Source organism: Bos grunniens, chromosome 20 (genome assembly GCF_055505025.1).
Source record: "Bos grunniens cultivar Pamir isolate PY7600 chromosome 20, Bosgru_T2T1.0, whole genome shotgun sequence".
Taxonomy (NCBI): Eukaryota; Metazoa; Chordata; class Mammalia; order Artiodactyla; family Bovidae; genus Bos; species Bos grunniens.
The window spans coordinates 4,707,660-4,779,748 of record NC_141184.1 but is presented as its reverse complement, the minus strand read 5'-3'; positions in this window follow the sequence as shown (position 1 = coordinate 4,779,748).

Below are 72,089 nucleotides of genomic sequence, written 5' to 3'. Positions count from 1 at the left end.
AAAGCCATAGCTTTGACTAGACGGACCTTTGTGGGCAAAGCAATGTAGTTAGCTTCATCAATAAGCTAGATTGTTTTCTCCTTTTTTTTTTTTCCTTTCTGAACACCCATCTGGGAATTATTAGCTCCAAATTTAATTTGCACAGGTGGAATTGTAATGGAAGCAATCTGTCTTGTTTGCTCATTTCCTCAATCTTATTTTATTTTATTTTTAAACTTTACAATATTGTATTAGTTTTGCCAAATATCAAAATGAATCCGCCACAGGTATACCCACATTCCCCATCCTGAACCCTCTTCCCTCCTCCCTCCCCTCCCCTCCCTCTGGGTCGTCCCAGTGCACTAGCCCCAGGCATCCAATACTGTGCATCGAACCTGGACTGGCGACTCGTTTCATACATGATATTATACATGTTTCAATGCTATTCTCCCAAATCTCCCCACCCTCTCCCTCTCCCACAGAGTCCATAAGACTGATCTATACATTGGTGTCTCTTTTGCTGTCTCGTACACACGGTTATTGTTACCATCTTTCTAAATTCCATATATATGCATTAGTATACTGTATTGGTGTTTTTCTTTCTGGCTTACTTCACTCTGTATAATAGGTTCCAGTTTCATCCATCTCATTAGAACTGATTCAAATGTATTCTTTTTAATGGCTGAGTAATACTCCATTGTGTATATGTACCACAGCTTTCTTATCCATTCATCTGCTGATGGGCATCTAGGTTGCTTCCATGTCCTGGCTATTATAAACAGTGCTGCGATGAACATTGGGGTACACGTGTGGGTGCCCACTTTCACCACTACTATTCAACATAGTTTTGGAAGTTTTGGCCACAGCAATCAGAGCAGAAAAAGAAATAAAAGGAATCCAAATTGGAAAAGAAGAAGTAAAACTCTCACTGTTTGCAGATGACATGATCCTTTACATTAAAAACCCTAAAGACTCCACCAGAAAATTACTAGAGCTAATCAATGATTATAGTAAAGTTGCAGGATATAAAATCAACACACAGAAATCCCTTGCATTCCTATACACTAATAATGAGAAAACTGAAAGAGAAATTAAGGAATCAATCTTATTTTTTTTAATCATTTTTTGGCTTCATCATACAGCAAGTGGGATCTTAGTTCCCTGACCGGAGATCAACACTGTGCCCCTTGGCTTGGAAGCATGGTGTCTTAACCACTGGACCATAGCGTCCTTTTCTCAATTTTAAATGCTTTTTTCAAGGAAGCCATCTATCTTTTTCAGCAAAACCTTTGTAAGCCCTTTCAGAGCGGAAGGGCACCTGCAGGACCAGTGGAGGTGGGAGTGGTCCAGTGTGCCTCTGGTGTTTGTCAGGAGGGTTTGGGGAGGGGCTGTTACCCCTCCTTCCTCCACACAGGAACCTGGGGAGAGGAGATGGGAGGAAGGGAGAGGCTGGCCTATGCAATGGGTCCGTCATCCTGAGGCCGTGGGAGCTGCCATCTCGCTCTCCTTCCCACCCATTGGACCCTGGGGATACTGGTGGAGAGAGATATTGGGCACAGGATCTGAGATGCCACTTAGCATGCGAGTTCCTGGAGTCTCGGGGCATGAACTGTGCTGCCCAGGGGACCCAGCAACAACTGGAATAGAGCCTTGGGTCCCTTACCTGCTCCCTCACTGTGAGGGGTCAGGGAGGATGGGATGCTCCTGGGGTTGTCCAGAAATTTCTTAATCAGTAGACAAGGCTGGGAAAGTTCTTAGGATCCTTAGAAAAGAAGGTGCTGGCTAAGCACTAGATGGGGATGGAATTTTATTCCCAAGAACTGGGGCTTGTAACATAAAAGAAAGTCTGAGGGTGGAGTGTCAAGCTAAGTGTGTTTTTGTAGTCTCTCCCATCATTGCTCAAAAAGGACAGATCTGCCTTTGAAAACAACAGGAGCTACATTAGCTACCGAAGCTGTTAAGAACAAGAGGAAGCTTTGAGACAGCCACAAGGAGATCAGAAACAAGCTCAAAACCAGGCAGCAGCCAGTCCCCCAAATCAGAGTGTGCAGGAGAGGGCTGGTCCTCAGGCCATATCCATGTGGCATCTCTGGCCTTCCCTGCTGAACCGGCCCTGGTGGCTTCTGGGGGGAAGGGTGCCATTCTTTCCTTTGGGAAAAGCTGCCCCTAAGGGAATGGGTGGGAGGGAGGAGCAAGGACAGCAGAAGAGGGAGCTTCTGAACATTTGTCCAAGTGCTGTGGTGAGGATGCACGGGCAGGTGGACCCAGCGAGGCTATTGGAGCCTCTATCCGCCCACCCACTTGGCAAGTCCCCCCTGGAGGTTCTAAAAGAGATTAAATGGAATATGCCCAGACAGCCCTTCCTGCCCCATCAGTCTGCTCCTGTTGTGGCTCCACTAACTGTGCCTTAGTCTGCTGGGGCTGCAGGAATGTCATGTTACAGATGGGACACTCACAGTTCTGGAGTTCAGGAGCAAGGTGCAGGCAGATTTGGGTTCTTGTGACCACCTTCTTCCTGGCTTGTAAACCACCTTCTTGCCGTGTCTTCAGGTGGGCCTTTCCTTGGTGTGCAGTGGACGGAACAGACTCTAGTGTCTCCTTTTGCAAGGGCACTAACCTCATCCTGGGGGCCCCACCCTCATGACCTCATCTTACCCTACCTACCTCAGATGCCATCACTGTGGAGGCTGGAGCTTCAGTAAATGCATGTGGGGTGTGGGCACGTGGACATTCAGTCTATAGCGTTCAGAGAATCAGTACGGCCTCCAGGCAAAACCGAAGCCCCGAGTCACGCCGTCACTCATGCTGCACTCCTTGCTCGTCTGCACGGGCTCAGTCCTGCAGTCTCCAGCTCAGGGCAGCACCAAATCCTCAGCTCCTGCCCCTGAAGTTGGAGCTGCTTCTCCCTTCCACCACCACTGCCCAGCGTCCTCAGCTGGTCTGTCTTCTCCTGCTGCCTCTGGTCTTGAGCTGTTGCTTCCCTGAGGCTGGCAGAATAAAGCTGGAACTCCTGAGAATGGTTGACATGGCTATTTCTGCTGTCAAAACCCACCTCCCCTCCTCAACCCCATCACACCTTCAGGTGGCCCCCTTCCCAATTAAGGCACCAACGATCCGCCTGCAATGCAGGAGACTCAGGTTCAATCCCTGGGTCGAGAAGATCCCCTAGAGAAGGAAATGACAACCCACTCCAGTATTCTTCCCTGGGAAATTCCATGGACAGAGGATACTGGTAGACTACAGTCCACGGGGTTCCCAAAGTGTCAGACATGACTTAGGGGCTAAACAACAGCAACAATGCATCTGGTAATCGCTGTCTTACCTGTCCTCCTCCTCCACTGGACCCCCAGTTCCTGCAGGGTTGACCTCGGTCTTGGCAAACTCACCACCACAGGGCACTGTTAGCCCCAGCTCAGGAAATGATGTTGAGTGCAATGACTGACAGGCTCCTAAACCATCTTCTGATGACTGACTCCAGACCCTCCGGCCAGCAATCTGTTCTCAGTGGCTTTCTACCCACAGCCAGAGTGGCATCGTCTCAGGTGATCCGAGTGCAGAGCTGCATTCGGGCAGCTTTTCTGACTGCTGCTTCCGCAGCAGTGCATTATGGCAGCATCTTCTCATTCGGGCAGCTTTTCTGACTGCTGCCTCCGCAGCAGTGCATTATGGCAGCATCTTCTCATCTATAAAAATGTATAGCACTTTTCTGCTGCCCGAGAGTTGGAAAAGGGAATCCTCAGAGCTTTCGACTGATTGTTAGCGGCTCTGGCCTTGGCTTTGGAACTCACACTGCAGATGATAGGCGGGCTGTTTCTCTTGATTGCTCTCTCTTGGGAGTGTTGTGCTGGAAACGGGGTCAGCACAGAAATACTGAAGGCCTAAGGCAGCTGGCTGGCGGCAGGGACAGGAGAATTTATCTCAAACCTTAATACAAAGGAAAGCGTCCACTGAGGTGAGGAAATCCTCGACAGTCCAGAGTGCTAGCATGACATGCATGTCTTCTTTACAGATGACATTTGCATTCCTTTTGCAAATGTTTATTTCTTAGTCCCCCAGGATTAAGAAAAGGAAAAAATAGAGGCTTTTTCCAAACTACATGTGGAAACTCCAAAATAGGTAATTTTAGCTCTTCTGGAATGACTTTAATGTTTCTGTATGTCAATTACACCTGAAAGTGAGGTGCCAGTGTACCCCGTCATTCTCCTGTGGGGGTACCCGGGTACACAGTGTATACAGCATCGCTGCAGCCCATAGGTCAGCTTGGTGTCAAGGTCACAACTGTTGTGAGGCTGGGCCTGGGGGCTGAGAGAAGCTCCAGGCAAAGCACATTCCTAAGAGAGTGGTCAGGTCAGCTAAGACGTCAGGGGACTGAACTATATTGCTTTTCAGATGAGTGGGGACATAAGATGACTCCAGTGTCACACGCCTGCCCACCCACAGTTAATTTTTTCTAGAAGGTCATTATAAGGATATGAGCTGTATATATTTTCATGTGCAGTTTTTACTTCTCTGCTCCAAAACTCAGCTCCAGATACTGTGTCAAACAAGTAGAAAACCGTTAAGTCAAAATCACTTATGCCTTTAGGCTACACATGACTACATAAACGTGAGGTTTTTAAAAAACCTTTTCAGCTAAGCTTTAAAGTGCTAGTGGATGAAATTTTTAAGTAAAGGGAAAAAAATGACAGGCTGTCGATTTATACAAATGTACTAATTCTGAACATTTTCAAATGAAAGCACCCCTCCCAAGCTTTGGTTTCAAGGGGCTGGGGCAATGGGTGCAGCGAAGGAAAGTCTTCAGCTCTGCCTTTTAGGGCCCATCCCGGAGCCCGGGGAGAGCAGCTAGGCTGCCTGGGGACAGCAGGCGGCTGCTGTTGGCATGCAGAGCACGGCACATCCATCGGCATGCTGCTGTTTGCGTATCTAAATTCAGCACTTCGATTGGAAGCAACTGAAACTCACTTGACTCGAGGAGGTATAACAGCAGGAGAGAGCCAGGGTGGTGGAGGAGAGGTGAGCGGGGAAGTGCCAGAAGCCAGGGCAGACCCCCTCTCCCCTCCCCACACTCCCCAACCCACAGAGACCCCATAGCTGCTGTGAATCAACAAAGGAAAGGAACCTGGGGGTGTCGTCCAATGTCTTCTTTGTATCCTTTCTACTTAATTGCCTCCCACCCCCTGCAAATCCCTGCACACCAGGCTCCAGGAGTTTCTGCGAAACGAGGTCTCTTTTGACAGAGCCCACGGTTTGCTATCAGCTTCCCTGTGTGTCTTGTTCGGTCTCTATTCAGGGAGGAGACAATGGCAGATGGCTTCTCAGCGAGAGCCACAGCTTGCAGTGCTGCAGAGCAGGGACAATGAGATCAGAGCCTGATGAGTCTAGACAGCACATTGAAGCAACCAGAGAGGACGCGCAGGTACCCTGGCCCCCTGTGTCAGGGCGACACAGTTCTATGCTCTCTACCGCATCTTCCTTCTTGATTTTCCCTACAGAGAGCCAGGATGCAAGGTGCCTGGGTTTGGAGGCTCTAGCTTTCTCTGCCGAGTCTCATCCATTCCCTGCTACCTAAGAATAAGCACTTCTCTTGTGATCTAAAGGCTTCCTGTCAACCAGTTTTTACCAAAAATGTGCAAAATAAATCTCTTCTTTCTGGACGTCTCTGGCCAATGACAAATTCTGTTGCTTGCCTCTTGATAGCCTGTCCCTGAAGTTCTGTAATGTGGGAAGAGATCTACAAAGAGGGATGGACACTGCAGAGTGAGCAAGCGATTCTAAGCACATGTTACAGAGGATGGGAAATAACCATCCTACGAGCAAAATAGAATGAGCTCACGGGGCAAGTGTGGCAAGGATGCTGAGGCTTGAGGGACTGGAGGCTCAGAGCAGTTGCGCTGATGTCCCCAAAGGCCCCGAGTAAGGGATGTTCATGGAGCAGCAAGGAGATGGGGTCTGGGTCTGTGCACAGAGGGCTATGCTGACCTCCTTCCTAAATATTTTTAGAGAAAAAGTTTGCTTTAAGAAAAGTACTCTGCGTGCATGCTAAAGTCACTTCAGTTGTGTCCGACTCTTTGTGATCCTATGGTCTGAAATCCACCAGGCTCTGCTGACCATGGGATTTTCCAGGCAGGCATGGATACTGAAATGGGTTGCCATGCCCTCCTCCAGGGGATCTTCCTGACCCAGGGATCAAACCTGGGTCTCCTGCGTCTCCTGGATTTACAGGCAATTTCTTTACTACTAGCACCATGTGGAAAGCCTTGACTTCAGTTACTGCTAAGAATACACTTAACTGAGGACAAAACATAAATGCACAAACGGACTCCAGTCTTGCAACCATAGCCTGCCGTCAGCCCCATGCTGCCTCCCATCTGTCCCTTTGCTGGCCCCCCAACAAACCGGCAGTGAGGCAGCCTCACACCTCAGCAGCTGACCAAAAAACTGGATTCTTAAGTCTGAGAAGGAACCCGTCCAATTTGGTTAAAGCTTTTCAGTAGCTGAGGGCAGAGAACAACACCAGAAATAGAGGAGAAATTCAGGGGAACCACAAAAGCGCAGAATTCAGGTGGCAAAATATCATTCAATCCAGTGATTAATCCTGCAAACAAAGCTGAATCAAATCGTTATTTCTTCACAGAAAAGACGCAAGAGCTCAAGACAAAATGTTCCATGGTTTCTTGATCACAGAACAACACAGAGCAAAACAAATGTTAATACAGCCAGCTCTAACTCTTCGATTGAATTCCAAGTTTATTTCAGGATATTTACGAAGAATTTTGATCACTTAATCTAAAATGAAACAGTTCTACACATGTATAGCTGAGTGAGGTGAAATAATAGCCCGTATCTCCTTTTGTAACTGTGTTTGAAATGCTATGTGCCCCCACCTAAGAACACATTCATCATTTCTTTGTGGGGAAACCCTTAAGTTCCTGCTGCAGTGGTCATGAATTCATTTTCACATTGGAGAAAAAGCATCTCAGAGTGGCGCTGGGGACGGAATACTGTGGTACCCCGTCGTCACAGTTCTCTTGAAGGTGTTCTGAACTGGGAGGCAGGGCAGGGTCACAGGGTTTATACAGGGTTCCTCTGACACCTATTGAACATATGTTGGTCTTTCATTGAATTCAATGCTGGTAAAGCCATGAAAACTGGCAGGGCAGAGTGTGGGACACTCCCTACTCCTGACTAAATTTTTCTCTGTTATCATCACATCCAAAGCCTCAGCCTAGTCCATCTGCCTGCCCATTGTGTACGATGTTCTGCATCCCATGGGAAACTTTGATTTCTTAGCATTTTAGGTACTCTAAAAAGAAATTGCTGGGGGAGGCATGTCTAGCATGTCATGGTGAAAAAAAATCTGGTTATTGCCAAAGTTATGAAAACTAGAGATAAGGATACCTGTTTTCTTTTTATTTTCTTTTTATTTATTTATTTATTTTTTACATTACAATATTGTATTGGTTTTGCCATACATCATCATGCATCCCCCACAGGTATACACGTGCTCCCCATCCTGAACCCCCCTCCCGCTTCCCTCCCCATACCATCCCTCTGGGTCATTCCAGTGCACCAGCCCCAAGCTTCCTGTATCCTGCATCCAACCTGGACTGGCAATTCGTTTCTTATATGATATTATACATGTTTTAATGCCATTCTCCCAAATCATCACCCCCGCCCCCCACAGAGTCCAAAAGACTGTTCTATACATCTGTGTCTCTTTTGCTGTCTCGCATACAGGGTTATTGTTACCATCTTTCTAAATTCCATATATATGCATTAGTATACTGTATTGGTGTTTTCTTTCTGGCTTACTTCACTCTGTATAATAGGCTCCAGTTTCAGGATACCTGTTCTCAAAAGAGCAAGGACTTTAGGACAGGACAGGCTGGGATCTGAATCCTCTCTGCAGCTGAGACTGAGAATTTCCTGCATATTCAGTTTCCTTACTTCCTAGATGGAGATGATAATACCTACGTCTCAGGACTTTATGGCAATTGACATTATAAGATAATTTATATACATAATAAGCCAATGTAAAATGAAGCTTTTCTCTTAAAAAGCTCATTAAAACACAGTTGAAAGAGTGCCTATTATTTTAATGCTAAGGAGACATGTATTCCTTGCAAGCTGACCTTCCAAATAACCTTGGCAGGCGGGATCTTTACTACTGGGCCACCAAGGACGCCCTGAAGTTTATACTACTTATAACTAAAAGTTCATTAACTGGCCTAAAGAGAGGCACACAGCCAGAATACATACTCCTGTGGTAACCAAGGAGAAGGCAATGGCACCCCACTCCAGTACTCTTGCCTGGAAAATCCCATGGACGGAGGAGCCTGGTAGGCTGCAGTCCATGGGGTCACTAAGAGTCAGACACGACTGAGCGACTTCACTTTCACTTTTCACTTTCATGCATTGGAGAAGGAAATGGCAACCCACTCCAGTGTTCTTGCCTGCAGAATCCCAGGGACGGGGGAGCCCAGTGGGCTGCCGTCTATGGGGTCCCACAGAGTCGGACACAACTGAAGTGACTTAGCAGCAGCAGCAGTGGTAACCAAAAAGGAAACACAAAAACCTCATTTCAGGGACTCAGCTCCCATGCAGTCTGCCAGGGATGAGCAGACCTAACATCCTCTCAACAGAAAGCCACAATCAAATACATCAAGAAGACAACAGTGACAGTAGTCAGCAGACGAGACCAAGTCAGGGGCGAGGCCCAGCACTGCGGATGGCACAGCTGGTGGGGGGAGCCCAGGAGGTGAAAGCATCAGGGGCGATCAAAGGCATCAAAAGGAGCTCAGTGTGTGAGGGCTGTGAAGGACACAACCAAATACCACACAGATACGAAATACACCAAGTAACTGCAAGGAAAAAGAAATGAATGAACGAGGGAATGAGAAGTCTTCACAAAGCAGAATAGACATGCAGTAAACGCTAAGATTTCTCTAGGGATTTACACAATATTATCTCAAGGGATGTTTAAGGACTAAATGAAATGGTGTTTATGAAATGCTCAGGAAAATATAAGCACTGAATAACACGCTACATTTATTTTTTAAAAAGCACATAAAAATATATGTATATACATATATACATATTTTTGTGTATATCTATATATGTAGAAATGAAGGGAAAATTATTATTCAACACAGAATTAACAGTGATTGTAAAAGGGGAAAATAGGAAGGATGAGAGAGAAGAAATATCTAGAGTGTAAAGGCCAGAAAATTTTCAGAGTTAAAAAAAAATCTCAATTTTTCTAAGCAGAAATATCAAGGAATCCAACTGAATAAATAAAAGATATATAAACACATCATAAAGAAACTCCAAAGTCCAAAAAGAAAATAAATTTCTTAAATTTGTACACTGGAAAAATCCAGATTTACTTCTGTGTTCATAGAAAAAGTTTGCCTGACAAAAGACGTCTTGATATTAACAATAGAAGTTATGTGATAATGGAACAATAGTCAAAATGTTAAAAGATAATTCCCTTCTGCTTGGAATTTTATATCTGACTGAACTATTATGTAATGATGAATTTTAAAAAATGATGTTTTCAAAGCAAGGATTGAGGAATTTCATCAATAACTAAAGCTTTATGAAAGATTAAGAGGTGTTACTCTACAGGGAAGAAAACGAGCTAGAATAAAACTGCAGGAAAGAATAGCTGGACCCAAAGAAACAAAAAGAAGTGAAAGAGAAAGGTAACTACAGGTATCACAGAGGTACAAAAAAATCATTAGAGTACCACAAACAGTCATATATCAACAAATTGGGACACCCTGAAGGAAATGGACACATTTCTAGAAACATGCAACCTTCCAAAAATGAATCAGGAAGAAACAGACAATCTGAACACACAAATCACTACTGGTGAAACTGAATTTGTAATTTAAAAAGTCCCAGCAAACAAAAGTCCAGGACATCACACAGCAATTCTGCCAAACATATAAGGAAGAGCTAATGCCTGTCCTTCTCAAACTCTTCAAAAAACTCTTTCCTCATTGAAGAGGAAAGAACACTCCCAAATTCATTCTATGAGACCACCAATAACCAGACGCCAAAGCCAAAGCCACTAAAAAAAAAAATGCATGCAAATATCTCTGATAAACATAGATGTAAAAATCCTCAACAAAATATTAGTAAACAAAATTCAGTAATATATGAAAAGTATCATATACAGTGATCAAATGAGATTTATTTTCAGGGTGTAATGATGCTTCAATATGCACAAATCAAGAAATATGACACACCACATTAGCAAAAGGAAGGATAAAAATCACACCATCATCTCAATAGAGAAAAAACACTTGACAAAATTCCATGTCCATTCATTGTGAAAACTCTCATCCAAGTCAGTGTAAATGGAATATTTGTTGTTGTTCAGTCACTGACGCCTGTCTGACTCTTTGTGACCCCATAGACAGCAGCATTCCAGGTTTCCCCGTCCTTCACCATCTCCCCGAGTTTGCTCAAACTCATGTCCATTGGGTTTGCGATGCCGTCCAACCGTCTTATCCTCTGTTGCCCCCTTCTCTTTCTGCCCTCAATCTTTCCCAGCATCAGGGTCTTTCCCAGTGAATCAGTTCTTCACATCAGGAGCTTCAGCTTCAGCATCAATCCTTGCTTCCACTGCAGGGGATACAGGTTCCTTCCCTGGTGGGGAAACTAAGATTCCACATGCCATGCAGCGCCATTAAAAAAAAAGAGAGAGAGAGGGACAAGTCTCCAAAGTCGTTTCCAGAGGCTGATACCCAGTGTTACCTGCAGCCGTGAGAGGAGTGGCCTGCAGCGAACTGGAGAAGGACTTCCAGGACAGCGTCACTCACCACCCATCTGTCTTACCAGTGTTCTTCCTCCAGGGATCCTTTTAACATTCATGATGAAAGTGTCAGTTTCTGGAACCCAGTTTACCTGTGACACTCCGTCTCTCCTGGGCTCCCTGCATCACACGTCTCTCCTTTAGCAACTCCCCATCCTGACAGTGAGATTACCTTGTCTGAACCCAAATACCGTCATGGAACAATGTCATGCTAACCTTGCTTTTCAGACTTGAATGAAAAAAAATATATATATATATATATATTCAGCGCAATTTTCCCAGTTCCAAAGACAACTAAAGACTTTTATTCCTATAAGGAATAATTCTAGATGCTAATGACTGATAGTAAAAACGACAATTTTGACATGAACTGGAAAGTTAGAAAATGGTAGGAGTAAGGAGGGGAGCGTGGGAGCTGGCCGAAGAGGTGTGTAGGTGGCTGCTGTTTTCTCTTCATCTTTTCTGTTTATGTTTGATTTCTGTGATGCCATGGGGAGATTTCTGCTTGGATGTGCACACACACTCACACTCTACTGACAGTGAGAAAAAGAAAATGTACTCGTATAATGTAAGTTTAACTGGCTCACAAATGCAGCAACGTCTGGTCATTACGCTAATTTATGTTTTGATTATTCAGCAGGATTAATCTAGGCACTGCCAGGAAAGAAAGATATTGCTAACAAAATAACTGTGCATATAAATTTGCAGGCCTGAGATAACAAATTTTTTTCACATTCCTTCAAGTGTATTCAAATTAGCCAGTTGCTTGTCAACAATTGATATATGCTAGTTAAAAGAATAAGCCAAAGCCCTTTGTTGAAGTATCAACCGATGTGATTTATGTTTCTTTAAAAACATGCAATAATTCAAACTCTCCATTAATTTCTCTAATGAGATCCCGCAGACGATGGTGACTGACACATATGCACACAGGCTCACACCTAGACACAGGTGTACAATCTACCTGAAGGATGACTTCTCCAACCTCCAGCTTGTGCTCCTTCACTGGTCTCAACTTGAACCATCTGTTCATCACAATTATATTTATTTCTTTTTACTCTTATTCTGAAATTCCTCTGCTTTCTGACCTTAAGCAGAATGTCCTACATCTATTGTTTGGTTATAGGATATGCATGCTCTTTAACTTTGATTTTTTGACACACCAAGAGGCAAATCTCTGCTTTACTCTATCTTAGTGTGTGTTAGTTACTCAGTCATGTCTAACTCTTTGCGATCCCATGGACTCAAACCTGCCAGGCTCCTCTGTCCTTGGAATTCTCCAGGCAAGAATATTGGAGTGGGTAGCCATTCCCTTCTCCAGGGGATATTCCTGACCCAGGGAACAAATCCATGTCTCCTGCATTGCAGACAGATTTTTTTTTTTTTTGCCATATGAGCCATCAGGGAAGCTTTACTCTATATGTCAATGTATTTCTAGACTTGGATTTGATACAGTGAGAGAATTCAGGAATATTACTGAAAAAATGCAAATAAGAGACAGAATCAAGGAACAGGTGTATCATTGGGTAGTCCATCTGTGGTTTCCAATTAATGTAGGTAAGCTTTCCATGTAACAAGGGAATCAGTCAAATAACACATACTCAGAAGACTTAATGGATGTGGCTTTGAGCAAATTTCAGGAGGTAGTGAAGGACAGAGAAGCCTGGCATGCTGCAGTCTATGGGGTCTCAAACAGTCAGACATGACTTAGTGACTGAGTAACAACAGCAATACTCAGGAGGTAAGAAGCCAGCTTCACAAAGGCAGCTTTACCTCCCACTTAAAACTAATGCTCAATTCATGGGGAACCAGTTCCCTAAGCTTCAGGTGGATTTTTGAGCAATATTCAAATGGCTGGAAATGACTCTCCTGTCTTTGCCATTGGCCCTTTAAAAGTAGCTAACTGGTTTTGAGGCTTTTCAATGTTAAGGAAGCCCACTGAGTCATGACCTTCATAGAAAGGAGAAAGCCAGGAAGCTCTGCCTTATGTAAATACAGAAGTGAGTTTTGGGGAGACACTGACGAGTGATTTGAAGAGTAAATGACTGTGACTCAGATGATTAAGGCCAAGAGAAGTTTAAAAACCAAGTATGCACACCACTGACAGAGAGAGCAGAAGACAGCTGGCAATAAGACCGTAGAGGAGCACTTGCTATAGACAAAGGAGAAATTTTGCACGACTGGATGGGCTTCCAGGGAGCAGCTGGCGTTTTCTTTTTCCATGGCTACTTAAAAAGAGAAGGATAAATCCCTGAGAGCCAGAGCAGTGCAAACCAGAGGAAATGTCTGTGGACAAATGTGTGCACTCTAAATTGATACTTTTCTCAAGAGACACTCAGACACAGACACACAAACACATATGCACAGACACAGACATAGGCACACACACGCATGTACACACATACGTACGTACACGTGGACTGTCAGATTTTCTGCAAAGCCACTTTCTGTTTTTGTTTGGAAGCATGACAACCACCCACTTCTCCACGTCTTGGTGGTCAAGCACAGGACTGACTTCAGCAGTTAATCTGATGTCGGAGGAGGAATCAAGACACCAGTGAAGGAAGGAAGCTGACTAAGATGGTGTGATGGACAAGAACTCCACTCAGGAGTCAGAGAGTCAAGATTTATCTGCCTGTTATGCCATTTACTAGCTAAGCAGCTAGATTAACCAACACAATTCAGTAGTTACTAATGGAGCACACTAAGTATCAATCACTATGGTGAAGTGCTCAGTGGGGTGACAGTTTAGCTGGGAGCCTGGGAAAATTAAACAGCCTCTTGGAACCTCAGTGTCTTCATCTAAATAATAAAAATTAAGCTATGGACTTCTCCAGGTGGCTAGAATAAGGATAAACACTGCAGCTGGGCTGAAATAATAATTGTGGTAGATATTGAAAAATTCTTCTATGCCAGTCACTGCGTGAAATGCCTTATTGATCCTATCATATTTGATTCTAAAGTCGCTGTATGGAAGCAATATGACCTGGGAGCTTCCTCTGAAAGTCCTCGCTCTTCTCCCAATAGGACGTGGTGTGCCCACACTTCTTCCTGAAGGACCTGCCCCTTGAGAAGGGGAGCAAGGGGTGCACAGTGCCCTGGCCTCTCCACGTGGCCCTGGCCAGCTCACCTCCATGGGGCGCGGCAGAGCAGAGGAGCGCTCGCCCAGCATCCCGTGGCGGGTGAGCTGCATTCGTCCCAGGCCTTTTCAGCAGGAGGCACAGAGGGGTGATGACCGTGACAGCCTTGTCTGGTGAGGGCCCCAAGGCACGGAGGACTGGAGCACCTCCCCGAGGGGCATGCAGCGTTGCTGCAGAGTGGGGCCCCCCTGCCCTCTGCCTTGACTTCTGTCCTCTCACGCTCTGGCTGTTCCTCCCTTCCCTTCAGATCTCCATGCTGCGCCTGGGGTATAAGCCTGTCCACAGCCTTCAAGCAGTCCAGAGTCCCCCTCCACATTCCTCCTTACAGGCAACTTGGCTATGCACACACATGCACACAGACACAGAAACACAAACACACAGACACACACAGACACACACACAGATATAAACAGACACACATATACACACACAGACAGATACACGGACACATACATAGACACAAACATACAGACATACATACAAACACACAGACACATACACAGACACACACATACACATAGACACACAAACACACACACACACATAGACACACACATACACATAGACACACACAGACACACAAAGACACACAAAGACACACAGACACAGCCACAGACACACGCAGGCTGCAGAATGCAGCGAGACATCACCCGCCAGCAGAGCCCTGGGGTTGGGCCCCCTCAGCTCACCTTGCTGCCCTGTTGCCGTCCTGCCCAGTGGTCCTTCCGCACTTGTCTCCACAGCCTTCCTGGGCCAGGAGCAAAGCGAGGGGGCAGGTGAGCCTGACAGGCTGTCATCCCTGGGATGTGGTCTTATTATGTCTTGCAATATAATTTCTCTCTATCTGCCTTTTCACAATAACTTTGTGAGGAGTTTGGTCTTCATCCTTTCCAGAAACTTATTTTAATCTGAAATTGGTTTTTCTGAATTGTTAGAGGGAGAGGAAATTCAGGAATAATTAATTCATCTGGTGTCATAAAGGGGAAAGTGATGAACACTCACTGGAGAGATTAGAAAAGCTTCAGAGAAAGGGCTCAGAAACTGAGCTTGGAATTGCACGTGAATGTCAGCATCCAAGGAGTCAAGTCCGGCAGAGAGAGAGGCCGGGGATGGGGGGTCCTGAGTGTCCAATCCGGGCCCTCATGACGTAACAGGCAAGTGCCTCCACCGCTTTCTGTGCCCCGTGGAGTGACGGAGTGCAGACTGAGCCCTGAGAAGCAGAGCTCGCCTTCCAGCTTCATGAGACTGGAGTGCTCTCATCCCAGAGCCAGCCATGCTGGTTCACAGGGCACCGCGGCCAGGGAAGGGTACACGCCATGGATCTGGGGGCTTTAGAATCCTTAGAGTGGTTAGAAGCTTCCACGTCAGCTTTGCCACTTTGTAATACGTTTCCTTTCTAGATCTTACACCTGAGCTACAGCTTGTGTGTGACAAGCAAGGGAGAGACACACAGCAGCCGGAGACGAGCCTGCCTCTGTTTCTGCTTGTTGCCAACCTCGAGGAAGGTGGGGTTGGACTTGATGCTTCAGTGACGGGCTGTCATGCCCTCAAACCCCGCTGAACTCTCACTTTTAAGACTTTGCAGGGAGACCGAAGCCTGCCAAGCATCCATGGAGGGGCACAAGATTTTCTGCCTCATGTTGAGCCCGGGAGCCAAGCCACCTGCCTCAGAGCAGGGATGAGCTGGGGGAACTGGGTGAACGCAGAGACAAAGAGGTGGGGTGGGCAGCTGTTGAGCGTGGTCACCCACTGAGGCTTCCTCCAAGTCTGGCTCCAGGTTAGACTTGTTTCCACTTAAAAGAGCCCCCAGGAGGCTCTTCAAAGCACTGCACGGCCCTTTCATTGTGGAGACTGGCTGTAGGTGCGATGTTATACCTGTGGGCTGCTTGGAAACAGGACCGGAATCAAAGACAAGGCCCGTGGCCTCGGGGAGTTTCTGGGTGAACCAGGCAGCTGTCCTCTTTGTTTCAACCACGCAGTTTACTTCCCCGCACCGTCTCTACTATTGGATTATAGATAATGGCACTGCGAGTGCACCCTGCATTTCAGATCTGAGCAGAGGGTTTCCTGAGGAGCCACGTGCTTCTGGGAATTGTATATTTTCTGTTTTCCATCCTACCCCTACCCCCGGAGGGCTTCCACAGCTTTCCCAGATACTCAGAGGGGTCTGTGAACCCAAAAAGATGAAGAGCCATTGATTTAGGAAAAAAAAATGGCATTGCTTAATCTGAGCATGACCTCAATTTTCTCCTAATTGGATTTCAGGAGGAAATGTGATGACATTTATTCTGCTGTCAATCTGCCTGTATGTGAGTGTGTGTGTACATTTATTAGTTTTTATTATATGTAATAATTACTAATTATTACTACATAAAAGAAAGACTAATTTTCTGGAAACTGAGAAGACAAGAGCCCCCTTGGACTTGTGTCTGCCAATTTACTGACGTCAAAAGAAATTTATTAATGACTTCCCTGGACCTCCACTGTTTCATCTTGTCCCCAGTAGGAATTTAGCTGAGGGTTGCAGAGACAACCCTAGCCCAATGATCCTAAAATTAGTGGAAAGGGCTAGAGAACACAATATCCTAGTGTAACTGAGCAATCAACAAGAGTAAATCACAAAGAAACGATCTTAGTGGGAAGACGAAGAAACCAAGAACCTAGAATCACGAGGAAAGACTCTATGGGGTTCTGTATGTGAGCAAGCTGGGAGGGCCAGGATTTGCTGGCCAAATGACACAGGGGAGAAAGACGCAGGTGACTTTTTACAAAAATTTATTGGAGTTTTGTTGCTTTTCAGTGTTGTTAGTTTCTGCTCTATGGCAAAGTGAATCAGCTACATGTATACATATATCCCCATTTTTGGATTTCCTACACAGAGCATTAAGTAGAGCTCCCTGTGCTCCACAGTAGATTCTCGTTGGTTATGAATGTTATACGCAGTATCAGCAGTGCGCACATGTCAATCCCAGTCTCCAGATTCATCTCGCTCTTCCTTCACTCCTTGGTGTCCATACATTAGACGTCTAGTCACTGCTTAGTGACTGACTATTTAAGAAAAATATTTTTCTTGTCTAAATATAAAAACAAAGATTGAGACTTATTCCTGCAGTGAGTCAACTTACTAGAATTTCTAAAATCAACAAGCTCAGGAAAACAAGAAAGTCCTTGATTCAAGTGTACTTTTCCCCTTTAGTAGTAGAAATGTGTGCGCCTGTGGCACAGCATCCTTTGTGGTCAGGTAGCCGAGCCCACGCGACAGTGTGTTCCTCCTCCATCCCTCCCCTCCCCCGAGGTCATGCGCGGCATCATATCATCACTGCAGCAGGCTGTGAATGATTTACGAAGCAAGCAGGCCAGGGCACTCAGCCAGACTCTTGTGTTCACGATTGTTTTTGCTTCCGCAGCTCAGAAGTGACTGGGGAAGCAAAGCCTATACACACACACACACACACACACACACACACACACACACAAGCACCAGGGACAGTAAACGATGCTTTTTAAAACAATCAATGTTGCTCTTCTTCCTTCCTCTTCCTTTTCCATGTCGTAGGAAGAGCGTCAAAGTATTTAAACAGAAACAAACATGATGAAATAAATCAGCCCCTTTATCCTTCAAGCCAAGTTCCCAGCCATTATCTGAGGAGGCCAGTCTCTGCCTCCCTGAAGTGAGGGGGGGACCTTCGTCCCGCGGTCGGCCGTGACCTAGGCCTGTGGTCTGTGTCAGCATCAATCAAACGTGCTTGGCTGTGTGTCCTGTGGTCCCTACCTGCTCACAGTTTACAATCCATGTCATCGTGAGTCAATATCTCAAGGCAATACACACTTTGAGCAAGGTCATTAATTAACGATAGGGGATGTACACCCATTTTTAAAAAATAGACATCTTGATACATTCAGATGTTTGGCCAGCTTTGCAGCCGTACATATGATGATTTATTCCATTCAACAAATATTTATTTTATTATTGTCTGTCTTCCCTCAATAAAATTTTAAGTTCTGTAAGGGCAGGGGACCACATTTGTTTGGCAAATTGTTCTTAATTAACAAATGTGTAAAGTATAAAAGGATGGGGTGACTTTTCAGTTGTTTCAGGAAAGCGTTCAGGAAAAAGGTAATATTTGTTTGGAATCTTGAAGAATGTGGGAAAAAGAACTATGTAGAGCAGGGGTGAAGAGTTGTTTCAGGCAAAGAAAAAACAGCATGTGCGTGACGTTTCTAAAAGTTTACTTATTTTTTAATTGGAGGATAATTGCTTTACGATATTGTGTTGGTTTCTGCATACATCAACATGAATCAACCACAGGTATACATATGTCCCCTCCCTCTTGAACCTCTTTCCCACCTCCCACTCCACCCTACCCCTCTAAGCTGTCACTGGGTTTGAGTACCAGCATCATACAGCAAATTCTCTCTGGCTCTCTGTTTTACATATGGTAATGTATATATTTCAGTGCTACTCTCTCAATTCTTATAGAAGAATTTGCTTGATAAAATCTTACTCTTAAAAAAAAAAATAGCTCTGCTAATTCTGTGGTTCACTTTCGCTTTCATTTCTCTGGGGGAACTAGAAATGGAATGGCTAGATCTATGAGAGTGCTTAACTCAAGTGTTTTTCAAGTGTTTTTGCATCTCTCCTAATGAACAATGATGTTGAACAACTTTGCTGGTGCTTACTTGCCATCAACGGATCTTCCTTAGAGAAGTACCTAATCAAACAGATGTGCACATCTTTCTCCGCTTTTTGTGAGTTTGTATATATGTTTATTGCTGAGGTCTGGATGTTTGTGTCTCCCCTAAAAATCTCATGTGTAGAAATCCAGAAGCCAAAGGTGATGGTATTAGTAGGTGGAGATTTTCCGTGTACTTATGGTCATAAGGGTGGATTCTGTTTTGTTGAAGGTTATAAACATTTTCCTCTATCGTTTTCTCTAGAAGATTTCATGCTTTCGTGTGTGCATGCTAGGTAGCTAAGTTGTGTCCAACTCTGTGATCCCGTGGACTTTAGCCTGCTTGGCTCCTCTGTGCATGGGATTTCCCAAGCAAGAAGACTGGAGTGCGTAAATATTTCCTCCTCCAGGGGATCTTCCGAACCCAGGGATCAAACCCACTTTTTCTGCATCTATCTCCTGAATTGGCAGGGGGATTCTTTACCACTGGGCCACCTGGGCAGCCCAAGTTTTACATTTTACACTTAAGTCTATGGTGCAAGGTGTACTTTGAATTTCTTTTTTGTTTTTTTTTTTTTTTACCATATAAATATCCAATAAGCCACCACTATTGGTAAAAAAAAAAAAAAAAAGATTACTCTTAATCCACTGAATTGCCTTTGTAGTATTTTCAAATCAATTGTATGTATGTTTGTGCATGTGTGTGCGTGTGTATGTGTGTGTGTGTGTATAATTTTAAGCTAAATAAAAGACCAAATATTAAAAAAAAAACAAGTAAGATCATGGCATCCAGCCCCATTACTACATGGCAAATAGAAGGGGAAAATGTGGAAGTAGTGACAGATTTCCTCTTCTTGGGCTCCAAAATCACTGCAGACCCTGACTGCAGCCAAGAAAGCAATAACAAATGTAGACAGTGTGTTGAAAAGTAGACGCAGTACTCTGCCAACAAAGGTCCATTATCAGTTCACTTCAGTTGCTCATTTGTGTCTAACTCTTTGTGACTCCATGGACTGCAGCATGCCAGGCCTCCCTGTCCATCACCAACTCCTGGAGCTTGCTCAAATCACATCCATCCAGTCAGGTGATGCCATCCAACCATCTCATCCTCTGCCGTCCCCTTCTCCTCTCACCTTCAATCTTTCCCAGCATTAGGGTCTTTTCCAATAAGTCAGCCCTTCGCATGAGGTGGCCAAAGTATTGGAGCTTCAGCTTCATCATCGGTCTTTCCAATTAACACCCAGGACTGATCTTCTTTAGGATGGACTGGTTGGATTTCCTTACTGTCCAAGGGACTGTCAAGAGTCTTCTCCAACACCACAGTTTAAAAGCATCAATTCTTCAGCACTCAGCTTTCTTTATAGTCCAACTCTCACATCCATACATGACTACTGGAAAAACCATAGCTTTGACTAGATGGACCATTGTTGGCAAAGTAACGTCTCTGCTTTTTAGTATGCTGTCTATGTTGGTCATAGCTTTTCTTCCAAGGAGAAAGGGTCTTTTTAGGTCTGTATAGTCAGGGCTATGGTCTTCCCAGTGGTCTGTAAAGAAGGCAGAATGCCAAGGAATTGATGCTTTTGAACTGTGGTGCTGGAGAAGACTCCTGAAATTCCCCTGGACAGCAAGGAGATCAAACCAGTCAATCTTTAGGGAGATCAACCCTGAATATTCACTGGAAGGACTGATGCTGTAGCTGAAGCTCCAGTATTTTGGTCATCTGTTCAAGAGATGACTCATTGGAAAAGACCCTGATGCTGGGAAAGATCAAGCACAGAAGGAGAAGAGGGTGCCAGAAGATAAGATGGCTAGATGACATCACCGATGCAATAAGCAGGAACTTGGGCAAACTCTAGGAGATGGTGAAGGACAGGGAGGCCTGGCATGCTGCATCAGGTCGGACTGGGTAACTGAATGACAACAATACATACATACACACATGTACATATATAGGGGTCTATTTCTTCTATTTTATTCCATCTATTTGTCTCTATAATACTACACTCTCTTAGTATCCATAGCTTTATAAAAACTCATGAAACAAGATAATATTAATTCTCGAGATTTGCTTTTCTCCTTCACTATTTTCTCTCCTTTTAGCCATTTGTATTTCCATAGGAGTTTTAGAATCAATTCATCAATTTCTACCAAAAAAGTGTCAGCTAGGATTTTGATTGGGATTCCTTCGGTTCACTTTCAGGCAAACTGGCATCTTAGCAAGACTGAGTTTTCTGACCTTGTACAGGGTATGACTCTGTGTTTGTTTAGTTCTCCTCCAGCTTCTCTCGGCAGTATTTTGTTACTTTCAGTGCTCAGGTCTTCCATATCCGTGGATAGATTTATCCATAATTATTTAAATTTGTGGTACTATTGCCAATGGTATTGTTGCTTTAATTTTAATTTTCAATTATTTGCTGCAAATATGTAAAAGCATGGCTGATTTTAGTATATTGCTTTATATGCTTTAAACTCATTAAACTACTATTGGTTCCAGGAGGAATTTTTACCCTGCGGATTCATTACAGTGGATGCTTTTTTTCCTTGCCTGCTCGTACGGGCTAGAACCTCAGGTATAAAGTTAAATAGTGATGAGATACCCTTGTCTTGTTCATGATCTTTGCTGGGAATCATTCAGTCTTTTAAGCATGATGTTAGCTGTAGCTTTTCATGGGTGACTTTTACTAGTTTGAGGAGGTTCATCCTACTGTGTTGGGAGCTTTTCTTAGAGTGCTGGATTTTGTTAAGCGTTTTCCTGTATCTATTTAGATAATCATATGATTGCATCCTCATTTTTAGCTTGTTAATACAATGAAATACATTAATTAATTTTCAAATGTCAAGCCAACTTTGCATTCTTCATATAAACTTAGCCTAGTCATGATGAATTTTTAATACGTAGTTTGGATTCCATTTGCTAAATTTCTGTTAAGAATTTTGCATCTGTGTTCAGGAGTGATTACTGTCCTGTAGTTTTCTTGTAATGTCTTTGTCTGGTTTTCGTATCAGGGTAATGTTGGCCTCAGAAAATGAACTGGAAACCATCCTTTCATTTTCAATTTCTGGAACAGTTTATATGGAATTAGTATGCTTTCTTTCTTACATTTTTGGTGGAATTCACCAATAAAACCATTCATTCAGGCCTAGAATTTTCCTTGTCGAAAAGTTTATAATAAATGAAAAAATACAATGGATATATAGAGCTATTCAGACTATGTATTTTTTTTCCTTGATGAGCTTTGATAGGTTGTGTTTTCCGAGGAATTTGTCCATTTCATCTGTTTTAAAATGTACTGACATAAAGTCATTCATTTACTCCCGTATTATCCTTGTAACACCCGTGGAACCAGTATGATACTGCCTCTTTCACTTTTGGTATTAGTAAAATGTATCTTCACTTACTCTTTAATCGGTCTGGCTATTGGTTTATCACTTTTACTGCTATTTTCAAAGAACTAGCTATTAATTTCATTGATTTTATCTTTTTTAGAGCTTTCTATTTCCTAGATTTTTGTTCTGATCTTGGTTATTTCATTTCTTCTACTTTGAACTTCATTTACCCTTCTTTTTCTAGTTTCTCTAGTTGGAGACTTAGGGCATTTATTGGAGATTTTTCTCCATAATATTAACATATAGAGCTAATAACCCATCTTCCAAGTACTGCTCTTGCAGCATTCTGCAAGTTTTATTATATAATGTTTTATTTTAATCTTGTTCAAAATGTTATACAATTCTTTTTTCTAATGTTTCATTTGATGCGTTCACTTTCCAAATATCCATAAATCCTCCAGAGATCTGTCTGGTTTTGGTTTCTAATCTAATTCACTGTACTCCGAGAATCTATTTTGTAGAAATTTAATTTTTTAAAATTGACTGATACTTGCTTTATGGTATTGGATATAATCTATGTTGTTAAAAATTCTGTGGGTACTTGAAAAGATCATGTATTCTGCTGTTTATTGGATGGGTTTTTCCATAAATGTCATTGAGGTCAAGTTGGTTGATAATCTTGTTTAAATATTTTATACCCTAACTGATTATCTGTCAATTTTATCAATTATTGAGAGAGAGATTGCAATGTTTGAGTATAATACTGGATTTCTCTTTTTCTCCTGCTTTTTGATAAAGTGCCATTTCCTGGTTCATTGGCATGCCTGATAATCCTTCAGATTTTGATTTTGAATCCTACCTTGCAGGTTCCTGGATATTTTTGCATTCCTATAAGTGTTCTTGAGCTTTGTTCTGAGGCCACAGTTAAGCCACCTGCAAACAGCGTGATCCTTTTGGGTCTTGCTCTTAAGATGTGTCGGGTGGGGCTGGGCCCGCGCTCAGCTCACAGAGGCAAGAGTGCACCGAATGCCCTGCCCGGGGTGCTTTTCCATCGTGGGGCTCTCCATCCTGGCTGGTGGGAACAGGCACTATCCTGGCCCCTTCTGGGTACTGGGCACTCCTTCTGGGTGGTTCTTTCCTCAGACACATGAGTTTGTGCATGCATAGCCCAGTATTTTGATCCCTGGGTCAGGAATAACCTCTGGAGAAGGGAATGGCTACACACTCCATTATTTTTGCCTGGGAAATCCCATGGACAGAGGATCCTGGAGGGCTACCGTCCATGGGGTCACAAAGAGTTGGACATGACTGAGCAACTAACACTTTCTCTTTTTTCTGCAGGTCTTTCCACACAGCTCTGCCCCTTTCTGTCATGTACTCTGATGGCCTTGATCTCCAGGCTCTGGGTTCCGCTTGTCACTTCAAGAAGTTGGCTCTGCTCCCCCTGTTTCTCCCCCCCCAGGTAATGAACGGTGGCTGTTGCAAGTCTCTCTTCACTCCTTTCCTCCTTACCAAGGATCGCTGACTTCTAGTGTCTTGAAAATCATCATTTTCCTACATTCTGTCCACTTTTCATTGTTTCCAGGGAAAGGGTGTTTTCAGTCCCTGTGATTGATTCCACGTTGGACAGAAGCAGAGGTGAGCATCTTTGTCCTCATAGGGGTGTGGATGTAAGAGTCTGCAGGTCCACTGGGCCTCCGGTTTGTCCACTGAGCGCTGCTAGGGAATCACTGGACAATCCTGCTCTTTGGACAAGCAGCCACTGAGATACAACTGCTCTCTGTCTGTCTATATTAGAAGCCAATTGTTTTATTTTGCAAAGGATAGTTAAGAGAAATTAGGCAGAGTATAAATGTGGTTTATACCAACATGATTTTTAAGTCTACTTGTTCTGGCTCCTTTAAGCTGCAAAGCATGGCAGTAAAGCCAGGAACTGAGTGAGGTGTCTGTGCCAACATTTCCTCTTTGGAGACCCATCCGTCAGCAGTGACATGCAGACAGATCCAGGGCTCAATTAGAGCTCTGTTACTGAACATCAGGGATGGCTACTTCCTTTCTAATTACAATTTAATACAAAGAGGTGTTCTTAAATTTCCTTTTCACAGCCCAGTGGCTCATCTTGTTGATCCACCCTGGGCCCCACATCTGACTTTGAAAGCGTGTCTGTGGATAGACTCAGACTGAGGGCTTTTGCACATATTGGTGCCCTTATTCAGATCTCCTGACTGATAAATCCACTGGAAATGAAACAAGAGGACTCACTGGCACCCTTCAGTATTCCAGCTGGTACTTTGCCCGCATTTGTATTCTGAGACATGGAGAGCGGGGGGTTCTGTTTTTAAATCTGACTGAACGCAGGGAGGTGGACGTGGCATTTGTCTAGCTTCTCCCGGGAGCCGTGCACAAACATTTCTCCACTTTATCGTGCAGAGATGACTTGCCTTGGTGCACAAACATTTCTCCACTTTATCCTGCAGAGATGACTTGCCTTGATGCAAAACCTTTTCTTTATTATTCATAATTTTCAAAGATCAGGATGACAGACTCCAGGATTCATTTTCACTCAACACTCTCCCCTGGACTGAATATAAACTCTCCACAACTACAAAACTAAGATGTTATTTTTTTTTCTTCATTATTTAGAACCGGTCTTTGAATGCAAGTATCAACTATGTTAATATAATTCTTCTTCTACCAAAATTATTTACCACAACTTGTCAGAAGCAGTAATAAGTCCATTGCCTCTGCTAATTTCCTCTTAATAAATTCATGTGAGAACATTAATAACAGGAGTGTCCAATTTAATCTTCATCTCCTAGAATTTTTAATGCTTGGGTTCCTATCTTCAGACCCCATTTTTCACCAAGTAGTTAGCTTTATTTGTTGTCATCTTCTGGCCTCACGTTGGATGGATGAAACCTCTATCATGGAAAATGACCTTCAATAAATATGGTTTCTCATTTCCCATCCTCTAATAGTTTAATAGAAAGTGTCTTCTGTGCTGATATTAAATGTGCATAGTTGGACTGAGAGAGCAAAAGAATTTTAGAAGATGGTTGAAGGTTTTAAACATTGAGATGTAATTACTATAAAATAATAAGATACTCAGATTTTAAGTGTTCTGCTTGGTGAATAATAACAAATCTACACACCTGTGTCACCACACCCAAAACAAGACATAAAATAGTTTGATCCTCCCAGAAAATTCCACTATATTCCTTTTCAGGCAACCCCCTGACTCATTGTGGTCCCATAACCACAATGTGTTCTTATGACCATATTTTAGTTTCAACTCTGTATGGCCATTGGCATACTGATGCCAATTCAGTCCCTCCTGTCTTTCCACTGACCCTACCTAGGGCTGCTCTGTGTAGTAAATCCTTTCTCTGTCATCAGGGCTTGATAATGTTGTTCAATAGTTAAGTCATGTCCAACCCTTTGTAAACCTATGGAAGGCGTCCCTGTCCTTCACCATCTTCTGGAGCTTGCTCAGACTCATGTGTATTGAGTCGGTGATGCCATCCAGCCATTTCATTCTCTGATGCCCTCTTCTCCTGCCCTCAATCTTTCCCAGCATCAGGGTCTTTTCCAGTGAGTTGACTCTTCCCATCAGGTGGCCAAAGTATTGGACTTTCGGCTTCAGCATCAGTCCTTCCAATGAATAGTCAGGGTTGATTTCCTTTAGGATTGACTGGTTTGACCTCCTTGCTGTCCAAGGGACTGTCAAGAGGCTTCTCTAGCACTGCAATTCAAAAGCATCTCTGGTATACATGTATACCTGTGATGGATTCATTTTGATATTTGGCAAAACTAATACAATTATGTAAAGTTTAAAAATAAAATAAAATTAAAAAAAAAAACAAAAAAAAACAAAAGCATCTCTGTCTTCAAGGGCTTTGTTAATAGATATTGCTTAACGATCCTTAGGTCCAGGTGCCCTCCATGCTCTGTTAGTCCCCAGACATTATGAATGCCTGGCATTCAGCAGACTTGTTGCTCATTCATAAACCTTGGCTTGGGAGTGCACATCCTGTGTCCAAGCATGCACCCCCAGACCCTAGATTAACTATCAAGTTGTCCCACTGGTCCCCCGGCAGGGCAAGTGCAGCTGCAAATCCTTACAGAGTGCTGTTTGCCTGATCCTACATCGTGAGTAAGTTGTTGTTTAGTTGCTAAGTTGCATCCAACTGTTTTGCAATCCCATGGGCTGCAGCCCACTAGGCTCCTCTGTCCATGGATTTCCCAGGCAAGAATACTGGGAATGGGTTGCCACTCCCTTCTCCAGGGGATCTTCCTGAATGGGGGATGTAACCCATGTCTCCTGCATTGGCAGGTGGATTCTTTACCACTGAGCCACCAGGGAAGCCCATGTAAGTTACCTGATAACAAGCTGATGCACTATTGCATTTAGCTGCCTGCCTCATTTTTGGTCTCAAGATATCTTCTCAGTTCAGTGGAGCTTCTTCCAACAAACAGTATTAGCATTTCATGCAAGGAAATGATGCAGGATATACTGTTTTATAAGATTTATCAATGTTGTTGCATGTTTAAGTAGTTTGTTCTTTTTTATCATTGCACCTCCATTTTATGAGTACAGCACAACTGTTTTCTGTGAATGGACATATGAATTTTTTCAAGTTTTTTGTAGTTATCCACTGTCTTAGACTATCTTTCACTGGCGTTGGTTTTCATTTTCCTTGGGTCGCTACACTGGAGTGGAATTATCAGTCCCTTATCTTGCTCGTGAATCTCCAATTCAGACCACGTTTCATGGGTAGCTCGTCTCTGCTCCATGCAAGGTCAACTGGAGCATCTTGAACCCTGGAGTGCCCTGCATCCGAGTTTATCAGGAGGCTCCCTGACTTTCTACCTGGTGATTGGTGACCTGGTGGTCAGGGCCTCCTCTGGGGCTGACACACACAATGCCTACATGTGGTCTCCTTTTGAGGGCAGTTGGCTTCTTTGAAGCATGGTAGCTGGCTCCAAGAAGAGGTGCTCCAGGAGGACAAAGCAGAGAACCATGACATTTTTATTACCTACTCAGAAGTTATAGAATCTGCCTGCAATGCAGAAGACCAGGTTCAATCCCTGAGTTGAGAAGATCCCTTGGAGGAGGGCATGGCAACTATTCCAGTATTCTTGCCTGGCAAGTCCCATGGACAGAGGAGCCTGATGGGCTACAATCCATAGGGTTGCAGAGAGTCTGACACAGTTGAAGTGACTAAGCACACAAACATGCGGTAGATAAAGGATTATAATACATTTTACTACTTTCCACTCAATAGAAAGCCATGGGGCTATTGAAAACAATATTTTATAAGATTAATCTATGATATGGAGACAGAATCAATAGTCTTAGCAACACAAGCTGACCAATTCAATATATGTAGTATAATCTCAATTTCTTTTCAGATTTAAAAATCCATACAAAGAACATGAGCATTTAATACTTGGTAATCAGATTATTACAATTGTAAAAAGATGTGTTCTTTGTAACTTAGTCTGAGATCGAGTTCCACATACTGGCTGTGCAATCATACTGCTGTGTCAGTTGCTCAGTCATGTCCGACTCCTTGTGACCCCATGTACTGGGGCCCACCAGACTCCTCCATCCATGGAATTCTCCAGGCAAGAATACTGGAGTGGGTTGCCATTTTCTTCTCCAGGGGATCTTCCCAACCTAGGGTTTGCATTGCAGGTGAAGTCTTAACCATCTGAGCCACAGGAAGCCATCATATTATGGGTGTGTCAATAATGATGGTTTCTAATCCTCATTTACTTGTCTCTATAATATCCTTAATATAATTTTACCTATTTCATGAGGCTTGGGGAAAAACAAAGTATACAAAGTATTTGGTTCCCAGATTGTAGTGAGTACTTAACCAAATGTCGAACAGTTTTAACTATTATTACAAGGCTTTTTTCTGTAATTCACAAATTTCCTAAAACCTATGCATCATCTTTATGAGTATTGAAAGTGCTCTGTAGAAAGGATTTCTCTAATGCTAGTTCCTGTACCTTGTGTTTGAGATTCTCTAGCTCTTTGCTTGCAGAGTAGGAGGATGTTAAGCAGGAGCAGAGCTCAGCCAATTACAGTTGGATGGATCTTAGCTGTGTTTTAACTCAAGTCCTGGGTGTACATGTGAGACACTGGGGAACCAGTCACACAGTTAGCCTGCGAGCAGTGGCAGCTTGGGGAGAAGTCAGCCTGTACACACCATCTGCATTCCTCGGGTAACAAGACCCAGCAGCTATTTCTGGGAAGTGAAGACAGCACACTCAATGAAACCTCTTAGAGTGACTCTCCTAGGTTGATATGGGGACATTTTTACACGAGCAAGGCATCTCCATGAGCTCTCCAGGTCGAGTGGCCTCTATATGGATATTCTAGTAACCTTGCATGAGTTTTTATCTGACTTTTAAAATTCTTCCATGTGTAATGGTACCCATGTCCTCTGTATTGTATAAAAAGGACATAGTGCTAACCCTTCCTGTTTATCTTGTAATTAGAGCTAAGAGACTTGATGGACATGAGTTTGAGTGAACTCCAGGAATTGGTGATGGACCAGGAGGCCTGGTGTGCTGTGATTCATGGAGTCGCAAAGAGTCGGACACGACTGAACAACTGAACTGAACTGAACTGAAGAGATCATGAATGTGTGGATCACATTTACCCCTTAGCTTCTACAAATACAACTTTTAATGATTATTTTTAAAAATAAAATTGCAAACAGAAAATGAGTCTCCTATTACATATGTGAAGATACTGTATTTACGTTTCCACTGGAAATACAATTATAGAGGTGGAATTTGAAAAGCAAGAATAAATGAGCAAGGAATATGCACATTGTTTATTGATTATCATTTTTCTAACTCAAAAGCAACGATGACAAAACGCATTTAAAACATCTTCCCCTGTGTACTCTCAGGCTCCACATGAGTATTGGGAATGACGCTCAATCCACTTTTCAGCAAAAATCGGAACATGCTAGAGTTGCTTCTTGTCTCCAGAGAATAGCACCGCGCTACAGATTCTTCTTCGTGCACACACATTTCAACTTACTCCTGCTTCACCATTTGCTTTTATTTTCCTTAATCCACTGAGTTCAAAAAGTCCCCCTGAAGTAAGGATATTCTATATGGACCTGTGTACACAGCGGGGGAACAAGAGGGTGGGACGCATTGAGAAAGGAGCATTGAAATATGTCCATCGCCATGTGTAAGATGGACAGCTGGTGGGAAGCTGCTGTAACACAGGGAGCTCAGCCCCGTGCTCTGTAACAGCCTAGAGCGGTGGGGTGGGGTGGGGGCAGCAGTGGAGTTCCAGAGGGAGGGGACACATGCATACTTATGGCTGATTCATGTTGCTGCTGCTGCTAAGTCGCTTCAGTCGTGTCCAACTCTGTGTGACCCGAGACAGCAGCCCACCAGGCTCCCCGTCCCTGGGATTCTCCGGGCAAGAACACTGGAGTGGGTTGCCATTTTCTTCTCCAATGCATGAATGTGAAAAGTGAAAGTGAAGTCATTCAGTCATGTCCGACCCTCAGAGACCCCATGGACTGCAGCCCACCAGGCTCCTCCGTTCATGGGATTTTCCAGGCAAGAGTACTGGAGTGGGGTGCCGTTGCCTTCTCTGGGCTGATTCATGTTACTGTGTGGCAAAAACCAACACAACATTGTAAAGCAATTATCCTCCAATTAAAATATATATTTGAAAATAAAAATAAGTGAATAAAATAGGAATAAAAATGATCAATAGTCTGAATGGACAGCAAAAAACCAAAACCTAAAAAACCAGCTTGTGAGTTTGCTCCTCTGAATTTTAATGGCGGCTGCTGCTGCTGCTGCTGCTGCTGCTAAGTCGCTTCAGTCGTGCCCGATTCTGTGCGACCCCATGGACTGCAGCCCACCAGGCTTCTCTGTCCATGGGATTCTCCAGGCAAGAACACTGGAGTGGGTTGCCATTTCCTTCTCCAATGCATGAAAGTGGAAAATGAAAGTGAAGTCACTCAGTCGTGTTTGACTCTTAGCGACCCCATGGACTGCAGCCTACCAGGCTCCTCCATCCATGGGGTTTTCCAGGCAACAGTACTGGAGTGGGGTGCCATTGCCTTCTCCCATTTTAATGGCTACTAGTTATTAAAGCTAGTGATTACTAGTACTAGCTTAAAGTACAATTACTCCTTATTGCTATTATCTTGGTTTGTCCTCATTTATTTATTAGCTCTTCTAGAAGTTTTCAAGGAATTGGTTACAATTTAAAAAACTTGTTAAGCTAGCAATTAAACTTTTCTACATAAAATGTACTTATCTTCAAAAAAGTTTCAAAGATTACTTATTTTGATTTGCGTCATATTATAAATCTCTTTCCGTGGACAGGTTGCAGCTAATCTTTCTCAGACATCTGCCTGTTACCTTAGCATGTGCTCATCTATCTGCAGCGTCCCTGTAGTGATATTTGTTCTACTTTTTCCATTTGAAGTAAAATATATGAATGTGGATTTCACTAAATGTGGCTTTCTTCACCCAAAAGTCAAATCCCCTCTAGTTATGCCAACTTTCTAATTTCTTTCTAGTGCCTTCAAAAATGTTTATCCTATTTCATACAAAGTTTGTAAGTATTATCAGTTGGAGAGTTCATACAGTACAAAAAATTCCTCTGAGATGGAATTCTAAGAGGATGTTAAGAGGTGTAGCTTCTTAACATATTTTCTATTATATAATATTTCTGCATTTAAAGTGTAGCAATTGTATTGATAGAGGAAATGCAGTCAATTCTCATTACACTCAGTAGTCCTGTTCTATAAAGTGGCCATAAATACTGAGCTAGTGAGCACTGAACATCATTCCAAGGGGAAAAATAGAGCTAGGTTCCTCTGAGCCTACTTTTTCATCAGTCAATCAATACATACTTTGTGTTTCTGTTAAAGACATCTTGTTTGATAGGTAATGTTGATTCATTAACAGTAAAACACATCACAGCTTCTTTGTGCTTAGGAACACAGAGAAGTTCTGAATGATGCCTGAGTGTCATTTTAAACATCTTAAACAGTTAATCACCAACAAAAAGCACCAAAAAATGCAGAAATATGACACGAAATGGATCACAAAAAGGAAGCTTGTTGACAGAAGAGCTAAAACAAGAAGGTGAATATTGTCTTGTTCGACCATGAAAGTAATACAAGTATTGATTTGGGGGTTATCAATAGATTATCTCTGTGTGTGTGTGTGTGTGTGTGTGTGGTGTGTGCCTGCTCGGTCATGTCTGACTCTTTCTGACCTCCTGGACCGTAGCTTATCAGGCTCCTTTGTCCAAGGAATTTTCAGGCAAGAATACTGGAGTAGATTGCTATTTCCTGCTCCAGGGGATCTCCTGGGCCCAGGGATGAAACTCGGGTCTCCTGCATCTCCTGCATTGGCAGGCAGATCCTTTACCACTGTGCCACCTGGGAAGTCATAAATAAATTTTAGTGAGTTCAAGTTTTTCCAGTCAATTTTTATTTCATGGTTTATACCACGGAGCTGTTACAGCCATGTTCAAATTCACTATTTTTTTTACAATATCTAATTTTTTGTTAATACTATCCAGTGAAATTTTTCCAAGAAAGGAAAAGATTTTTTGAGTACTTGGAACTTGCCATACATATAACATGATTTCGTCTCTATAAGTTACATGAGGTTCCTATTTATCTCTGTTTTTCATAGTCATGTTTTCTGACCTTATTATAAATGCTATTTTAAAGTTTTTGTGTGATAATTTATAACTTCTCTCATTTCTAGGTCGGTTTCAATCTTTTTTTTTTCCCCTTGGTAATGGGTATAACACAGATTTCTACCTCTACTGGTTTAGTAATTTTTGGTTGGATTCCAGACATTGTCTACTTCTGATTTTGAGTTGCAAAGGTTTTGTATTGTTTGAAAGCATTCTGGACTTGGGCAGGTACTTATACAACTTGTGTGTCAGCTTGGACACTTTGCAGCTTGGCTTTAGGCACTTTTGGGGGCCTATGTAGAAGAGCCTTTACTCCAGGGGTATTTTATCCCACTTCTGTTTAGGTGACCTTCTTAAAACACTCAATGACTTTCTGGGATCTCTACCTAATGCCCGTGTATTCAGCAAGATGCCTCCACACTGGCTGGTGGGAGCGGAAATGACTCTCGCCTTCGTGTGGGGAGTTTTCAGCTCACCTGCTAGTTGTTCTAAATTTGTTAGCAGTTCTCGTCCCAGCCTCATGGAGCTCCATCTCTTGCAAAAGAATTCAGCCAGAGACTCAGGGGGCACTTTTTCCCTTCACTCTGGTACTTCATCCTGTAAATTCCAGCCACTTCTGCCTCATTCAGGTACAATCATTGTCTCTTTAAACTCGGCTTGAGTTTTCCCTCCTTGAATCAAAGTCTAGAAGTTACCTAGAGGCAGAAAGTGATGGTAAGGGTCGCTTGTTTGCTTCTTTCTGTTACAGATCAGAAGTCTGTTCTGCTTGTTGCGACTTTTTAAAATGATTTCAACATTTTGTCTAGTTCTTACGTCTAGTTGCTTGTGGTGAGTGGGTACACCCCACACCGGTTATTTTCATGCGGGCTTAAACATACTCTCCTTAGTAAATTTTTTAACTCTTATTTCTCATCTTTAGATTTTGTCCCACTTAGCACTGGTTTTTATTGTACAGTATAATGTAGTATTTACGTTTTAAAATAAATAAATGTGTGTATACATACTAATATGTATGGTGATGATGGTTTTGTTGATAAGTCGTATCTGACTCTTGTGATCCCATGGACTGTAGCCTGCCAGGCTCCTCAGTCTGTGGGATTCTCCAGGTAAGAATACTGGAGTGGGTTGCCATTTACTTCTCCAGAGTATCTTCCTGACCCAGGGATCAAACTCGGGTCTCCTGCATTGCAGGCATATTCTCTTCTTTTTTTTTTTTTTAAATAAATAAAACTCTTTATCTATTCTTATAATAGCGTTTTTATACATTATCAGATATCACATGGCTTCTCAAGGAAATTGGCCTGAAATAAACTTTGGGTATGAACATTAGAAATGACAGATCTTTCTTTCTTTTCTGTACATAGATAAGATTTATACTGACTGAGCTATGAGGGAAGCCCTTCAAATATGTATACATATGTTTATATGTACACAAATATGTATACACATGTTTACATGTACACAAATAGCTATACATATGTTTTTATATGTTTGCGTATGTTCATGTATAGGGCTTCCCATGTGGCGCTAGTGGTAAAGAACCCGCCTGCCAATGCAAGAGACATAAGGGAGACGGGTTTGATCCCTGGGCTGGGAAGATCCTGTGGAGGAGGGTAGAGCAACCCACTCCAGTATTCTTGCCTGGGGAATCCCATGGACAGAGAAGCCTGGTGGGCTATAGTCCATAATGTCACCAAGGGTTGGACATGACTGAAGTGACTTAGCTAGCATGCATGCACACATGTGTATGTATACTTATACACGTAAGTATGTACGAAAAGTCAAAGTGTAGTCACTCAGTCATGTCCACTCTGTGTGACCCCATTGGATAATTAGCTTTAGCCTTCCCCATACTCCTTACTAAGCATGCCAGCATTTCTGCAGCGACTTGCAAAACTTCCTTTGTCATATACCAGTTCTCTGAATCTATGTATGTGGGGCTGTTTCTATGCTCATAACCATGCTCTATTCATGTTTTTCTATCCCAGTGCTAGCATTACACTCTCAGGTCCTTTTATTTTATTTATTTATTTTTTTCATTCCTTGTTTCTCATTTTATTTCGTTTTCCATCCCTTGAGTACAACAGACTTTTGTATTGTTCATCCCAAATGACTAGTAAGTATTATATCTTTTAAAAAAATTAATTTATTTATTTTACTTGGAGGCTAATTACTTTACAGGTCCTTTTATTTTATAAGACATCTTGATATCTGAGTCTTCCTAGCTATGATGTGTTATCTCTACTTAGCTCTTACTTTATACCTTTTAATAATGCTTCATATTTTTACCCATAAAGTTATCGCACATCTTCTGTTCAATTTAATCTTCAATAATATAGCTGTTGTTTTGTAAAGGATCTTTTTATAATTAGATTTTCCACCTGTTTGTTGATGGTTATTGGAATACAATCCATTTGTTCCTACATTGATTTTACATCTAGCAACCTTTCGAGTTTTCTTATTAATTCCAATAATTTAGCTATAGGTTCTCTAGGGTTTTCTATGCACACAAACGTATCGACCATTCTACCGTTAATATTTACTTCTTTATTCTTGCTTAATAGGGTTATCTTGGACACCCAGAAAAAATGGAACAGAAGTAGTAAGAGTAGGCATGCCACTGTTGTTCCTGACATTAAAGAAAAGTGTTTTGTCATTTCACAATTAAATACTGGATTCATTGTAGTTTTTAGTAAATATCTCATTATAATAAAGAACATTTCTTTCTGGTTTTTAGAAAAGCTTACTCTTGAATATGTTTGAATTTAGATAATGCAATTACTGTGTGTCTTGAACTGATTGTTTTCAGCCTACATTTTGAATCCCAATAGTAGTTTTATAATGTTTATTGTTTTTGTGTTCAGGGTATAAAGCCACTGTGTTCCTGATGTATTTTTATTTTAGTGTATACTGGATTTAGCTTGCTACTGTAGTTAATATTTTTGCTTCTATGATCAGCAGTGAGATTAGTATATCATCCCTCTCTTATAATGTCCTTGTCTCTGCTCTGCAAACTCATGATTAGGTTTGAGACCAACATTTGTATTCCTAGTTCTTGAAACCATTTCTAAAAAGGTAGAATTTCTGTTCTCTGAATTCCGGTAGAATTTTCCACTAAAACTGTTTGGGCCTGAGGAGCTCCTTGTTCTGTTGTGTTTGCTTTAGTTTTTTAGTAAAATTTTAAATACAAACAGTTTCTAGTTTCTGCACAGGTTGTTCTACTTCCTCTTGAGTCACTTTTAATATAATTATTTCCCCACACAGAACACTGTCTACTTAAGTTTTCTCTCAAATTTTTATTCTATACTGCATCTTGTAATTTATCATTAAAAAAACATTAAGAATTTATGTTTTTTGAAACATTTTATTTTACCAGTTTCAGTAAAAGTTTTTCTAGGCCAGTAAATTTTTTTTTTTAAAAAGAGTATCTTCTTGAGTTTTTGTTTCTTTTAAAAAAATGCATTTACTACCTGTTTTGTCAACTTCTGCTTGTATCTTGTAACACATTTTTCTTAGTTAATGCTTATCCTTTTGCTTTTTTGGTAACATTTTGAATTAATACTAATACCATGTATGTTCTTTTACTCTTCTTTGCTAATGTTAGTATAATTCTAAATATTCTCATGGTTCTTTTTATGAGAAGTGGTATATTATCATTCATTTTTATTTATACTCAGTCTAGTTTTTATTATACTTTCCTCTCTGAATTATGAGTTGTACAGAAGTTTGCTTTGAAATTTCCCTACATGAATACTTTTTTAAAGGAAATTATAATTTGCTTGTACTTTGATCAGATGAAACAGTCTGTGGAATTTATGGTAATTTGTTTTATGGTCTAGATAATATAATCAATATAAAGGCTTCAATATAAGTCAATGTTTTGGGGTGAAAAGTTGTGTGTATAATTTTGAAATCAGGATGTTCTATATCACAGCATTAAGCTATTCTATATCCTACTTCTATTCCATGTATTTATGTCTCAGTTACTAAAAGAGATTGTCTTAATAATCTCCCACAATAGTAATGCACGTTTCATTTTCCACTTGTAATTCTGTCAGTTAATTTCTTTATACGTCCTGTAGCTTTGAGACAGACACATGCATGTTGTATTTTATATGTGCATTTTCAGAAATTTCCTGCAGAAAGTGACCTATTGTCATTATGCTGCCTTTTTTTCTTTGTTGGTGTCTTAAAGTCTATTTAAAGTCTTAAAGTCTACTTTGTGTTAAAATTAACACAGTTTTTCTTTACTTAATAATTCCTCTGGGCTTCCATGGTGGCTCAGACTATAAAGAATCTGCCTGCAATGCAGGAGACTGGAGTTCAATCCCTGGGTTGGGAAGATCCCCTAGAGGAGGAAATGGCAACCCACTCCAGTGTTCTTGCCTGGAGAATCCCATGAACAGAGGAGCCTGGAGGGCTACAGTCCATGGGGTCACAAAGAGTCAGACATGACTGAATGACTAACACTTTCAATTTCATATTTCTTTGGCTTGGTTAAACTTGGTTTAATATTTTCTATTCCTATGCTTCCAACTTCTCTGTTTTGCCTGATTCAAATCAGATAAGAATTTGTATAGATATTTCTCCAAATAAAATAGACAAAAACCTAATAAGCACATGAAAAAATACTTGAAACCACTAATCATTCAGTTCAGTTAAGTCGCTCAGTCGTGTCCGACTCTTTGTGACCCCATGAACTGCAGCATGCCAGGCCTCCCTGTCAATCACCAACTCCTGGAGTTCACTCAAACTTAACGTCCATCGAGTCGGTGATACCATCCAGCCATCTCATCCTCTGTCGTCCCCTTTTTCTCCTGCCCCTAATCCCTCCCAGCATCAGAGTCTTTTCCAATGAGCCAACCCTTCGAATGAGGTGGCCAGAGTACTGGAGTTTCAGCTTTAGCATCATTCCTTCCAAAGAAATCCCAGGGCTGATCTCCTTCAGAATGGACTGGTTGGATCTCCTTGCAGTCCAAGGGACTCTCAAGAGTCTTCTCCAACACCACGGTTCAAAAGCATCAATTCTTCGGCGCTCAGCTTTCTTCACAGTCCAACTCTCGCATCCATACATGACCACTGGAAAAAACATAGCCTAGATGGACTTTTGTTGGCAAAGTAATGTCTCTGCTTTTGAATATGCTATCTAGGTTGGTCATGACTTTTCTTCCAAGGAGTAAGCGTCTTTAGGAAAACGCAAACCCAAACCATGATGACACCTTTAGGATGGCTACTATCTAAGCAACACAAAATAAAAGTGCTGGTGAGCATGTGAATAGTAGGTAGGCTAGTGCACTGTTGATGGGAACAGAAAATGATACAGTGGCTGCAGAAAACAGTATGGTATTTCCTACAAACAAAAGTTAGCCAGGCAGCCCAGCAACCCCACTCTGTTCACATGCCCAAAACAACGAAACTAAGGTCTCAAAGATTCATGTTGCTGTTTAGTCACAGAGTCCTGTCTGACTCTTTGTGGCCCCATGGACTGTAGTCTCCTGCATTGGCAGGTGGGCTTCCCTGGTGGCACAGAAGGTAAAGATTCTGCCCAAAGTGCGGAAGACCTGGGTTTGATCCCTGGGTCAGGAAGAGCCCCTGGAGAAGGGAATGGCTCTCTACTCCAGGATTCTTGCCTGGAGAACTCCATGGACAGAGGAGCCTGGCGGGCTACGTCCATAGGGCGCAAAGAATGGACACAACTGAGTGAATAAACTGCATTGGCAGGTGGGTTCTTTACCACTGAGACCTGGGAATACGTCTATTTCACAGCAACACTATTCATAATAGCCAAAACATAAGCAATCCAAGGGGTCATCGATGAATAAATAATAAGCAAAATGTAATATATACAGTTGACCCCTGAGCAAACACAGGTTTGAATTCACTTATATGTGAATTTTTTTCACCAAATACATACTGCATTACCACACGACCTGCATGTAGTTGGTCGAATTCACAGGCACAGCCTCAGATACTGAGGGCTGGCTGTAAGAGATTTTCAATTGCATTGGGGTTGGACTCACAGGGGCTGTGGAGGGGAGGAATGGGAATTTATTGTTTCTTGGGTATACAGTTTCAGTTTTACAAGATAAAAAGAGTTCTAGAGATGGATGGTGGTGACGGTTGTATATTATGAATGTGTTTAATACCACTGAGCTAAACACTTAAAATACTTAATATAGTAATTTTGCATTTTGTGTATTTTATCACAAAAAAACAGGGAAAATGTAATATTTCTCAAATTGATTCAATCACAGAAATCCCACAGGTCACCAGCTCTGCAAGCAGATCCATAATGACCATGGGAAAGTCTCTCAGGGTTTGGAAGTGGAGTTTGGAGGCAGACTCGATCTCCTGATTCTGAGAACAACCTCTCCTCAGGGCTCATAACTCGCGTCTTTAGTTCTCTCTCAGTGACACTGATACACTCCATCCTCTGTTGGACTCGGGTGGTTTCCTCCCGGCTCACCCAGTAAACACACAGAGTCATGACTTCTTTCGGGTCAGCTACTTGCCCTTCAATCCTTCAATCCTTTCTGTCTCCCATGTCTGCTACATTGACAGGCAGATTCTTTACCACCGAGCCACCAGGGAAGCCCCCCATCACGTCTGTAGGGAAGACAGTCCTTCCCAGAGTCCAGAGAGATGGTTTGGAGAAGTCAGTCCCTCCTCCAGAGGAGGACCTTCATCTCCTCTGCTCAGAGGCTCCACAGATAGACATTTGCACTGTGCTCCTGCACGACTAGGTCCCATCCCCCTGAAGAGCTCCTAAGGGCCCAGATAATCTTGCTTTGCTGACCTGGAATGCTGACTCTTTCCATTATTCTAAACTAAACACCTGGGTACTTGCTTGAGTAAAATTGTCTTGGATTTGCCGTATCCTTTGGTTTGCCGTATAAAGGACATCTTCCTGCATTGAGGGTAGATGGACATTCTTGACAAATGAAGCCTCGAAGGCTCCAGGCAGATCTGTTTGTCATTTCTTCCTCCTCACCTTCCTCCTCTTTATCTTCACACATGGTTGAGGGGAGGGGGAAGCTCTGAGGGAAGTCCCACAGCAAGTGAGGCCAAGGTTCTTCCTCAAAGGGACCTGAATATCCAGAAAGCTAAACAGGTAACAACCCAAGTGATAGGCGGAGTCTGGGGGAGAAATGCATCAGCTACTCACGTTTCCCCAAAGACAACGAAGGAGGAACAGACAATGGGTAAGTTTGGGAGACACTTAGAGCAATAGGGATGGAATTTAGAATAATTGTAATGACTCTCCAGGGTAGACTTGAACCTTCTGAAAGAATGATTTTTTTTTTTTAAGAGGAGGAGCTAGGTTCAGTGCCAACCCTATTAAGGAATCCCTGAAAAAGATGCAAATATACTCTGCAGATGAGAGAGAGACAACCCCAAGCAGATGATACACAGTGGCTTTCCATGTCAGAGGGCTTTCCAGGTGGCTCAGTGGTAAAGAACCCACCTGAAAATGCAGGAGTCATAGGTTCTATCCCTGGGTTGAGAACATCCCATGGACTAGGAAATGGCAACCCACTCCAGTATTCTTGTCTGGGAAATCCCATGGACAGAGGAGTCTGGTGGGGCTACAGTCCCTGGACTTGCAAAGAGTGAGACATGACTGAGCATGCGCACGCACACACACACACACACACACACATTGTGTGTTGGAATCAAGTTACTTTAATTGCATAAAATAGAAGAGTCTGGCTCGGCTAACCAAGGGTCAGTTAGTAAAACAACTTAGAGCCAAGACTTGGATTTTATTAGATTTTAGAGGCAGTACTGAGACACACTGAAATCCCGTCCAAATAAATCAACATCAAAATGAGGCCTGTTGAAGGTAATGCTTTCTGTCTTCTGCCATGTTGACTGAACTGCACGAATATTAGAAACAGGAAATGTTTCTAAAGCCACGATAGTAGCTGATAGGAGCTGAGAGTTGGGAAGAAAAATCAGCTGACCATAAAAATGGACACGGATGAAAGATGCTTAAAAACAACCAACCAGTCAAACAGAGCCAAATGCCGTGAGCTAAGGACAGAAAGAGAGCATGCAAAGGCCCAAGGGTTTGGAAAGAAAATGCAACTTTCTATGGAGACAACAAAGACTGCAGGTCTCTGGCTCCAAGCCTGGAGCCTGTGGATGGACCCTGTAGCCCTGTCTTCGTTCACTCATTCACCTATTATTGAGCACCAAGCCTTGCACTGAGCTCTAAGATGCAGATATTTATCATGAAAATCAGCCCATGCTCTGTCAGTGTTCCCAGCGCAGAGGATTACCTGGACAGGTGAGTGGACAGGTATGCCAGTGTCTTCAGAGTCTCAGGTGTCTTCAGGGCATACGACACCGAATGCAGGCTCCCAGGGAGCTTTTAGGACCAGCGCCTAACCAGGTCAGGAATCATGGTGGACTTCGTGGCTTGTCTGGCTGTTAAGAACAAGTTACACCCCAGGCCTCCCTTCTTTGGAGTGGCTGATCGATGCCTGAGGTTTTTCCTTGAACCTGGGGCTCCGAGGCTGATATCCAAGAAGGTCACACTCTACCTTACTAATAGTAACGCCCAGGTCAGTACAAATGGTGTGAACTGACATTTTCTTCAGGATGTGTTTTGACAAATGAATATCATCAGAGAGAATGAGAATGAGGCCGTCGGGCCCTGAAGGGTGAGCACAGTGTGTTAAGAGAAAGAGCATGAACTCAAACACGGGCAGCAGGGGACTGCTGTTGCAATTAACAGGTTAATACCTGATCTTTAAGGAGTCTTGTGCCATCACCCGACAAACACGATGTCATGTCAACCTGGGGAATCTGGAAGGACTCTGGCTTCTCATTTCCTCTTGTGCTGAGATTTCTATTCATTAAGTGGACACGCCCAGCTCCGCAGGGTCTGTGATCCCTCCCTGGGATCTGAAGGCTGCTTCACACCCTGGAGCTGCTGCTTCTGCTGGTGTTGGCAGCCTCTGCACCAGAATAAAACATGAACAGAAACCTGCCCAGAACTCCGACATGCTCACCCTGCCAGCACACGACGGGGCTTCCCTTCTGGATCCTCCTCCCAGCTTTTTCTTCAGTCCAAAGGTCTCGTCCTGTCTCCTGGGATTTATTAGTTTAGTTTCCCAACTGCTACATCTCCTTTCAGAAAACCAGCCCTTCACTACTTTTTTGCTCCCCAAGTCATGATGATTTCCTTGAAAAATGGCCTGAATTTCTGTTCTTGTTCTTTTGGCCGAGTCTTTCTGATTCAATTCTTTACCACCTTTGCAAGCATTTATCAGTGACGGTTGCAGAGATTACATAAAAGGAAGGAGTTGTAAACTGAAAGGCATATATAGACCGACTTGAAAACCAGTGCTGTAAGGAGCTGGGGCTTCCCTGGTGGCTCAGTGGTAAAGAATCTGCCTACAAGGCAGGAGCTGCAGGGAGATGTGGGTTTAATCCCTGGGTTGGGAAGAGCCCCTGAAGAAGGGCATGGCAACCCACTTCAGTAGTCTTGTTTGGAGAATTCCATGGTCAGAGGTCATGTAGCAGAATTCCGGCTACCGTCCATGGGGTCGCAGAGAGTCAGACACGACTGACGGACAGCAGGCATGCACACACTATAAGGAGCTACATGGTAAGAATGAATTTGTACTCATCAGTGAAATGGATGTTTCCCATCACGGCCACACTGGATAAAATAGTCTAGAAGATGCTTGTGGTTGATCTACTTTTAGCTCTCTGGAAGCAGAGCTTGAGTCAGGGACTCGGGGAGAAGAGTATATTTGGAAGGAGCAGCAATGTGCCGGGGGCTACAGGCAAATCACCTGGACGTCCAGGGCCACAGCTTTCTCTCGGGGGAAACCACTGTGTCCTTCCACCTCTGAAATTTAGTGAAAATTCATTTAACTTAAAACCAACAAAGTTCTCCTCCAAAGGCACTCCATAAATTGCACCCTTAGAATGCATTTCTTCCTGGTGCTCTGAGTTTCCTCTCTGGATCCCCTTCTCCATGTCTTCCACACTCCCAGATTGTAGCATTAGCACTCCACTCTTAGAGAATGAAAACATCTTACAAATACAGAAAAAATACAAGAAAATCACCTCTGTGGTAGAGCGTTACCTCACTTCTCTAGAAACGTCTGCACACACAGTGATCCCCGGGCTGTCCCCCGACCCCTGCACAAGGGTGTTCTTCCAGAAGGTCAGTTCCCTCCTACACCTGCTTCCCTACAGGCTCACCAAGATAAAAGTGCGGTGTTTGTAGAATCACAACGTCTTTGCTGCTAGCTTGGTGCAGAACCCTGCCTCCATTTTAGACACCCAGCCTATTTTTTTATTTCTTTTTCCTATTTTATTTATTTTTTTGCTTTTGGCCACACCATGCAGCGTGTGGCCAGGGATCAGACTCGTACCAGCCTGAAGTGGATGCGCAGCCTTAACCACTGGACTGCCAGCGAAGGCCCCACCTGTCCTAAGACCTGCTCTGCTGAGTGGAAGCAGAGCCGTAAACGGATATTGACCATTGCAGCAGACACTGATTTTGCACTGATTAAATACATCTAAAGTTTGGAAACAGGATGCCAAAGGTTTCCCAGTGTTCCCCAAGCCGATCTTCTTTCCTCCAGGGCACCAATCAGACCATGTTTCCAGTCTCCTTTGCATTTAGGTATGATCAGGTGACAAAGTCATGGCCAACAGAATGCCGGAAACTGATAGATGCCACTTTCAGAGCTGACCCATAAAATCTCCATCCCTAGATGATAGACTTTATTCTTGGGCTCCATAATCACTTCAGATGGTGACTGCAGCCATGAAATTAAAAGATGCTTGCTTCTTGGAAGAAAAGCTATGACCAACCTGCTGCTGTCAAGTTGCTTCCGTCGTGTCCAACTCTGTGCAACCCCATAGACGGCAGCCCACCAGGCTCCCCCATCCCTGGGATTCTCCAGGCAAGAACACTGGAGTGGGTTGCCATTTCCTTCTCCAATGCATGAAAGTGAAAAGTGAAAGTGAAGTCGATCAGTCGTGTCCGACTCTTCGAGACCCCACGGACTGCAGCCTACCAGGCTCCTCCGTCCATGGGAGTTTCCAGGCAAGAGTACTGGAGTGGGGTGCCATTGCCTTCTCCTTGACCAACAGTGTATTAAAAAGCAGAGACATCACTTTACCCACAAATGTCTGTCTAGTCAAAGCTATGGTTTTTCTGATAGTCATGTATGGATATGAGAGTTGGACCGTAAAGAAGGCTGAATACTGAAGAATTGATACTTTTGAATTGTGGTGTTGGAGAAGATTCTTGAGAATCCCTTGGACTGCAAGGAGATAAAACCAGTCCGTCCTAAAGGAAATCAACCCTGAATATTCATCGGAAGGACTGATGCTGAAGCTGAATCTCCAATACTTTGACGATCTGATGTGAAGAGCTGGCTCATCGGAAAAGAACCTAATGTTGGGAAAGATCGAAGGCAGGAGGAGAAGGGGACGTCAGAGGATGAGATGGTTAGATGGCATCACTGACTTGACGGGCATGAGTTTGAGCAGACTCCAGGAGATAGTGGAGGACAGGGAAGCCTGGCGTGCTGCAGTTCATAGGGTTACAAAGAACTGGACATAGCTTAGTGACTGAACAACAGATCCCCCAAGGAAGGTAGAGCCCCCCAGATGGAGGAGCTAGGGTACAAGTTCACAGCAACATCTAGTTGGGTTGCACACGAATGAGAGCCAATTTCTCTTGTGTTCACCCCTCAAGATTTGGGAATCGTCACAGCTACTGCATGGGTGAGGATCTGCAGGAAACAGACGGAACTCTTAAAACCTTAAACAAAGAGCTCGATAAGAACTATTTACAAGGTCAGACAGGGTTAAGGGAAACTGGGGGTTTCAGGTTGCTTCTTGGGGCTCACAACCCCTGGAATCTGTCATCTCCCCTTGCTGTGAAGGACAGGGCACAAGTGGAGCCCTGGAGCCTGGAGAGATCCTGGCTGCAAGATGAAGCCTCCAGGGAGCAGCAGGAGGTGAGCTGGCAGTAGGGGCCACTCACCCTCACCCCCACCCCTACCTGTGGATGCCACTGACGGACCCACTTGAAGCTGGAGGACCAGGAACCCTTCTGACACAAGTTGTAGGGCTTAGCCTGGGTGACACAGAGGGGGTTGCAGGTAGGGAGAGAAAATCTTGAGGGAGAAATAACACATTCTCAGCACAGTTATTTTAAACAAGTCAGAGGAGTAGAGGTTTGCCAGGGGGTCGTCATAAGCTTGATGTAATCCACAGTCTTGTGTTTTAACCCCTCATTTCTTCTCTAGAATCATTTCCTGGGTAGAGGCTATGGTTCATTTGCCACTAAGAGGCCCCAGTTGTTCTGCGAGTCTACGGCAGCTGTTCAGCCCTTTACCCCACTGCCCATTTCCTTAAGGCCAGGAGAGTCTGAAATAGTCAGCAGCTTTTCACTTTTCTTAAATCATTTCTATCTCTTTCTCTTCAGTCTCATTTCAGTTAAATTCAACCCTCATTTACTGTTCTATTCTCCAGTACTGGGCCATCCAGTGAGACGGTGAACCAAGACGGCTGACTTTGCCTGTTTAATCCGCAGACACTTAGTGAACATCTGTGCATAGGTGTGAGACAACATAATTAACAGCCTGCCTATGCCAAGCTCTGTGCTAAGCATCGGGCTGGGTACTTGCAATTACAACTCAAATGAAACGTAATCTCCCACCTTCAAGAAGTTGCAGGAGACAGTGCACATTGAGAGGCTGTCCAGATCTTTAGAGTCACTTGCCCTGGGTTTAAACCTAACCCTGCTTCTCTTCCAGTTCAAGTTCAGTTGCTCAGTCATGTCCAACTCTTTGCAACCCCCATGAACCGCAGCACGCCAGGCCTCCCTGTCCATCACCTGCTTCTTTTAGTGTGTGATAAAAAGGGACTTGCATGCACTCCTAGGAGACTTCCCTGGTGGCTCAGATGGTAGAGCGTCTGCCTACAATGTGGGACACCTGGATTCATCCCCTGGGTCGGGAAGATCTCCTGGAGAGGGAAATGGCAACCCGATCCAGTATCCTTTCCTGGAGAATCCCATGGACAGAGAAGCCTGGTGGGCTACATATAGTCCATGGGGTCGCAAAGAGTCAGACACAACTGAGCGACTTCACTTCACTTCACTAGGGTTCTCAGCTCTGAAGGAATGAATAGTTGGCTGGATAGAATATCTCAGTCAATGAATTGGTTGTAGAACCAGCTGAAATGAAGGGGGCATATGTCCTTCCATGAGGATGGCATGGCAACCCACTCCAGTGTTCTTGCCTGGAGAATCCCATGGGTGGGGGAGCCTGGTGGGCTATAGTCCATCGGGTGGCAGAGCATTGGACATGACTGAAGAGACTTAGCATGCAGGTATGAATGTCATCTCACGGATCAGATGCCCACTGCAGGGCAAGTGTTATCGTCAGCATTTGGGAGGTAATGGGACCAAACAAGCAGATTCAACTTTCAGTCCAAAGACCAGAAAAGGCACAGGAAGAGGGGCTTGGGATTTACCTGGAATTCCTGCGAGTGGAGCCAACCTGGGAGAAGGGGGAGACCCTAATCAGAAATGGACCCCCTAGTACAGAAGGACAGAGCAGGGCTAGAGGCTGGAGGAGAAAGAGTCAAGACACACTTGGAGGAAGGGGCAGAAGGCACCTGGACGAGGAAAGGGAGGTCAGGATAGAAATCATCCTGACGTAGCGGTGGGCGTGGAGCAGTGGTGTGTTACAGAACCATTGACCGAAACCCTCTGCTTCGGCCAGGCGCAGCAGTGACCACGTGGGTGACTTGTCTCACAACAAGACGTCCTGGTGAGCAATGTGGCGATGCCGCTGAAAACTAACAGAGAATTCAGGAGGGGCCGAAAGAAGGGAGGAGATTGAATGGGGAAGAAGGACCTCAAACTGGGCCAAATATGAGCCAAGCAAGGTGACTGGCCAGAGACACCTGGAAACTGGCTCCATCACCACAAACTCTGAGGTTGCGAGTCACGTGGCGGGGCGGTCTCCCGGGTTCCCTGACATCTCTGCTCTCCACCTGGGCACCTCTTCCTAGAAAAGTCTCTTGCTTTGTCAGCGCATGTGTTTCCTCAGACAGTTCATTTCTGAGTGTTCGACGAGAGCTGACTCCTGGACCCTGGAAGGGTAACAGTTGTGTCGAGGTGAGCTTGCTTTGAAAATCTTGCTATTGTTTAGTCACTCAGTTGTGTCTGACTCTTTTTGTGACCCCATGGACTGTAGCTCGCCAGGCTCCTCTGTCCATGGGATTTTTCAGGCAAAAAATGCTGGAGTGGGTTGTCATTTCCTCCTCCAGGGGATCTTCCTGACCCAGGAAACGAACCCTTGGCTCCCGTCACATCTACTGCATTGCAGACAGATTCTTTACCGCTGAGCCACCAGGGAATCTAGCAACAGAAAATAAAGAGAAATTCCATGAGAGACTTATCTTCTCATCATTTTGAACTTGGGGACTTTATGCCTGATGGGAAATCCATCTGTTTATCCCCTGCCTATGCTTCCTTGTTTATTAGTTTAGGAGCTAATAATAATAAAAATAAAGGCCAGGAGCAAGAGGTTGCACTTGCTCCTGGCTTTTGCTTTGGCGTGTTTGCCACAGAGATAGGAAAACCTGTGGCTGGTTGCCTCTAGCTCTTGCCAAGCACCTGTAGCTGAAGGACTGAGGAGAACTGCAGACTTTTCAGATGCGTGCCCTTTCTTTCCTGCAACCTGCAGTCCAGGAACGAGCCTTCTTCCCTGTGAGCAGATGCCACACACGTGCTTCAGAACCTGTCTCCACAGTTGTTGGAAAGCAGTTTCCAGCAAAACCAGTCTTTTTTTTTTTAAAGGAATTACTTTTTCCCTAGAGTCTCTCTGTTATTTGGAAAATACATGTTTGAAATGTGACACTGGTTTTCACATCTCTCAGTCCGTTCTCCTGCTGCTTCCCGGGGATCCGAGCAGAGATCGGCTATTTACAGCAAGCAGGTAATTACGTGCTTGCTGTGAGCGGTGAGGGCACACACAGACGGCTCAGACTCGAAGGGTCTGCGTGCCTTTCTGGATGCTTTCTTCTAATTCAGTTCTGCACAGAAGCAGGTCCTGGAGGCTCTGCTCCAGAGAGACTGCAACTTCAACCTGACTGTTTTTTTAGCTCGTCTCCCCACCAATTCATTTTAGCAGCTCATCCATCACCTCTGCGGCACAGCCACCTCTCTACATGTTTCCAAGCACAGCTAGATTCGGCACGAGGCCGGCCGGCAGGAAACATCCTACTTCTCTCACCCAGAGCACTGGCAGCTCTGCAGTCCCGCATGCCAGGGGCGCCTCCCAGGGTCTAAGTTGGAAGCATTTCCTATGAGAAGGGGCTTGAGAGGGGGAGTTACGGTGAGAACCGTTCGCTTTCTCCTCCAAGCAGAGGGGAAAAAGGAGGAGGAAGGTATATCAGGACAAAGCAGTGGTAATCTCAGAAGCAGGATCTGAAGGAAAGTTTGAGGATGATACATCAGAATGTGACCTCCACTGGAAATTAGCTGCAAGGAGCTCATCTGTCCGTGGGATTCTTGAGACAAGACTACTGGAGAGGGTAGCCATTTCCTCCTCCAGGGGATCTTCCCAACCCAGGGACTGAACCTGGGCTCTCCTGCATGGCAGGCAGATTCTTTACTGCCTGAGCCACTGGGGAAGGTAAGAAGCTTAGATGTAAATTTTGATAAAAATGTTTAAGTGACTAATCTGATTGCATAATGGAGTTCTAACCTTGTTAATAGAACTCTAACAATAGTAACATCAATAACTAAAAAATAAAATAGCATTGATAATAAAAATCATTATCAAAATATTTAAGACATTCTGAGACCCAACATAATGTAGCAGGCTTCCCCCTCACCTCACGTGCTTTTCATGTGGTCACCGTGGCATCTCCCAGCATCAGGACCCGCAGGACTACAGCAGGGATTTCGAATTCCAGAGACACAGTGCCACTTGCCAGCTGTGTGATTCAGCCTTGGCTTCCCCGCTGCACAGTGAAGATGAGGGTAGTGCGTCTCTCATAGGTTTGCAAGCCTCTTGGGATAATATGCATCAAGCAGGTAGCCGTGATACACAGCAGGCATCTGGCAGGTGGTCTTTATTTTACCTTCTCTCTTCATCCTACTTCCCAGAGCGCTTCCCAGGATCCTGCTCAGACCCAAAGGCTGACTTCCTGTCCTCCCCGCTCTGCCTGCCATCTACCCAAGACGCTGTGCATGCTGACTGATGCTGACATAGGAGCCACATTCTCTAACCCACCCCGGAGAGTGCCGTCACTTGGATTGGGCCAGGCTCCTAGCTTCTGAGATGTTAGAAATGTTCCAGAGTGGGGACTGCTTGGAATGCCATGTCACCTAGGAGACCACTTGGGATTTCACTATGTATAGATTTCTGGCATAGCTCCTTCCTATAAAAGTGACTTTCAGTTCAGTTCAGTTCAGTCACTCAGTCATGTCCGACTCTTTTCGAGGCCATGAACCGCAGCATGCCAGGCCTCCCTGTCCATCACCAGCTCCTGGAGTCCACCCAAACCCATGTCCATTGTGTCGGTGATGCCATCCAACCATCTCATCCTCTGTCATCCCCTTCTCCTCCTGCCCTCAATCTTTCCCAGCATCAGGGTCTTTTCGAATGAGTCAGCCCTTCGCATGAGGTGGCCAAAGTATTGGAGCTTCAGCTTCATCATCAGTCTTTCCAATTAACACCCAGGACTGATCTCCTTTAGGATGGACTGGTTAGATTTCCTTACTGTCCAAGGGACTCTCAAGAGTCTTCTCCAACACCACAGTTCAAAAGCATCAATTCTTCTGTGCTCAGCTTTCTTCATAGTCCAACTCTCACATCCATACATGACTACTGGAAAAAACATAGCTTTGATGAGACGGACCTTTGTTGACAAAGTAATGTCTCTGCTTTTTAATATGCTGTCTGCTGCTGCTGCTGCTGCTAAGTCGCTTCAGTCGTGTACAACTCTGTGTGACCCCATAGACAGTCTCCTACAAGGCTCCGCCGTCCCTGGGATTCTCCAGGCAAGAACACTGGAGTGGGTTGCCATTTCCTTCTCCAATGCATGAAAGTGAAAAGTGAAAGTGAAGTCGCTCAGTCGTGTCCAACTCCCAGTGACCCCATGGACTGCAGACTACCAGTTTCCTCCGTCCATGGGAGTTTCCAGGCAAGAGTACTGGAGTGGGGTGCCATTGCCTTCTCCGAATATGCTGTCTGGGTTGGTCATAACTTTCTTTCCAAGGAGCAAGCGTCTTTTAATTTCATGGCTGCAATCACCATCCACAATGATTTTAGAGCCCAGAAAAATAAAGTCAGCCACTGTTTCCACTGTTTCCCCATCTATTTGCCATAAAGTGAAGGGACTGGATGCCATGATCTTACTTTTCTGAATGTTGAGCTTTAAGCCAACTTTTTCACTTGATTCTTTCACTTTCATCAAAAGGCTCTTTAGTTCTTCTTCACTTTCTGCCATAAGGGTGCTGTCGTCTGCATATCTGAGGTTATTGATATTTCTCCTGGGAATCTTGATTCCAGCTTGTGTTTCTTCCAGTCGATGATGTACTCTGCATAGAAGTTAAATAAGCAGGGTGACAATATACAGCCTTGACGGACTCCTTTTCCTACTTGGAACCAGTCTGTCACTCACCTCCAGTCCTAACTGTTGCTTCCTGAAAGTGACTTTAGGTGCTGAATTAATATAGCACCGCTGCCTTGGATAACAAGGAGATTAAACCGGTGAATGCTAAAGGAAATCAACCCTGCATTTTCATTGGAAGGACTGATGCTGAAGCTGAAGCTCCAATACTTTGGCCACATGATAGGAAGAGCTGACTCACTGGAAAAGACCCTGATGCTGAGAAAGATCAAAGGCAGCAGGAGAAGTGGCAGCAGAGGGTGAGATGGTTGGATGGCCTAACAGACTGGATGGACATGAATTTGGGAGATAGTGAAGGACAGGGAAGCCTGGTGTGCTGCTGTCCATGGGGTCAAAAAGAGTCAGACACGACTTAGAACTAAATGAGAACAGCAGTTGATGAATTTCTGTACCTGCCATAACAAATTGCCCACATTCTGTGGCTTAAAATAACAGACACATATCATCTCATCCTGCCTTTCTAGAGGTCAGACATCTGACATGGATCTCACTGGGTCAACATCAAAGTGGTGGCAGCTGCCTGCCTTTCTGGAGTCTCTTGGAGAGAATGCTTTCTTATCTTTTCTGACTTCCAGAGGTCACACACACCCCTCAGCTTGTGGTTCCTCCCCTTGTCTTCAAAGCCAGAAATGTCACCTCTCCCTCTGACTGACCACAGTGGGAAAGCGTCTCCGTTTTTAAGGACTCCTGCAATTAGACTGAGTCCATCTGGAAAATCCAGGCTAATCTCCCAGCTCAAAATTCTTAACAACATCTGCTCTATCCTCTTTCCCACATAAAGTCACATATTCCCATGATTCTGGCCTTCACATCTTTGGGGGCCTTGATTCTGTTTCCACCGGTGTAGGCACTGATATAGGTGTGTGTGTCAATGCCAAAGAGACCACCTGATTTCATGGTGGGTGTTTTGGGAAATTGTTGGAGCCATTTGGGTTCCCAGGATGCCTACCCAGGAGTCATGACACCCACCCTTTCCTTTCTAAGTCCCAACTGGGGCCAGAGCACTTCAGACCTGGGCATCCCCACTAGTCCGTTTGTTGGCCTGACTCCCACTTCAGAGACTGACTGGTGCACTTTAAATGCAGATTCATGCCCACTGAGTCTGTGATGCCAGCCAACCATTTCATCCTCTGCCATCCCCTTCTCCTCCTGCCCTCAATCTTTCCCAGCATCATGGTCTTTTCCAATGAGTTAGCTCTTCACATCAGATGACCAAAGTACTGGAGTTTCAGGTTCAGCATCAATCCTTCCAATGAATATTCAGGGTTGATTTCCTTTAGAATTGACTGGTTTGATCTCCTTGCTCTCCAAGGGACTCTCAAGAGTCTTCTCCAACACCACAGTTCAAAGGTGTCAGTTCTCTAGCTCTCAGCCTTCTTTATGGTCCAACTGTATCCTACTGCCTGTCAGAAGAGCTTGGATCCAGAGGACAATCAGGGGCAGTTTCTGCTATGAGATCAGATACACACTCTTGTCTTAAAGAACAATTTTGAGACCCATGAAGATTTGTGTCAACCTAATACCTGCAGGGTAGTCTGCCTTCAATTGTATAGGAATCCAAAGATGAGTTTCTCCACATTCTTGCTCCCCCTCATCATTTACTTCCATTTCTTTAAAGCAGAGGGTAGCTCTGTTCTTTAACTGAGCTTTCAGCTGAACGAGAAGAAGAACAGGGCTGAGAGTTGGGGCCCCGGGGCTGACAATGTGGCACTGCCCCTTCCTGACTGGGATTCCAGGTGAGCTCTGTGATGTCCCATTAATCACTTACCAAACTGTAAATATATAATGCATATGAAAATATTTGCCTTAAAGTTTTTGAATTGAAAATTAATTACCATGGTATTTGTTAAAACAAGGTCTAATTCCACAGTGATTCAGTGCCAGCAATAATCAATATTCTCATTTTACTTTTTCACATGATTTTTCAACTTTCATACGCAACCATTCCCCGAATGCAAACAAAAGTGCCATCTGTTTTTATGACTGTAGAATTCTTTGCTAAGAAAAACATAACCTCACAGAGACTTTTAGATGAAGACATACTTTAATTTCTCCCCCAGATTTTGATTAAATGCTAAGGGCTGTTGAATCTTCCCTAAATCCACCTTTATTTTTGTAATATATCTAGTGAGCGGAGAGCTCTTCTCTGTTTGATGGCTTTCTCCTTTCATTCTTCACTTTAATAGGCAGAAAAACTTGGCTATTAGACAGAAGAATTTTAACACATATGGTTTTTTCTGTTAAAAATTATTGTAAATGAGGTTATGCACCTATGATGGTTAATAGTATGCATTGATTTGGCTGGGACATGGAGAGCCCATATATTTGATCAAATATTATTCTGGGAGTATTGGAGAGGGTGTTTGGATGAGAATAATGTTGGAATCAGTGAACTTTCAGTAAAGCAAGTTGAGCTCTGTAACGTAGGTGGACATTGTCCAATCAGCTGACAGCCTGACTAGAACAGAAGATGTCTTCCCTGAGCAGGAGGGATTTCTCCCCAGATGACCTTTGGACTTCCCGTGGCACATTGGCTCTTTCTGGTTCTACAGAAGACTGCCCTTGGCCTTGAACAGGAACTCCGGCTCTCTGGACTCCGGGCTAGAGGCCTTCCAATGGGAAGTAGAGTACCGCTTTCCTAGAGTCTCCAGTCTGCTAGCTGGACTTGCCAGTCTCCATAATCCCACGGGCTTCCCTGGTGGCTTAGTTGGTAAAGAATCCACATGGAAGGCAGGAGACCCAGGCTTGATCCCTGGGTCGGGAAGATCTCCTGGAGGAGGAAATGACAACCCACACAGTCCGTGGGGTTGCAGAGTTGGACACGATTTGGAAACTAAGCCAGCCACCACCATGGTAATCCCATGAGCCAATTGCTTGTAATTAATTACTATATATGCGCGCACACACACACACCATAGTTCTGTTTCTCTGGCAAACACTAATACAGCAGCTGAACTCAGGGGAAAGGAAATCATAAAATACTGTTTGTTTCTTGTCCTTCAGTAGTTTTGAAGCGCCTCCTACTCTATGTAACTGAAGGACCTTACAAAACGCAGCGACAGGCCAAGTGCAGTCACAAGGGTGAAGTGATGCAGAGCAGGGCAGGGAGATGGGCCCTGGGAGCAGGAGCTGGGCGGCAGTGCCGTGCGTTTCTAAGATCAGGGGGTGCACTGCAAGTACACCATTGGCCACGAGGATTTTACAGATCTCGGTGGGATTCTACATGTTTTCTTTAAAAATAAAAAGCATGGATTTATAAAAGAAAGTTGGTGTATTTTGACTTCTTAAACATCTTAAGCAATGAGATTTCTGATGCTAAGCATTTAAAACAAACAAACAACTATAAGAACAGAAACAAAAACCCACAAACATAGCCTCAGTTTGAATATTTCAAGAGGCTCCTGGCAGATCAGCTTAAATGAGGACTCTATGTTCAATGACAAAATCCTGATACAGAACTATAAAAATAGAATAGTTCAGGATGGGGGGTGCATGCACACCCACGGCTGATTCATGTCAGTGTATGGCAAAAATCACTAAAAAAAAAATAGAGTAAGCTAAATAATGTGACAATATGTAAACATTAGTATTCACATATATATGCATATATACATGCTTATGTATGTGTCTCTTACATAAACATGTGGTATGTATATGAAACAGTTGCCCCAAGTTACTCTCCAGGCAGAACGTGCCTGATTCAGCGTCGAATCTGCCATAGCAGCCCAGTGCTTGCACAGGGAGGTGCTCAGTAACTTTTCATCAAGAGCAGTACCTATGTTTTCCAAGTTTTCTACCATTAAGCGAATTGAAAATATTTAACATGTGTATTGTGAGAATACGTTCAAATGTTATAAAATCTATTTTGGATTTGTTCAGTACAATTGGATTTGAAAAGATACCAAACACACTCACAGATTGAGAAAACAAACTTACCATTGCTGGGTGGGGGAGGGAGAGGGGGAAGAGGATGGGAGGAAGGGGTAGTTCTGGGGTTTGGGATAGATTGTTTTGTTGTTGTTCAGTCGCTAAGTCATGTCCAGCTCTTTGCGATCCATGGACTGCAGCACACCAGGCCTTCCTGTCCTTCACTAACTCCCGGAGTTTACCGAAACTCATGTCCATTGAGTCAGTGATGCCCTTCAACCATCTCATCCTCTGTCATCCCCTTCTCCTCTTGCCCTCAGTCTTTCCCAGCATCAGGGTCTTTTCCAATGAATCAGCTCTTTGCATCAGGTGGCCAAAGTATTGGAGCTTCATCTTCAGCATGTACACACTGCTATATTTAAAACAGATCACGAACAAGGACCTACTTTATAGCACAAGGAGCTCTGCCCAGTGTTATGTGGCAGCCTGGATGGGAGGGGAGTTTGGGGGAGAATGGATGCAGGTACATGTACTGCTGAGCCCTTTCACTCTTCCCCTGAAAGTATCACGATGTTGTTAAGTGCCTATACTTCAATACAAAAGAAAATTTAAAAAAAAAAGAAAAAAAGGTACTAGATTCAATCTGTGGAGTGTCCTTGATCCCAAGTGGTGCTCCTGGCTCTGGCTATACAACCAAGCAGAGAGATACAGCCAGAAATCTCAGAAGGAGGCCGGCACCAGGATGGGAGGGCCCCTCCCCACGCGCTGCCTCTCTGATGGGCAGACAGCCACACTGCCCCTGTGATTTGAAGCCGGGGAGTTGCTGCAGGGCTGGGATAGAGGTGGTGCAGGACACTAGAGAGTACAGCTTGAGCCTGGCAAACTCTCCTTGCCCAGGGCAACCAAACCCCATGTTCACAGGAGACATTTAGAAGGGGTCTCAGGGATCCAGGGGCTGCTGAGGGACAGGAAGGCATTGGATTCATTGCCAAGTGCATTTCTTTTCCATGAATGTAAACCAAGGGCCTGTCTCTGTTGGAGACCACCCAGGGAGTCCTGCCAGGGACCCCCAGAGACCCCCTGGGGCAGTAGCTGTTTCTAGACTAGTCCTTGGTGCCACTTCAGCTGCTAGGTTAAAAAGAATGTGTCGATTTACACACAAAAACTCTTGTAAGATTTTGCTTGGGAAAATATGATGTTTAAAGATCAATTGAGGGAAATTGCCATTTTACTGACACTGAATTTTTAAATGCATTAATCTGATGTATTTCTACTAGCTAGTTACTATTTTATTTAGGGCTTCCCCTTTATGCTTATGAGACAATTGCATTTGGTAGTTTTCGCTTCTTGCCATAGCCTTTGCAGGTTTTGGTACCAATTTAGGCTAGCCTCCTAGACTGACCAAAAATTGTTTCCTCTTCTTCTTTTCTCCGGGAGATTTTGTGCAAAGTTGGTATTCTTACTCTGAATGCTTTCAGAGCACACCAGTGACCTCAGTAGGGCATAGAGTTCTTTTAGAGAAGGTTTTGATTGTGGATCAAGTGATATAGGACTATTCTTATTTCTATTGCTTATTGTGTTAATTTTTGTAAGTTGTGCGCCTTTTGAAAAATAATTATACCAGATGCTTGAAAATTTGGTGCTTCCCAGGTGGCATTAGTGGTAAAGAACCCACCTGCTAATGTAGGAGACACAAGGGGCATGGTTTCAACCCCTGGGTCAGGAAGATCCCCTGGAGGACGGCATGGCAACCCTCTCCAGTATTCTTGCCTGGAGAATCCCATGGACAGAGGAGCCTGGTGGGCTGCAGACCATGGGGTTACAAGGAATTGGACATGACTAAGTGACTGAGCAGGCATGCAGAGCTGGGCATGGGTCTTTGGAGACATTGGTCTACTTGGCTTTGCCCTCATCTTGACTAGAGATCGGTGGCATCTGCCAAGCACACTCCTTTTGACAAGCCCTCAGCTCTGACTCGGGTTTCTCTAGGCCAGTGGAGCTGCCTGAAGCTCCGCGTACCTTAGAGCCTCTCTGCTCTTTCTACCATTTGGCTGCTTTGTTCCTTGAGCTCAGGATCACTGGTCCCCCTTACTAATTAGCCAATGTCTAGATGCTAAGTGTTGGGGTTCCTCCTGCATTTTCCTTCTTTCTCTGATCTCACCTGCTAATGTCCTCCAGGTCCAAGAGACTCTCCAGTGGCCTTTAGGAGACTCTAAATTATCCTCGGTTTATTAACGAGAACAAGAAAAAAGCTTTGAGCGATTCAGCTCTCTCACCCTGTGAGTAATGAGCCGTCTGAGCCGTTTACCATCTTTGGCATCAGTCTGTACCACCACCGTCGTGCCACTTTTCTGTGCCCTCAGTAAGAAAAGGTAAATATGTTGAAATAAATATTTTCTGCTGAAAAATAATTAAATAAATATAAATATTTTCTGCCACTAAGAAATTTAAGGCAAAGTATATTTTTTATTCATTTTCAAATTCATTCATTATTTTTTATTCACTTCAAATATGTGCATTTAGTGTAGTTTGAACAGGTAGAGTGTGGGAAAAATTTGGAATACAGTTGGGAGGCAAAAGTTAAAAGATCATCTTTAAGTAAAACATTCTGTGGTTTGGAGCCTGGAGTTGGGACTAGGGAAAGTCTATATTCATTGGGAGTGTGTTTTCCTCTCATTTGTATTTGGCAGGGCTAATGATCTGAAAAGTGTTTCAATAATTATAAAAGCAAGAAAGGAGGAGGCGTAACAGATGCAAATTGCCTTACTCACACAGTACTTATCAGACTCACAATTGACAACTGTTCACATTTTTATACTTTTGCCTGTTTTTCGTGATTCAAAGTGGCAATTCACTTCTCTGGCAAGATGAGTGTTTTGGTTAGTGTAAACGGTAATGTAAGATGGGAATAAATAAAAGCGGCCAGTCATGCTCTCTGAACTCGGCATATAAAGGCCACCTCTTACACCGGTGACAAGGCTTCTGAAGGAGTCTCCAATGCATAACTGTTGTTTTGATGGAATAAGACGGTGAATCACCAAGGACCCATGGAACACACTCTTGGTATGCTGAGGAGAATTAACAAGAGTTTTTTCAACTCCTGGTCACTCCTACTCATTTCAAGTAGGTCCCCTCTGCACAATTCAAGGTCAACAATGATTTCCATGTCACAGAGCACACCCATATTATCTGACCCCATAATGCTAAGCAAGAGTGACCAGTGTCTCCTTCTCAGCCACACACTTCTAATTTGACTGTCCTCAGTGGCAACATCTTAACCTTCTCTTTCCCTCTCCTGCCAGGCTTCTAAATGCTTCTGGCATTAGTCCTGAGCTCTTGTCTTTTCTCTTCTTTTTTCTACAGTTTTTGCCTAAATGAGTTCATCCCTTCTGCTGACTTGAAATACCACTTAACTGTCAGTCACGCTCATGCTCCTGAGTCGTCTTGACTTTGTCTCAACTGCAGACTCATTCATCTAGGTGAAGATACAATGAAAGCAGTTGGACATGTAATAGTCACCTGGTACTTAGAGTTTTTCAGATACGACACCCCTGAGTCCCTTCAGAAGAACCTGGAAGTTGAAGTTGTCTTTTTAGGCCTCGCAATGATTTTATACTGATCTTTCAATCTTCACCTGACCTTAAATACAACTTCACATGGACGACTGTGGTGGTGACTGCCTGCTGTTCACCAGAATTCACCTCCTTTGTTTTTGGCACATATCAAATCCACAGTGCCAGCCTCCAGTGTTAGGTGTTAGGTATAGTTCATGACTGGCTTTCCAGGTGGCACAGTGGTAAAGAGTCTGCCTGCCAATGCAGGAGACGGAGGAGATGTGGGTTCGATCCCTGGGTTGGGAAGATCTCCTGGAGTAGGAAATGGCAACCCACTCCAGGATTCTTGCCTGGAGAATCCTATGGACAGAAGAGACTGGTGGGCTACTGTTCATGGGGTTGCAAAGAGCTGGACTCGACTGAGCAAATGAGCAGGCACTCACCCATAGCCCAGGAGTGGGTTCTCTCCCTCAGAATGACAGCCCAGATATTCTTACACATTAAGACTTGACAACTGTCTCCCCCATTCAATAAACAGTTATTGACAATGCAGTAAATGACTCTTCTAGCTGTAATTTTTTAATGGAACACTGATAGCTAAAATGAAACAATTTATTTCTTGAAAGCAACTTATTTGCTAGGATGATCAATTTGATGACAAGTTATTCCTGAAGCTACTAAGTGGAACAAAGGATGCATGTAATAAAAATAAGGTAGAATATTATGTCAGTGTTTCATTATTGTGTCTGTGGTAATTTTGTAGAAAAGATCACGGTGGTGTGGTCAGAAAAGTAGAAAGGGCAGTGGTCCTGTCTGACAGTAAGAATCTTGGTTCTGTTACTTCGGGGCCTGTAACCCAGTTAATTATTGATCCTCTCTTAGCTCACCATCTCTCCACTGCAAATCAGGGTAATAATACCCACCGAGAAGACCTCCTGTGGTATTTTTAAGGGAAACTACTAGTTTCCTCTCTCACATGCTCTGAGTGCTCAAACCGCCCACTCCACTACCCCTGGCTATTCGGCCATTCAGAGTAACAGTTAGGCTGAAATTTCAAATATTCAATCCCGGATTGGATACTCCTGAATGTAACTTTTAGCAAACACAGAATTTAAATATCTTTTCATTCTACAATATAAGAGTTATGCATCAATTTCTTCCCTAGAACAAAATAGCATTATTTGAGAAGGAGGGCTCCCAAAGTTGTCCTCTTTCCTGACACACATGTTATAATTGAAACTTGAGTTGTTTTTGTCCAAAATCACACAGGGAGGCAAGGCCAAGAGCCCTTGACACACATAAAAATTACTGCATGCTCTTGTTTTGTTGTATGATTCAAGTACCTGAAAGACACTGGTGCAACAAATAAGCACCTCAAGCATTAACGGAGGTTCCAGGCAGGGCACCCAGGCTGTGGTCATCTATGGTCACTCTCTCTCTGGCCAGGAGGTCACAACCACGTTGCTGGGGGCTGTGAGCGGGGTGGAAGGGGTGGGGGGCAGCGCTATGGTGCCTTGAAAGGATGCGACCTGTTGGACCCCGCGAGGGACACTCTTGGCAGATACTTGATTTGGCGTCAATACCACGTTTCCTTTCTGCATCTTCCTCGTCACCTGGTGTTCATTCATTTCTCACATGCAGAAGGATCATGTTTATTGGTATCATTTTCACCCAAATGGATGATGCCTCATTTTAGTCTTTAATAAGGGTCAGTGGACTCGCGGATGCGGAGGAGCTGTAGGAGACAGAAGGAGTGCTCCCTCTGTGATGAAAAGAAAATGTCAAACACTCACGGAGATGAAGGTGAGGGCGCCCCACCCCTCCGCAGCCTCTGGGGCCTTCGGTCGGATGTGGGGACAAAGTGCAGACATGGTGGGACCACCAGCCTTCCTGATACCCTATGCCTGGCAGAAGCAAGGACGGACTCCACAAACCCACGCAAGGCCAGGGAGACAAGCGTGAAGCAGAGGAGAACCCCCATTCTGGGGACACATCCTGTTAAGATAAGGGCCCGGGTCTGGGCCCGTTCAGCCTGGCTCTATTCCTGGCCACGTCTCTGCAGTGAAATTGTGGACAAATTACTGAACATCTCTGAGCTCACTCTGCCCATCCTCAAAACACGGATGACGAGGCTGCCCCCAGAGGGCTGTGATGTCACCTGGAAAGCAGACCACTGACACAAGTCTCACCATGTGATGTGTCTGAGTTTTCTTCAACCACGTCACAAAATGACCACACCCTGGAAGGCTTAAACAGATACCCATGTGTTCGCTCACCATTCATCTGACCAGGAGTCCAGGCACAGCTTACCCAGATCCTCTCTTAGGTCTCACAGGCTTCAGTTAAGATGTCCGTAGTTATATCCTCATCTGAAGTCTTGACTGGGGAAGACTGCTTCCCAGAGCCCACAGGTGGATGGAAGAATTTGGTTCCTTGCAGCCACAGGACTGAGAGCTTTAGGCTTGGCTGGGCATTGGCCAGAGCCCACCCACAGCTCCTAGGGACACCTGCAGCTTCCTGCATTGTCCCCCTTCCAAGGCAGTTTACTGAGTGTCCGCCTGCTTCTTCAAGGCTAGCGAGGGCATGAGGACAAGCGTATGTGGCGCAATCACAGAAGAAGCCTCCACCTGTGGTTAGAAGCAAGCCCCAGCTCCCACGCACTCACGGGGAGGGGACTTCACACAGCTCAGCAGGCTGTGGGGCTCCTGGGGGCCACCCTGGGGTCTGCCCACCGCCACATGTACTCAGTAACGAGCAGTCACGCTGTTCATGTTTGCACTGTGATTTCAAATGCCCGAGATGATTGGACCCATTGTCCAAGCACCAGAAAGTCATACACATTGGCGAGTTCTATCAGATGCAGGCTATGCACGTGAGAGTGAACAGGAGTTCAATAAACCTACGCAGTTTATGCATTTATTATAGACTATTTGGCCATAAGATTTTCAAGCATTGTTTAAATAGAATGTATCCTGAAGGTCAAGGTATGTCTCCAGTGTAGGGATTCATGAAAATTATTGTTTTATATAGCCTATATTTGCCTTTTATATATTTATATATATAATTACTTTGTGAATTTCATAACTGTCACACATCAAGGAAACAAACATCCAGTGTACTCAGACATGATGAGTGAGAAACAAGGGGTAACTCCATCCCCCTTGTCAGCACTGAGAAGGGGATCTGCTGACCTAGTGAAGGGGACTTATCTAGATGACCCTTCTCTAAACCATCAAATTCGTTTCACCACTCAGAGCTGTGGGGAGGCACAGCTGCCTGAAGGAAAGCGTTGTTTATGTTTCCAGAACTGCAGCAAGACGGTGGTGGGGGTGGTGTATGCTGTGGCTTCTCTGCCTCTGACTTTTCCCTGTGAGAGGCATGTCTTACCCTCACAGGGACATCCTCCTGAGGAAAGACTGATCAGTCACGTGGCTTCTTCCAGCACCAGAAGAGCAGGAACGCTCACGGCGGTTTCAGCATCCTGCTGCAGCAAACTGGTGCACCCCACCATCTGAGGATGCGTAAACACTCGCATGGGCTACCAAGCCACATTCGTACTGAAGTGTCGTCCGGAGACGACGCAGGTGGTCCTAAAGCAGGACGCGGCGCAGGAACAGCAGAGGGGTGGGCACAGCGGAAGGATGCGGTCCTGAGGCTGGCTTCGCCTCAGGGGCTGCAGGACCTGAGGCTGTCCGTTATCCCGCTCAGCTTCAGTCTGCTTGCCTGGAAAAAAGCTAATAATGCCCACTTACAAGATGTTCACAAGTATGAAATGACCACGTGAATTGAAGTGATACCTTCATTTGCATGAATAAAATGTCACATATGTGTGTATATAGGGGCATAGATATGTGAATTTATGGTGATATATGGATGTGTACGTGTGGGGATATGGGGAGATACATATATATATATAATGTGTGTAATAATTGGGAATAGAAGTCTGTGTGCAAGCATATATGCACATACATGGATGGGGTTATGGACTTGTGTACATAGGGAAATATATCTGAATGTACAAGGACATATGTCTCCATATATATATATATATGTGTGTGTGTGTGTGTGTGTGTGTAACTATGGGTATATATGGGGCTTCTCTGGTGGCTCAGACAGTAAAGAATCTGCCTGCAGTATAAGAGACCTGGGTTCAACCCTTGAATCGGGAAGATCCCCTGGAGAAGGGCATGGCAACCCACTCCAGGATTCTTGCCTGGAGAATCCCCATGGACAGAGGAGCCTGGTGGGCTACAGTCCATGGGGTCGCAAAGAGTCAGACATGACTGAGCGACTAAACACATGTGTATATGAGGGTATGTGTCTGTGTTCATGTATTGATGTTTGCCTATGTATAAATAATCTATGTAGATATAGATATACATATGCATATATTGGGATTTTGTGTCCCTCTGCATACAGATATTTAAGTATGTGCACAATAGGATGTATATGTTTATATGAAGGCGTGTGTAAGTGCATAAATGGGATACATGTCTGTATATGTGCAAACATATGCCTGAGGGTGTACAGAGGCGTAGGTGTGTGCGTATATGAGATGTAGGTGTGTGTTAGATAAGATACACGTATGCACATATAGCTGGGATACAGGCACACATGGGGAGGTGCGCATGTCTTCATGTGGTTTTGTATATGAAGTTCATTCAAATGCTCCATAAAGGCTATTACCAGTGTTATTGAACTTGGGCCTGCCTTCTAGAAAGTGGTTCTGTGTTAGACAAGTGAGTGACTACGTGAAATTCACACTGAGTCAGCTCAGGGTGGGCTGAGGGGATGTTTGGAAGTGAAAGTAAGACCACGGAAGTCAAAGTGAAAGTCGCTCAGTCGTGTCTGACTCTTTGCAACCCCATGGACTGTATAGTCCACAGAATTCTCCAGTGCAGAACACTGGAGTGGGTAGCCTTACCCTTCTCCAGGGCATCTTCCCAACCCAGGGATCAAACCCAGGTCTCCAACATTGCAGGTGGATTCTTTACCAGCTGAGTCACAAGGGAAGCCTCAGAATACTGAAGTGGGTAGCCTATCCCTTCTCCAGCAGATCTTCCTGACTCAGGAATCAACCCGGGGTTTCCTGAATTGCAGGCGGATTCTTCACCAACTGAGCTATCGGGAAAGCAAGACCACGAAAGGTGGAACAAATCAGTGGGCTGATGAAGTTGTTGGTGATGAGACAGACGTGGGATTGGACTAAAGCCGCAGGCGCATAAAGGGAAGGGAGGGCACATCCTGGCGACACCGCCCCCCCGCCCCGCCAAACACCTCCAACTGTGAGATCCATGAGCCTTGGCCAGTGTTGGATGCAGGTGTGGATGTGGGCGCGTTTGGAGCAGGTCCAGGCGCTGAGCTGGCATCAGAGGGCAGCGTGTGTGTGTCTGGAGCTTGTGCTCTGTGATGGAGAGCCCCGCTGGGTTCCCTGTGGAGACTCAGGACCACCTGCTGGTCACGACACGGGCTGCAGGGTCTGCGACCGCAGCTCTGTACCCCTGTTCCTCCACGTGCTCCTGATGGGGACTTAGCACACTTCGTTCCTCTCTCTTCTCCAAGCTTCTGGTGTGTAAAGTGATGAAAACAATGGAATCATCATGAAGGCTGATTCGTGAACTGAGCCAGGTGTGCAGAACCAGGACCGCCAGGAGGAAGGGCTCAGCTACGTTCAGTGACAGCCAGCATCATGGAGTGCTCCTTCACACAATTCTACCCGAAACCAGCTCTCAAGTGAATGTGTGGGAGTTTAAGGCACAGGCAAGAAGAATTTGCCCTGGGAAACAGAAGTGTGTGAGTGTAGCCAAAGGAAAAGGAGAGGAGAGGAGATAGAATAAGAAACTTTCAGGGTGAAATGAGGCTTGACAGGGAAGGGATAAGAAGAGAGCAGGCATGAGCAGCGGCTGGAGGGGGAACATCGTCAGCGGGGCTAGCCTCTGTCTCCAGGGATCCTCATCTCAGCCTCAGAAGTTCTTTGACCTTTGATGAAGCATTCTTCAAACTTTAATACACATGGAAATCACTGGAGCATCTTATGGAAATGCAGACTCCAATTCAGTTAGTCTAGGCTGTGGTCTGAGAGTTTCTGCATCTCTAACAAGCTCTCAGGAGATGCTGCTGGTCTGCACACCTCCCTTGGAGCAGCAAAGATCTGATACTGGTGGTTGCTTTGTGTTCAGCTTTGTTTTACCTTAATAAAGAAGAGTGCATTGATCAATCAAATAATACATCTTATTTCTGTGTAGGCTGCTCATCTTTCTCCACCAGCAGGTAGGATCCCCAGGGAACTGCCCTTACTCCTCCTGTTCTCTGCTCAGGACCTAAAACCACAGAACTCCCCCGTGGGCATGTTGCCCTCTCAGGGGCAGTCAGCTCGGTCTTAAGACACACAGGATATGCTAAACATCCTCTGAAAAACTATTTTAGACTGAGTCATTGCCAGGCTTCAGTGGTTAATCACTGAGTCTGAGATTCTTGGTCTCAGGAAATGTAAACTGAATTTTAACATCCCAAGGGCTTCAGAGGAAAGTCAAGCATGTGCAGGGTGTGGTTTAATTCCGTTCCCAAGGTCTCTACACTGTGCATCAGCTATATGGCCAGGTACTAGTTTCTTGGAAGGAAATAAATTATTTACGTAGAATTCAGAAAGGGAAATTTATAGATGGTTTCTCTTGCACTTAAACTTAGCATTTGGAAATTGCATTGGCTTTCTAATTCCTCCTTGAGGTCGATCAATTGCATCCAGGATTAATTTGCCCTCCTATGGGCTGTAGTCTGTTGATTTCAGGGCAAGCTTGCATAGAACTGTCCACTGTCTGTTTCAAGGAGAGAGACCCAAGTTTTGGATGCCTGATATATCCTGACAACAGATGGGAGGCTAGAAATGGACTTGGTGATGAGAATGGGAGTTAACAGGTAGTTACTTGTCCCTGGGGCTCTGTGGTGTTGGAGAAGTCTCTTGAGAGTCCCTTGGACTGCAAGGAGATCCAACCAGTCCATCCTAAATGAAATCAGTCCTGAATATTCATTGGAAGGACTGATGCTGAAGCTGAAACCCCAATACTTTGGCCACCTTATGTGAAGAACTGACTCATTGGAATAGACCCTGATGCTGGGAAAGATTGAAGGCAGGAGGAGAAGGGGACGACAGAGGATGAGATGGTTGGATGGCATCAGTGACCGGATGGACATGAATTTGAGTGAACTCCAGGAGTTGGTGACGGACAGGGAGGCCTGGCGTGCTGCAGTCCATGGGGTCGCAAAGAGTCAGATGCGACTGAGCGACTGAACTGAACTGGAGCTCTAGAGAAGGACCAAGTTGGACTTTGACAACCATCAACATGAAACCCTCCTGGGGAAGAAGAGTGGGTCCCGAACACCTCTGCTCCCTCATTTTGTCAGGTATGTAATTGTGTCCTAAGGAAAAGAAAACTGGATCCCATTTATTCTAACTTGGAGTAATTAAAATCTACTCACAGAGGCTTCCCTTAATTATCTCTTTTACACATGATACTATAGATAAGTCAGGGCTACTTTCTAAACATTCATCCTGCCACTCCTTTCCCTGCTGTTTCCACAGGTCCAGTCTCTATGTGCATTTCCATTTCTTCCTTGTGAATAGGTTCATCAGTCCGATTTTCTAGATTCCAGATATATGAGTTAATATATGATATTTCAGACATACTTTACTCTATATTTAAAAATATCCACATAAATCCTAACACTACAAACTTAAATTGGATTCCAGTGGTATACATATGAAGTGCTGTGAAATATATTGTCTTCTACAGCAAGATCTTCTCAAGCATTCTCATTTTATGTTCTCCGGTGGTACAATCACTCACTATTCCTCCTTTGACTTTTCACATCTGGGTTTTTTACTGAAAATCATGTCTACTTTGTCCTAGCTCGAGCAACTGGAGAAATGAAACACAGACAGAGACCTGAATAAAAAATAAAAAGACAGTAAGAACTGAGTTCAACCTGCAAGGTTTTGCCCGTGAGTTATACCCTTTCTGCTCCCAAGGCTGATGTATAAGAGTGGGAGAAGGAGGCGTGTTCGGGACATGCAGGTAAGTCACTCACCCAAAATGCTCTGAACTTGGGTGGAGATGAAGTACTTTCTGGAGCTGCTTCTGTCTCTCTAGTGACCCGGAGGCTTCTCTTCTCATCCACACAGTCCCCTGGGTTCTTTCTGCCTCACCTGATTTCTGGGGTCATGGATGGGACCCTGCCTTGTAAGATAAAGTTCTAGTTCTGCAGTCATGTCTGACTCTTGCAACCCCATGGACTGTGGTCCATCAGGCTCCTCTGCCCATGGGATTCTCCAGGCAAGAATTCTGGAGTGGGTTGCCATTTCCTTCTCTAGGGGATCGTCCCAAGCCAGGTATTAAACCTGGGTCTCCTGCACTGCAGACAGATTCTTTACTATCTGAGCCTACTGGGAAAGACCCTCTAAGATAAAGAAAGCAAAGGTGAGCTTCTTTTCAGTGTTGACTGTGTGATAGAAGTGTTACATGACACGGTCAGCATTTAAAAGAAGCTCACCGTCCCGTCATTTCTGCCGGTGCCTGCCTGCTCTGCATCAGGAGCCTTTTGCCTCCATTCCCATCTCCTCAGTTTCTTTCTTGGTCCACAGCTGGCTTAACTCCACCATGGCTCTGAAATGACCCCCAGCAAAGTCATTGTTCCCTGGAGAAGGGAATGGCAACTCACTCCAGTATTCTTGCCTGGAGAATTCCGTGGACTGAGGAGCCTGACGGGCTACAGTCCATGGGGTCGCCAGAGTCAGACACGACCGAGTGACTGACACACAAGGTCACTGATGCTTTGTAGTTGTAAACCCTAAGGGTGACACTTCAGCCCTTATCTTGCTCGGTCTTGGGTACAGTTGGTGCTGCCCACCACCCCCTGCCTATTGGAGTCTCTGCTCCATTCTCCTCTGAGATACATCATCCTCCACTCATCTTTGTGTCTACTAATCATTTTATCTTGGTTTCCATTTGAGCTTCCCTATTGCTTGTGAAATTAAATGCCATGAAATTAAAAGACGCTTATTCCTTGAAAGGAAAGTTATGACCAACCTAGATAGCATATTCAAAAGCAGAGACATTACTTTGCCAACAAAGGTTCGTCTAGTCAAGGCTATGGTTTTTCCTGTGGTCATGTATGGATGTGAGAGTTGGACTGTGAAGAAGGCTGAGCGCTGAAGAATGGATGCTTTTGAACTGTGGTGTTGGAGAAGACTCTTGAGAGTCCCTTGGACTGCAAGGAGATCCAACCAGTCCATTCTGAAGGAGATCAGCCCTGGGATTTCTTTGGAAGGAATGATGCTAAAGCTGAAACTCCAGTACTTTGGCTACCTGATGTGAAGAGTTGACTCACTGGAAAAGACTCTGATGCTGGGAGGGACTGGGGGCAGGAGGAGAAGGGGACGACAGAGGATGAGATGGCTGGATGGTATCACTGACTCGATGGACGTGAGTCTGAGTGAACTGTGGGAGTTGGTGATGGACAGGGAAGCCTGGCGTGCTGCAATTCATGGGGTTGCAAAGAGTTGGACACGACTGAGCAACTGATCTGATCTGATCCTCAAAGTTCTGCCTTCCCGTCTCCGTTTACTCAACATGCTCACTCTGTGTACTTCCACCAGCTACTCAAATCTCAAATCTAAAACCCACAGACTCAATGCCTGTATCTGCAGTTGAGACTCCCTTCTGGGTTTCAGATTCCTTTATCCAGTTGGTTGATGGTGCTTGCTCCTCTTAGATAAAGCACAGGCTTCTGCAACTGGAAATGTCTACTTGTAAACAACTGAGCCAATATTCTTTTTTTTAAACACTTAATCTATGTGGCTGATTGTAGTTGTAGTTGTGATGCACCAGCTTAGTTGTCCAGCTGCATGTGGGACCTGAGTTCCCTGACCAGGGATCGAACCTGTGTCCCCTGCATTGCAAGGCAGATTCTTAACCATTGGACCACCATGGAGGTCCCCACGAGCACATCTTTCTCTTCCTGATTTCTCCACCAACTGTGACTCTCCCTCAGTGAGGGACTACCAGTTAGCTGTTGGCAGAGCATCCTGGACTAACGTTTTCACCTTACTCTGTATCCAGACAACAAATAAAGCCTGCCAGTTGCACCTCTCATATACCAGTTGCATATGCCCCTCCACACTCCCAACTCTTCCATGGCTTGGTCTCTGCAGGCCCCTGCTCACCTGGGTTCTCCTGTCACTCAGGACTGTCCCATCCAACTGTCGTCCACACTGAGGTCAGCTGCCTGGCAGATGCAACTGGAGTCTGTGCTGGTCACCTTCTAAAGTATGATCTAGCAATGGCCTTTTTGCTCATTAAAGGGAAGATAAAGCTTACAGCAGAAAGTGAGGAGGAACTAAAAAGCCTCTTGATGAAAGTGAAAGAGGAGAGTGAAAAAGTTGGCTTAAAGCTCAACATTCAGAAAACGAAGATCATGGCATCTGGTTCCATCACTTCATGGGAAATAGATGGGGAAACAGTGGAAGCAGTGTCAGACTTCATTTTTGGGGCTCCAAAATCACTGCAGATGGTGACTGCAGCCATGAAATTAAAAGACACTTACTCCTTGGAAGGAAAGTTATGACCAACCTAGATAGCATATTCAAAAGCAGAGACATTACTTTGCCAACAAAGGTTCGTCTAGTCAAGGCTATGGTTTTTCCTGTGGTCATGTATGGATGTGAGTTGGACTGTGAAGAAGGCTGAGCGCTGAAGAACTGATGCTTTTGAACTGTGGTGTTGGAGAAGACTCTTGAGAGTCCCTTGGACTGCAAGGAGATCCAGCCAGTCCATTCTGAAGGAGATCAGCCCTGAGTGTTCTTTGGAAGGAATGATGCTAAAGCTGAAACTCCAGTACTTTGGCCACCTCATGCAAAGAGTTGACTCATTGGAAAAGACTCTGATGCTGGGAGGGATTGGGGGCAGGAAGAGAAAGGGACGACAGAGGATGAGATGGCTGGATGGCATCACTGACTCGATGGACGTGAGTTTGAGTGAACTCTGGGAGTTGGTGGTGGACAGGGAGGCCTGGTGTGCTGTAATTCATGGGGTCGCGAAGAGTCAGACAAGACTGAGTGACTGAACTGAACTGACCTGAAAGCTCTTTAAACCTAGTCAGGGGCTGCATTTCCAGCACCACCTATAAACAACCCTCAATATTCTGCTCACACATACTATTCACCATGTTGCCAAACCCAGTGTTCAAAGTGCTGATCAGTCAGCTGTATCTGACTCTTTGCGACCCCATGGACTGTAGACCCCCAGGCTCCTCTGTCCATGGGATTTCCCAGGCAAGAATGCTGGAGTGGGTTGTCATTTCCTCCTCCAGGGGATCCTCTCAACCCAGGGATCAAACCCAGGTCTCCCACATTAAAGGAAGATTCTTTACTATCTAAGCCACCAGGGAAGCCCAGCCAAATCCAGTGTCACATTCAAAGCATTCTACAGCCAGCCATGTCAGGAGACTAACTAGTCAGATAGACGCTGACCACAGGCTGGTACAAGGTCACAGAGGCACCATCCCTTGCCAGATGTCAACCTTTCAGACCGCATGGCGGGAAGAGCGGTCCTGGGGAGGGTAATGGGGTCATCAAAGGCCCAGACCAGAGGGCATTTACTACCTGTACTTAGATATTTCATTATCTTGGTGTAGCCAGAGTTGTGCATATTAGCTGAGGCTAACCCCACTCACTCACCTTCTCAAGTTGCTCCTACACTCAGATGACTCTGAGAAATCTTCACATTTCGGCCCAGCTGCACCAACCTCCTTGGTCTCAGATTATATGTCATTTTCTCAGAAGGGCGTCCCACCGCCTCCTGTCACCACCAAATATGTGTTGCGGCCTCCTTGCTGGTTTCTCAGAGCAGAAGCTCTTTCCATTTGTCTTTGTTGTAATTTAATTATCCTTTAAACACAATTTTAATTTTTCTGTCTCCCACTGCACTTGATTTTGATTAGAGCAGGGTGTAGACAGCCATCTATCATGAGATGTACTCCTAATGGGTGAACATAACTTGTAAAACAATCAAGCATGAGTCATGTTTCCAGAATGAAGCATAGTCCTTGAAGAGTCTGGGATGCTGGAAAGCTTGCAGGCTGCATCTGTCCAGGCCTGGGACACACTGCATATGTGATCTTGAAATAATCCCTCAAAACTCCCAGATCCACAGTAAAAATGCCTCCCTTCTGAGGGGATTAGGGGAGAACGGAGACATGTATATAGATGGCTGAGTCACTTCACTGTTCACCCGAGACTATCACAGCATTATTTGTTGATCAGCTATCCCCCGATACAAAATAAAAGGTTGAGATTTAAAAAATGCCTCCCTTTCCTGCCTCACAGGATTGATGGGAATATGAAATGGAATTCAGACTCTAAAAGTGATTTGTAAAATGCAAAGTGAGACCTAATTTTAAGACATCATCATTAAGATATATTGAAGAATATTGGACTTCTAATAGAAATGTGTTATTGAGAGTTTCATTAACTGTACTTTGAAGAATGTGGCTTTTGGATTAACGGAGGCACGACTCAACCAGGAGAAATATTGGGCCTGCTCCCGACTTCCCATCACCCTGGTATTCTCCATCCCCGTTCCCTTTCTGCTTCCTCCTCTTCCTCCTCCTGCTCCTCTCTTTCTCCTCCCTCTTTTCCTCCTCCCCGCTTCTTCTCCTTCTCTCTTCTCCTCCTTCCTCCTCTTCTTCATATCCGGTTCCTTTATGATTTTCACAACAGATTATCTTGAGAAGCCCTCACTACACAAGAGTGTGCCTTGGGAATAAAATGCATCCTGGAGGGGCCAGGTTTCACATTTCCCCCAGATGCCACACCTGGTGACACGTATGTGTGTATGCATGTGTCAGCTGTACCTTCACACTGCACACACCTCTGGGCTCTGGAAGGGATGCTGATTTGCACACACTCAGGAGCCACAGCATGTGGTACAAGAATGAAGCCGGGGAGACTCTGCTGGGCTTCACTGTCTCACCGGGGATGGTTCTCTGGGTGACAAAGAGTGTAAGACGAGGATCCACAGGACTCTTTGCTCCATCAGCCTGGGATGCTGAAGATTCTTGGGAGGTTCTGGTAGGTGGGTTGGTGCCTGGAAGATAGTGCAAATAAATTTAAGAGCTAGATTGAATATTCCCAGCTCTCTCTAACTGATAACAGATTCTGTTTTACAGATGCTAATAGTGCATTCCTCAATGGCCCAAGGGGTAAAGAATCCACCTTCGTTTCAGAAGAATAGGGTTCAATCCCTGGGTCAGGAAGTTTGCCTGGAGGCGGAAATAGCAACTCACTCAAGTATTCTTGCCTGGAAAATCCCATGGACAGAGGAGCCTGGAGGGCTGCAGTCCATGGGTTGTAATGAGTTGGACCTAACTGAGCAACTGAGCACATGTGAAGAGAGACAAGTCTGTGTACAGGTCACTTCAGTTCAGTTGAGTCACTCAGCCATTTCAGACTCTATGCTACCCACGGACTGCAGCACACCAGGCTTCCCTGGCCATTACAAACTCCGGCAGTTTGTTCAAATTCATGTCCATCGAGTCGCTGATATCATCCAACCATCTTATCCTCTGTCATCCCCATCTCCTCCTGCTTTCAATCTTTCCTAGCATCAAGGTCTTTTCCAATGAGTCTGTCTTCCCATCACGTGGCCCAAGTACTGGAGCTTCAGCCTTAGCTTCAGTCCTTCCAATGAATATTCAGGACCAATCTCCTTGAGATTGATTGATTTGATCTCCTTGCTATCCAAGGTACTCAAGAGTCTTCTCCTACACCACAGTTCAAAGGCATCAAGTCCTCGGTGCTCAACTTCCTTTATGGTCCAACTCTCACATCCATACATGACTACGAGAAAAGCCATAGCTTTGATTAGATGGATCTTTGTCTGAAAAATAATGTCTCTGCTTTTTAATATGCTGTCTTGCTTGGTCATAGCTTTTCCTCCAAAGAGCAATTATCTTTTAATTTCACGGCTGCAGTTACCATCTGCAGTGATTTCGGAGCCAAAGAAAACAAAATCTGCCATTGTTTCCATTGTTGTCCCATCTATTTGCCATGACGTGATGGGACCAGCAGCCATGATCTTCATTTTTTGAATGTTGAGGCTTAAGTCAACTTTTTCACTCTCTTCTCTCACGTTCATCAAGAGGCTCCTTAGTTCCTCTTCACTTGCTGCCATAAAGGTGGTATCCTCTGAGTATCTGAAGTTATTGGTATTTCTCCCGGCAATCTTGTTTTCAGCATTTGCTTCATCCAGCCTGGCATTTCTCATGATGTACTCTGCATATAAGTTAAATAAGCAAGGTGACAGTATACAGCCTTGACGTATTCCTTTTTCAGTTTAGAATCAGTCCATTGTTCCATGTCTGGTTCTAACAGTTGCTTTTTGACCCACATACAGATTTCTCAGGAGGCAGGTAAGGTGGTCTGCTATTCCTGTTTCTTGAAGCATTTTCCACAGTTTTTTGTGATCCACACAGTCAAAGGCTTTAGCATGGTCAATGAAGTAAAAGTAGGTGCTTTTTCTGGAATTCTCTCACTTTTTTACGATCCAACAAACGTTGGCAATTTGATCTCTGATTCCTCTGCCTTTTCTAAATCCAGCTTAAACATCTGGAAGTTCTCAGTTCACATACTGTTGAAGCCTGGCTTGGAGAATTTTGAGCATTACTTTGCTAGCATGTGAGATGAGTGCAATTGTGTGGTAGTTTGAGCATTCTTTGGCATTGCCTTTCTTTGGGATTGGAATGAAAACTGACCTTTTCCAGTCCTGTGGCCACTGTTGAGTTTTCCAAATTTGCTGGCATATTGAGTGCAGCACTTTCACAGCATCATCTTTAGGATTTGAAATAGCTCAACTGGAATTCCATCACCTCCACTAGCTTTGTTCATAGGGATGCTTCCTAAGGCCCACTTGACTTTGTATTCCAGGATGTCTGGCTCTAGGTAAGTGATCGCACCATCATGGTTATATGGGGCACTAAGATCTTTTTTGCATAGTTCTTCTGTGTATTCTTGCTACCTCTTCTCAATATCTTCTGCTTCTGGTAGGTCCATGCCATTTCTGTCATTTTTTGTGCCTCTTTGCTTGAAATGTTCCCTTGGTATCTCTAATTTTCTTGAAGAGATCTCTAGTTTTTTCCCATTCTGTTGTTTTCCTCTATTTCTTTGCATTGATCACTGAGGAAGGCTTTCTTATCTTTCCTTGCTATTCTTTGGAACTCTGCATTCAGATGCTTGTCTTCTTTTCTCAGTTATTTGTAAGGCCTCCTCAG